The sequence below is a fragment of the Mus musculus genome, chromosome Y (genome assembly GCF_000001635.26).
Source record: "Mus musculus strain C57BL/6J chromosome Y, GRCm38.p6 C57BL/6J".
NCBI lineage: Eukaryota > Metazoa > Chordata > Mammalia > Rodentia > Muridae > Mus > Mus musculus.
In genome coordinates, this window is record NC_000087.7 from 77,675,553 (window position 1) to 77,747,641 (window position 72,089).

General features: G+C 37.8%; 1 protein-coding gene across 1 annotated transcript; it reads left to right on the forward strand.

Moving 5' to 3' along the window:
* The first annotated feature begins 18,679 nt into the window (after nt 1-18,679).
* On the forward strand, nt 18,680-43,290 carry Gm21650 (predicted gene, 21650). The gene is made up of 7 exons (XM_017318720.1): nt 18,680-18,797; nt 24,130-24,196; nt 24,859-24,893; nt 39,795-39,912; nt 40,675-40,774; nt 42,803-42,901; nt 43,261-43,290. Exons 1-7 carry the CDS (start codon nt 18,680-18,682, stop codon nt 43,288-43,290), a joined length of 567 nt encoding a protein of 188 aa, XP_017174209.1.
* The last annotated feature ends 28,799 nt before the right edge of the window (nt 43,291-72,089 follow it).

A 72,089-nucleotide genomic window follows, 5' to 3' on the forward strand; every position in this document is an offset into this window, starting at 1 on the left:
ACTTGTAATGCTTGTAATGTACAGTTGAGGAGGGTGGTCTGGAGACTCAGGGGGTATTTCTGTGTATAGAATGAATGCCAAGTGCCTGGTGTTAAATCAGGGAAATGTAGCTCCTTAGGCTACATGCTCACCGTTTTGTGTTCATACATTTGGGGACAATATTTTTCAGTACCACAGAGCAAACGTTACAGGTACTTACTTTTTAAACTGTCAGTAATCACCAAATCTGAAATCTGGGCCTTGGGCCACGCTGTTCTCTCAAAGCTAGTCAGAAAATGCTTAGCCATATGAGCCCAATCCTTGCTTATTATCCTTAGAGTGGAGGAAAACTGGTCTTTCCTGTAAGGGTTTTGCAATTAGAGATTCTGGTGTCAGCAGAGCTTACATGACCCCTATTGAGGTTGATCATTTGTAATAGCAAGGGAAATGTGGGAGGATCATTACCCTGATGGCTCAAAATAAGTCTAGAACACACTGCATTCTTCCCCCTTGTGGGTGCCATCCCTGTCACATTTTGAAGAGAAACAGTGCTCCTCCAGGAAGCTGGAGGAAATTGGCCTGTATTCCTTTGGATGCTGTTAGACCCAGCCTCCAGGTCTGGACTGACTATCATTAAGGCCCCTGTCCCTGCTGTTCTCTCAGTTCTCCACAAAACAAGAGACTCTCTTTAGCTTTTGTGCTGAGTGATGTCAGCCCTGCTTCTCATATACTGATTAACTAGGCTATTTGGGCCTTAGAAGAATGTCTTTTTCTCAACTATCTATTTACCAGGTAAACTGTCAGTGAGAATGGTGAGACATCTATTCTTGGCAAGGTTACCATAATTAAGGGCAGGGAATATGAAGATAATGCAGACTTATTGATATATTCCCAAAGTCTAGATTTAATTGACACTCTAATGACTTGCACAAGAAACATGAGATTGTGGGTTGACTTCAAAGTGTAACATATGAGGTCCATATAGAAAATCAGGAGATGACTGTTGAGAACAGCACTTGGCTTTAAAGAATTTGTTCTACCATGACTTTCCCAATATTTCACCATCTTAATAAGTATGTTGTGAAGGCAGGAGATGGTGTAAGAGTGTTCTCATCAGCATCTAGGTCCCATGGATGCTTGTACACTCTGTCACTTCAAGATATCTATGGCACAGTGGTACCTGATTAACAAAGAAGCCTTTGTAGTGCCACAGAGCAGCAAATAGTGGCCTAGAAGCAGGAAGTAGGAAGGTTGACCATGGCCCTCCTTTCAGGATTTACACTTTAAAGCTGAGACACACTGTAAAACACACATGTTTCTGACATTTAGCCCATGGAATGTACAGAGAATATCTCGGTCGATTGGTGTGATGGTTTTAGACATGACTGAAAATGCGTTTATGTTAATCTGAGTGTGCTAGTAATCTTATGCCAACTTGTGAAAATCTAGAGTCACCTACGAAGAGGAAACATCAAATAGGATCTCCCTACATTAGATGGGTCTATAGGCATGCTTTTTGGATTAAAAAAAGTATATATTAATTTAATTTTTTTCATGTAATATGGGTTGAACAAATTCTTTCCCTACTTTATATCCCTACCATTCAACTCAGAGACACTGTGAAACTTATAGAAGTCATGGACCAAATGGATTTAACAGATACATTTGGAACATCTCTCCCTAAGACAAGAACACACATGGTATGCACTCACTGCTACGTGGATATTAGACAAAGAACACGGAATACCCATGATATTATACAGTAAATATCTGCACCGAAGCTGTACCCATACTGTATTCATATCATCACGAATCAGTATGCACAGTTCTCAGTACTGTGCATCTCCTAAAGGAGTATTGCCAACAGCAGATTTAGCAAGGCCTCAACAAGAATTATACCACTGGTAACATCACAATTTGTGGCTTTTAGGCTATATTAGGAGCTGGAGGTCATCCTCCTCATCTCTGTTATTCCCACAGCCTGAGGAAATTAGGGGAGCTTGCAATAACAGCAAGGATGGAGAACCAGAGACCAGCAAAGGGACTAAGACCATCTATCAGAATAAAAACCAATCTCTTCTAATATTTGAAATATCTGCCTTCCTAGCCCTTCTAATAAACCTATTTTTCAAATCAGACCTAAAGCCAAAATGCATGGTAGAATGTCTTTAGAATGAAAATAGCAGTTGCCACCTTAAGCCTTTGTTTGCAGGGATGCACTCCCCCTGCAGTCTGATTGGAGGATGTTGATTGACCTGCTTAAGAAAACGAGACCCAGACAATGAGAAAGTAGCAATGCAAAGCTTCTTTTGGGGAAGTCCAGATACTTTATTCAGTTGCAAATTGCAAAGCTCTGAGAGTAGCAAGAAAACAGCTTTTCTGGGAGGCTGAGTCCCCAACTAAATTCTATGCAAAAGAGGAATTTTAGTTCTCAGAGTGATACTTATAAGAAGATTCAGGATCTGTGTTCAGCTAACAAATTAAACTCTTGGGCAGCCTCTGTGCTCCATCTTCACATGAAAAAACGCAAACCGAGCTCCTTCCCCAGATTCGAATCGGATCTGGACCCTTACATTCCTTAGTTAGTGTGTCCTTTCATTTTATCAATGCATAAGAATTAGAAGTAACTGGATGCCAGTGGTGATCTGCTGCAGACTGACCTTTAATATCAGTTTGCAAAAAATTTAGATCACATAAAGTAAAGGCAAGATGCGCCTTTGGTGACCTTGGGGGATATAACTGCCACTGTTTTGTCATAAAAGGCCAATTCTTTAAGGTCTGATGAGCACATTGAACTATTCCGTTTGCCATGGGCTTATAAGGAATTCAAGTTTTATGTTTGATTCCAAATTCCTTACAGAATGAAATAAAATTTTTACTAGAATAGGATGGCCCATTATCTGTTTTGATATGTTTAGGCAATCCTATTGCATTAAATGCTTGTGGGCAATGATCAATTACGTTTTAAGAAACCTTTCCTTTATGCAGAGAAGCAGAAAAAAGCAAAAAGAAATCCTGAACAAGTATCGATACAAACATGTTCATATTTTAGTTTTCCAAATTCTGCATAATGGGTTATATCCATTTGCCAAATATGATTAGACATAAGGCCTCTAGAATTGACTTATAAATGTGGCACTGGAGATAATGAAATACATTTAGGACATTGCTTTACAATCATTTCGCTTGTTCTTTAGTGATCTTATGTCTTGTGTGTGTGTGTGTGTGGGTGTGTGTGCGTGTGTGTGTTTGTGGGTATGTTGTTAAAATAAAAGTTAAAAAAAAGCTTTTAAATTTTTTAAGAAAAAAAGCTGAGAAAACTGTGCTGAGAAAGCAATCCAATAAGCAGCCTTTCTCCATGTACCCTGCCTATACTCCTACATGTGTCCTGTCTTGATTTCACTCAGTGATGGAGTGCAATATAGAAATATAATACAAACTAAGCAGTTTTTCAAAGGGAAGGGAGGAGATGGTGGATGGGTTGGGGATTTGTTGAATGGGAAATGGGAAAGGAGCTATCATTTAAAATGTAAATAAATCCCAAAATTAATGAAAGACAATATGTCCTATGCAGAAATCCAAAATGACAACATGAAACTGCTCACATACTATCTCCTAAGCTCAAATGTGTAAGGCTGGGACATGCATGACTTCCATCTGTGCCTGCAGGCCACTGAAATCCGCATCAACTATGTGGATATCTACCCTGACTTCCTGGCACAGATGCTCCCCAAAATGAAGTGGGCAGTGATTATGCAGGGAGCAGTCACCTCAATCTTGGCTGAGGTACTTAAAGATCCAACTGAAAGCTATTAACAGGACGACACGTTTTTTAGGAAGATGTACCCACATGTGGCTTGAGATTGATGTATTGGATGGTACCCTGCAGTTCTCAGAATCTGGACATCTTTTCCCTATAAGCTGCAGGATCCCCAATATGGTGTTGAATGATAAGGATACAGAGATATAATCTTGTTAGCCACCACACTGTGAGGTGGGAGAGGGTGCACAGGTGAAGGAACACCCTCATTGAAGCAGGGGGACAGGGGATGTGATAGGGGGTTTCTGGAGGAGTGGGAAACTGGGAAAGAATACAACATTTGAAATGTAAGTTAAAATATATGTAATTAAAAAAAAAGACCAACCAAATAATGCAAAGTGAGGGGCCCATCGCTGCCACCGAATATGTAGCAAATGATGGCCTAGTTGGACACAGTGAGAGGAGGGGATCCTGGTCCTGAGAGACTCTATACCTCAGTGTAAGGGAATGGCATGACAGGGAAGCAGGAGTGCTTAGGTTGGTCAGTAGGGGGAGGAGGGACATGTTATTGGGTTTTTAGAGGGGAAAACTTGAAATGGGATAACATTTAAAATGTAAATATAGAAAATATCTAATAAAATAAAATAATAAAATAAAAAACCTTGGTAACAATAAGTTAATAGCAGAATAAAAAAAAATCAAAGAAGCTGGGTGTGGTGTTGCAAGCCTTTATTCCCTGGACTTGGTAGGCAGAGGCAGGCAAATTTATGAGTTCAAGGCCAACCAGGTTTTCAGAATGAGTTCTACAACAGCCAGGCCTACACAGAGAAAACCTGCCTCAAAAAAAAATAAGAAAGAAAGAAAGAAAGAAAGAAAGAAAGAAAGAAAGAAAGAAAGAAAGAAAGAAAGAAAGAAAGAAAGAAAGAAAGAAAGAGCAAAGCACCAAAGCACTCATGTGCATGCACTGGTTCCAAAGACAGCCCTGTCCAAATGATACAACAGCACATGTTTTCACAAAATGGATTCTGAACATGTCCTCAGATTGGTCCTTTGACTATACTATCTAGGTTATTCCCCTCATGGTCACAAGAAACAAAAGGAAGCAAGATATTAGTCTGAAGCAGATATCAGACTGATGCCAAGACCAGCCTATGACTCCATTATGCTTTCTGTTTTCAAGCATCCAGAGAGTGGTTCTCAACCTTTCTAATGCTACAGTTCCTTCATATATATTCTTCCTCATGCTTGGTGAGCCCTTACATAGAATTATTTTTTTCCTACTTCATAACTGTAATTTCCTACTGTTATAAATCCTAACATAAATACCTGACATAAAGATAGTCCTAGACAACTCCCATGAAAGTGTCACAAGGGCTTAGAACTTATAGGTTGCCATTCACAGTGCCAGGAAATACTAGTAAGACTAGCCAGCTCCTTGATTTTTACACTTTCTGCCTTCCAGAACTGTACTAGGATAGATGTGATCTATTTTAGTTGTCTAATCATGTGATCATCTGGAGTTGTCTAAGACTATCTTTATGTCAGGTATGTATGTTAGGATTTATAACAGTAGGAAATTATAGTTATGAGGTAGGAAAAAATAATTTAATGTAGGGGTTCACCAAGCATAAGGAAGAATATATATGAAGGAACTTGGAAACACACATACCCAAGTGGATGATGGAGTCTATTTTTCCTGTCCTGAAATCTTGGCAGGGATGAGTCAGCTCTAATGAAATAGATGAGAAAGGTTACTGGATGAATTCCTACTCAAAGTCATTGGAGACAACAGCAAATCTGTTTTGTCTGAATGGAGAATGGATGAGGATTTGTGCTCCATTAAAAAGGTCAATAAATTGACTAATTTGATTCCTGCCTGTATATTTGTGTGTGCTTTGTACTTTTTTCTGCTTTGTGTTGTGCTCTGTGTTCTTGATTATTACCTCTAGGGTCCTTACCATACTTGCAAAATGAAACATTTCTCAGTTGGAAAAGCTCTCATTTTTTTCCTCTGTATACAATATGATTCTTTAAAAAATAAGTTTTTGATTCCTTTGTACTAATAGTAAGATCAAAATTTCTGGGAAGACACTTTTCATTCGAAAATACAGTTTTTCATTCAATAGATTCAGATTACTGTCCCCCCAAATCCTTCTACAACCTCTCCACTTCTCGACCCACCCAAATTCACACTTTTTCTTTCTCCCTTTATTAAAATACAAACAGGCATCTAAATAATAATGATACTATTAATGATACTAATGACAATAATAATGAAGATTAAGATACAAAATAAACAAATGAACCAGAACAGAACAAAGCAAACATAATGAAAAAGAGGCAAAGAAAAAGCACAAGAAATATACATGTAGACACAGAGACATATATGTTCACAAACACTCAGAAATCCCATAAAAACAAAAAAACTGCAAACCATAATATATAAACAAAGGACCCTTAAGGTATTCTTTAAAGAACCCTGCCAATACCTTATTATATAAAGGACCTCCAAGATTATTATCCAGTTTGATTTTCATTTGCCAGGCAATGCTGAACTAGAGACTTAGATTTAAGCATGGTTTGCATACCCAGTGATACCCTAGTGGAAATTTGAATGTTTTCCTTTCCAAGCTACAAACTAGAAATAACTTCTGAGATAAAGATAGTGGCATGCACGCCCTTCCCTCTCATTGCTTGGGCTCTTTCTATCTCAGACCTTGCAGGCGCTGTGCATACAGATACTGCTACAGACACTTTTAGTTCAATGCAACTGATATTAGAAGGCCTTGGGTGAGAGTTTTAACCACTTCGACCTATGGGAGTGATAGAATGATAAGAAATATCAATGGCTCATTTAAACTTTGGTTGCTTCATTTTCTATACTCATGCTGGTTTGCAGCATAACCACCTTCATAGTCTCTGTGGGTTTTGACATGATGAATGAACAGGCAATCTTCAGAGGATGTAAAGAATTAAAGCTCAAGGAATGTATGAGGTGGCCCACTAGCCACTCAAGTAAGGTTACTAGCCACTCAAGACCGCGTACCTGAACTTCATCTCTGAAATAATATACATGGTAGAAGAAGAGGATTGTCTCTTCCACACTGTCCTGCAATCTCTACACATGTGCAGTGGTTTGTGCACAGTTACACACATATGTACTTAATCAAACACATGTACCCATAATGTAAGTACATTAAAATGTATAAAATCATATAAAAACAAGCAGACCTCCTACTGGAACTTTCAGAGAGACTACATTTATAGGATTTGGAGCTTGTTTGTTTCCTACAAACCTCCCATGCAGAAAGGAGGTTTTACATCTACTTTCGCACGACTAAGACTTCGCTTGAAGCACTTGCCTGGGATTCCTGTAGATTTGGTTTTTCTCACCACATATGAAGAAATCTCTGTGTATTCTGAGTGCCCTAGATGCTGCTGAACTGAAAAATGCACATGCAACACAAACTTCCCACAATTGCTGAAGGCAGGCCCTCCTTTCTTTCTTTTACTGTAGAAGTAACTTTTCCATTTTCTAAACAACAGACAGTAGTAGTTTCCTTCCTAACACAAATGTCTCTGGTTTAGTTAAATAGATTTATTAGCTTCAAATCAGACAATACCATGCAAGTTCATTTTCAGAAGGGTTAAGTGGAATTGAATTTGTGTTGTGTATTACTAACTGAGAGGCCAATTTATAACCACAGAGCACTTTGAGTTGAGTGAAAATAATATTTTTACAATTATAAAATGCATAAAATTCCGTACCAAATTTTTATCAAACTTGCTTTATATGTAAGATAAACCAAAAATTAACAGACAACTACCAAACAGTTAAAGCATACAACATGGCTATAAATTAAACGAAAATGCTTATTTAGAAGTGGGAGAAGATAAGCTTTTATGGAATCTGTTTAATTGTATAAGAAAGAGAAACATCACTTTTCTTCACATGCTCAGAATATAAGAGGGGGAAAAGATCCATGTGATAATCCAGTTCTATGTACACAAAATTAAGCAAGATCCTCATAATTAATGTGTGAGTACACAATGCCTGACTCAAATTCTATCATAGACACTCAAGTCCTGTCACTGAAGGCTCATCAGTCTCACTGTATTATTGTTTATTATTATTATTATTATTATTATTATTATTATTATTATTATTATTAATTAATTGCTGTTGTTTTTCTTTTTGTTATAATTACATAATTTAAATTTAAAATTTATTCAATTTCAGTAAATGATATTCAAGAAATGTTTAAAACTTTTAATATTGACCAGGGGCAAATGACTCTGCACTAAAAAACTAGATCTCATTCCCCATATTATTATCTGTTAACAGTGTGCACAAGAAGACCTGAGACCTAACAAAGTTGTCCTTTAGTTCCTCATTTTGCTCACATCAGCATCTGTAAACCATTGCCAAGTTCAGAGGCTAAGAATCTTCATAGTATCTTTCACAGACCAAGTCCTCATCGATGACAGAAACTGTGGATATGTACTGTGTTTATACTTTATTCCTCATGATGAAGGAAGAGCTGAAAGCAAGAAACTGATGCTCTAAAGGGCTTACCAAGAAACTTCCCTGGACAATATTCGTATGAATTAGTACAATTTGACTAAAAGAGCAATTTGTCCACCAGGCTTGGAAGATGTAGAAAATGTAAAAATATTAAAGAGAAAAATGTAAAGCTGTACTTTTAATATAGTTAAAACACCCATGGAAGGAGTTACAGAGACAAAATTTTGAGCTGTAACGAAAAGATGGAGCATCTAGTGATTGCCATATCCAGGGATACATCCCATAATCAGCTTCCAAACGCTGACACCATTGCATACACTAGCAAGATTTTGCTGAAAGGATCCAGATATAGCTGTCTCTTGTGAGACTATGCTGAGGCCTAGCAAACACAGAAGTGGATGCTCACAGTTACCTATTGGAATGGGTCAAACGGCCCCCAATGCAGGAGCTAGAGAAAGTACCCAAGGGGCTAAAGGGAACTGCAACCCTATAGGTGGAACAACAATATGAACTAATCAGTACCCCAGAGCTCTTGTCTCTAGCTGCATATGTATCAAAAGATGGCCTAGTGAGCCATCACAGGAAAGAGAGGCCCTTTGGACTTGCAAACTTTATATGCTCCAGTACAGGGGGACGCCAGGGCCAAAAAGGGGGAGTGGGTGGGTAGGGGAGTGGGGGGATGGTATGGGCAACTTTTGGGATAGCATTGGAAATGTAAACGAGGAAAATACCTAATTAATAAAAAGAGAAATAAAAAAGACTTTATGGTTAATGAGAGTAAATTTTTGTTAAGATTTGTTCACATAGCCTGTCTTCCACTTAGCTCTATTTCCATAGCCAATGGAATGAAATTCTGCCAGGCCTTGTCTATCATCAATATGAGTGGATGTGCAACTACAATAGCCAAAACTAGAAGTTATCATGGAAGATCTCTTTTCTGAAGAAAAATTGAGGAAGAGTGGATTGGGGTAGCAGGAGTGGAGGAGAAGTCAGGGAGCAGAGAAGAGAAGGAATACTAGGTTTGGGATGTTGATTGATTAACTAATTTAAAAAATCAGCTCCAGGACAGATTATTTTCTGGTGTTAGAGAAAACTCATCTCAACAATTATTATTAAGGAGAATTTTATTATCTGAGATCCTACAGTGAATTCGTATTGGTGTTTGTGTCTGTGTCTGTGTGTCTTGGTGTGTGAACCTACTATGTTGCTTAAAGTAGCTAGCAAAATATAATTTGTCTTTCATGAACTCACAAGCCAGGATTCACTTCTCTGACTACACGGCCATCTTAAGAAGTATCCTCCTGACCAAGCAGTTGTTATTTCAACATAAACCTGGGATTCAATCTACCCTGCTTCTAATTGGGACCAAATGTATAAGCCACATGTGTTTCTCTGCCAGACTACTAGTGGATGAGACCCTCGAGTATCAGATGCATACCATGTTGGAGAGGGTACAGAAGCTCCCATGCACTGACCTTATCAATAAATTAATGCTCAAACTTTTCTATAGAGAAAACTGCTATACTCATTTAAAATTAAGAAATCACAAATTGTACATCCCTTTAGGCACAGGAGTGGTATGCAATCATTTAAAAATTCCAGTGTGTGTAATAAAAGCCAAAATAATCAAAGTCACTTTACTGCTCTCTTTTACTTCCACAGAGATGGATAACTAGTATGGACAGTGAGATCTGTAAGTGGACTTCAAATGCTTACAACTTTCTTAGGTTTGTGCTGGCTTTCAGGTCTTCTTGTGTTCCCCAAGCTTCCTTGAAAATAGACAATGTCAAGGGAGAAACTGAGGTGACAACTACCATGCTTACACTGAAGGAAGACACAGTCTTATCATCTTGTTCATAAATTTACCTGAATCTTTGTTTTGGTATTCTATGACGGTCAACATTATAGCCACTGAAACTATGCCATGAATATTAATTCTTTCTGACTTCAAGGGCCATAATAGCATTTTACATCTCTTCTGAGAAAAGTGAAGAATTAAATCATAGTCCATGGTACCTGAAACCAGAGGATAGTGTCTAAGAAAACATTGCTATGGACACAGATGTCTAACAAAAACATAGGTATGGATACAAATGTCAAACAAATACTCATTTCTTTTATTACTAATACAAAAAAATGTGTGGATAACACAGATAATGAAAGACAGTGGGAAACAACGTAGAATTCTATTGTATCTTTTTTTATGATATGAAACATAACTCTCCCAAATTTTCTAGATTTTAAACCTTCTTTACATTCTGTCCCTGCAATATGCTAATTTTTTTTAGCTTGGCCATTCTGTCTGAGTTTTCTGACTAAGTACATTCTGGTGTCTGAGAAGCCTTGATCATCTGTTAAACATTTTCTCACACAGGTTACATGTATAGGGATGGTCAGCAATGTGGGTCAGCTGGTGCTTAATGAGGTGACATTTTTGAAGGAATGGTCTCCCACATTCAATACAGTTAAACAGGATTCTCTCCTGTATAAAATCATTCATGTTCAACTAAATTTGTATTATGATTAAAGGTTTTCTGGCAACAGGAACACAGATGTAGTTTTATTTCTTAGTGAGTCAGATAATGTATTTTAAAATCTGAACGGTGTTTTTCTGTGTGTGAGGGTGCATGTGTGTGTGTGTGTGTGTGTGTGTGATATGTATTCAGAATCCAAAGAGACCAGAAGACTTAGAGACACAAGTAGGTTTTTATTCTTGTTTTTTTTTGTTCTTTTGTTTTGTTTTGTTTTGTTTTGTTTTCTAGACAAAGTTTGTTTGTTTACCCCTGGCTTTCCAAAAACCCACTCTGTAGACCAAGGTGGCCTCAAACTCAGAAATTCGCCTGCCTATGCCCCCACCCCCCCAAATGCTGGGATTGAAGACCTGTTCCCACACTGCCTGACATTAGACAGTTTTTTTGTTAAACTATATTTGGTGCTATAAACAGAACGGGAAGTTTAACATGTACTGTTTAAGAATTGAGCCATCTCTTTCTTCACAATGCAAAGAATAACAAGAATGAATAAAATAGAAAAATATTGTATAATAGATATGAGGGCTTATCTATAATTGTTTAAGAGTTAAATAATAACAACAAAAAGTCAATCAGCTCAGTCTGGACATATGTATAGAAATTGCCAAGTAACTTTTAACAAAACACACAAGCAATTCAATGAAGGAAGGCTATAAATGTCAATAAATGATGGGGAGCCAATTGGACAATGTGATGAGTGTTCTTGGGTTTGAACTTTACTGCATCAAGAATTAACTAAAATCCAACTGACTGGGCAAGACATTAATGGATTTTTTTCTTAATAATTTGAGATGGCAAGATCCATTTTGAATCTGAATCTTTCAAGTGGGAAAAGTCACTTTAAACCTGGCACACACTTATATAAATGTTCTGCAACCTATATGAAAGACATGGAAGAAGAAAGTTTGTTTTCTTTGCCTGTTTGCCCTCATTGGGAAGCCCATTTCTTCACTGTCAATACAAGCCATTTTCAGTATTCCATAATACACTGGAGACTACCTGAGACAATCCACCTCATTAACTGAATAACTATGAGGTTCTTAGAATATCAGTTGGTAGACAGCTATTGTTGGATCACACCCTGTAATTCACTTTAAAGTATATTTAAACTACATTTAAAGTATATTATATAACAAAATATTATAAATGATAAAATATATTACATATAAAATAAATTATATATAATATATACACCATAGTTTTATAAAATTATGCATATATATAATTTGTGCTGTATGTTTTGTTTCACCCGAGAGCAGTGACACATAATAGGTAAAAGAGTCAGCCTCACACTCAATCTCAACTTCATACTGTATGTAAAATAATTCACAAGGGCAGGTAAGAACAAAAAAAATTTAGGAAAATTGGAGTATATGTATGATTAAGAGAGTTAAGAGTGCTAGATTTCATGGAAGAAATATTCATTCTAAGAGAAATAATTGATCCTCACTAAAATTAAGAACTTTCACGCTGAGCTGGATGGTGGTGGTGTGTGTTTTAAACCCAGAACTTGGGACAGAAAGGCAGGTGAGTTTGTGGTAAACCTGCTGTACAGATTGATCTTGAGGACAGCCAGGGTTATGCAGAGAACTTGTATGTTAAAAAAACAAAGAAAACAAACAACCCCAAAACAAAAAATAACATAGAAAATATTTTATTCTTCTGTAGCAGTTCCTGATTCAACAGTGAGGAAGCAATCTAAATCAATTATAATCCAAAAGGCAATATCTCCCAGAGTATATTTTTCACTGTTACAGTCCAGGTTACACAATGTATACACAAAGGAAAGGAGTTATAGTTAACCAGTTAAACTAGTCAGGTGGTTAGCTTGTAGATGGCCAGCATTACAACACTGTAGAGTGTCTTCTTCCATGGGTTAGCATAGCCCATTCTACCTCAGATAAATAAATTTGTATATCGTCAAATATTAACATTCCTGAAGAAGAGAAAGGACTTGAATTTAATACTGAGTCAGAAGCAGTTGTTGTACCTGTCTGTGAATCATGGCAGGCTGCATACTGAGGAAATTACCAGTAACGAATTTAGGTGGAGAAACTGGGATAACCAGAGGTAGGCAAGTGGACCAGATAATTGGTTGTAAAATATCCAGTTTCCACTCTGATCCTGACAAGTCTAGTCGCCTGGAGATCAGTAAGGTTGAATGTACCAGAGAACACTAGTGGTCTTAGCAGCAGGAAAAATCTAAAATGAGACTGCCTGAATTCAAAAGGGAAATGTTAAAATAAAATAAAACAATAACAAAAAGCAATCTGACTTTCTCCAGCCCCTCTATGGTCCAGTAGCCTCCATGGCTTTTTAACACCAACAAACCACTCGTAAACACTACTGTTGGGCAGATTTGTGTGTTGCTATAAAGCTGCCTTGATCATTTGCTTTCTTGGGTGTTATCCTTCATGAAGTTATTTCTCTCTTTTCCTTCTCTGTAAAATATATAAGACTAAACTTAAAAGCATTTTCTGAAGTGATACATGAGTCCCACCCTCTCTATATAAGATCTGTTTACCATGAGTCAGCCAAAATAAACTCTGCCTGACATTCTTAGGTTGGATTCTGAAAGAGGTGGTTTCTGTTGTCACTGGGGTGTCACTTATTTCCCTATTCTCTAGCAGCACCTAGAACATGGCACTAGGGTACAAAGGCCAGTGGAAGTCCTCCTCTCTCAACTCATGGATGTATTTTCATAAAAAAGATATTAATCCCAGCATCTATTCCACCTCTAGAGAACATGAATGCCAGCCTAGGCTCCTATACCTAACAAAACTCTCAATCACCATAGACGGAGAAAACAATATATACAACGACAAAGCCAATTTTACACATAATCTTTCCTTAAATCCAGCCCTACAAAGAATAATAGGTGGAATACAACAACACAAGGAGTGAAACTACACCATAGAAGAAACAAGAAAGTAATCTTACAACAAATCCACAAAAACATGCTTCCACCTCTAAGAATAAAACTAATAGAAAGTAACAATCACTTTACCTTAATATCTATTAATATGAAAATTAATATTACCATCATAACCTAATTGAATGAAATTCAAAATATGAGGAATTAGAAATTGTCCGTTTTTCATTATGTTGTTCCTAATTTGGTAAATAGGATTAATAAGTCCAATATTGTATAATCCATATAGTCTTTCTTCTTGTTTATACATAACACTGTATTGCTGTGTGCCACATAATGGTCTTGAAAACATGGTTCCCCTATCTCAGCCTCTGTATTAGTAGGATTGTTTATTTGATATTTTTACACTATACTATGGTTTTCAGAACAGCTTAAATTTTTCAAAACTCTTTATAAACCAAAATAAATGTAGACAATTAATTTGGGAGGTGGCTTATAAGAGAACAGCAAAGAGTGAGACTAAAGGCTTTGCTTGATATTTTTTATTATTGTATAAATTCTGAAGAGGACTTTATAAGTTACTATTATTCTAAGGTGAATGCTTTTGAAAAAACATCACATCCAATAAAACTGAATTCTATCATCAACTAACTTCTGTGACACTCTCCAAGCAGAACAATTCTTCATTGAAACAGTTGATCAATGACTTCATGGATAGACCATCTTAATAAACACCCATTCCATAAGTGAATGTACCCTGTTACATGTGGCCTGAGAATGACAACAATCACTCAAATCAAATAGCTTTGAACATAGCAGGAAATTAGTATCCAAAAATCATGCCTACAGTTCATTCCTTGCCACAGCAGATATGTCAACTCTACCCTTAGTACTATGGAGGTAAAATACTTTGGTGATGTGAGGGACATTCAAGTACAGCCTTATTACAATGAAATCCAGTGTCCATAAATTGTTCTTCTTTTTTTCTTTTCTTTTTTTTTTTTGTATCACAGTAAGCCAAGATTTTTTTTTAATTTTACAATTATTATATACTTTCTTTGTTTACATTCCAAAAGTCCCCTCCCGCCTCCCCCCTTACCTCTCCTTGATCCCCAACATACCTACTCCCACCTACATTCCCTAGCAGTACCCTGAGCTGAGGCATATAACCTTCACAAAACCATAGGCCTCTCCCCCCACAGATGGCCTACCAGGCCATCTCCTGCTACACATTCAACTAGAGACATGAGCTCTGGAGGTACTGGTTAGTTAATATTGTTGTTCTTATTTAGGGTTTCAAACCATCTCAGTTCCTTGGGTACTTTCTCTAGCTCCTCCATTGGGAGTCCTGTGTTCCATCCAATAGATGATTGTGAGCATCCACTTCTGTATTTGCCAGTCACTGGACTATCCTCACACAAGACAACTTCAGGGTCCTGTTAGCATAATCTGTAAGTCAAGAATTTTAAGATCTCCTAAAAACACAACAAACAAACAAACAAACAAACAACAAACAAACCAAAAGACTATTTATGTTCACCAAAAAAACTAATAGTGATATATTATTTTAATATATCATACAGTTAATATATTTGGAGTTATTTAAAATTTATGAGAAAATAGTATTTTCAGTATTGCTGCAGACAAATATATAAATTGATTGTTGTTTCTATCAAACAACATTTTAATATTCATTTTTATTGTTACAATATTTTATAAATATTAAGGAATATGATAAAAAATGGAAGGTTTGATAGGTTTTGAGTGGGCATCAGCTGGAGGAGTTGGGGTACAAAATAAAAAGAAGAATGTGATGTAAGTCTGTTTACTCAAAATATGTTTTTAGATGTTAACAAATTCAGATAAATTGAAATTATGTATATTTTCTTATCATAATGCAATAAAAATTAAATCAAAATATATTTCTAGAACTGGTGGGATTGCTCAGCAGTTATGAGAACCGGCTATTATTTTACAGTTCCTGAGTTCAATTCCCAGCAACAACATGGTGGCTTACTACCATATATAAAGTGATCTGATGACCCCTTCTTTCATGAAGGTGAACCCATAAAAAGAGGACTCATACATTTTAAAAATGATAGACTTAAACACATTAAAATGTTTCTATTATTATTATTATTATTATTATTATTATTATTATTATTATTATTATTATTAAAGTGTCTAACTACTTCCTTTCATTTCTTTCCACCAAACCAGCCTTGGAAATCTAATGCACAAGTAGGAAAACACTGCAAGTTAATGGGCGGAATGCTCTTGGGTACATGAAATACACACTAGACTAGTTGAAAAAATGGAAAAACTAGCTGTTAAGGGCAACTTTTGGTTAGGCAGTGGTGGTTCATGCCTTCAATCACAGCACTTGGGAGGCAGAGGACAAGGATTTTTGAGTTCAAAATCAGCCTGGTGTAAGTTCCAGGACAGACAGTGCTACACTGAAAAACCCTGTCTTGAAATTTAATAATAATAATAATAATAATAATAATAATAATAATAATAATAATAATAAAAGCACCTATTCTATGCAGAGGACCAGGCACAAAGCACCCACATTGTGGCTCATAACATATGCACAATCACAGTTTCAGAGAAACAGTGCTCTCTTGCAGCGTCTGTAGGCAACAGAGGCATAAGTGAGAGAGAGGGGCTGCTCAGCCTAGCACATAAGTGAGAGAGGGGACCTGTGCAGCCAAGCATATAAGTGAGAGAGAGGCCCTGCCCAGCCTAGCACATAAGTGAAAAAGAGGGCCTGCAAGGACTAACATCTAAGTGAGAGAGAGGTCCTGGGAAGCCTAGCACATAAGAGAGAGAAGGGCCCTGGGCAGTCTAGCACATAAGAGAGAGAGAGGACATGTGAAGCCTAGCACCTAAGAGAGAGAGAGAGAGAGAGAGAGAGAGAGAGAGAGAGAGAGAGAGAGAGTACCTGCCCAGCCTAACTCCTAAGTGAGAGAGTGGGCCTGAGTGGCCAAGCACATAAGTGAGAGAGAGAGGGCCTGCACTGCCTAGCACACTCTTCTATCAAGCTGAGGACTAGGAAAGTAGAGAAAGGAGAGTACCAGGGGTTGTAGGAAATCTGCATGTTCCCTTCTGAACTCTTAGGGCAGCATAGACTCTTCTGGTGTGCGTGTGTACATGCAGAAGTCCACATTATTAAATGTTTATGCACATAAATAAATAAAAAACCAAAAATGCTTACAAGAGCCTCTACAGCTGAAATTAAGTAGAGCCATTTGCTGTATTTCATATGTTACATATTTGTTCTGGATTTTCAAGTTTGTAAGCACTTGTCAACCAACAAACTGGAAATCATTTGTCTTAAAGCCAGTAGATTACTCCCACCTTCTAAAAACTCCCTTCAAAGTACTTGGTATTCCGTGAACGCATGCGCAGGGTGTATTCAGCCAATCAGCACAGTCCTTTGGTGAGACCTATTTGCTCCAGCTGGCATCACAAAGGATCCTCTGAGGCTTCTGTCTGGGTGTGGCCCCTGACAACGTTTTTTTTTGTTTTTTTTTTTTTTTTTTTTTTTTTTTTTTTTTTTTTTTTTTTGCCATTGAGGAGCTAAGCACAGAAGGGTGCGGTTTGGAAGGTGTTCTCCTCTTAGATGAGCTGTAAGTGATAGTCTGCCCTGATCAGGGTTGTTGGACAGTTAATCGAGGTGTGACAGGGTGGGGAATCTCAGGCCCAGGAGGCCACTATGTGAGGAAAAGCCTCCTGATCGCCATTTCCTGTGGAATCTGAGGGTGAATGGAAGGTGGAGGACCGTATTCATGGAAGAGGATCGAACAGGTCAGGGCCATAGAGAATTGGGAACCCTTGGAAGAGAAAAGCTTGGGGCCTGGGGATAGGATCAGAGAACCAGCTGCAGGACTGTGGGTCAGGGAACAGGGAGCCATTGGTGAGATGCCTTGGCGATTGTCCTGTGTGATCTTCAGGATCCCTTAGAAACACACTGAGGATTCCTCCCTCCTCATTGTCTTCTCTATGGTGTGTTCCTTTGGTATAGACTGTATGAACATTGCAGACAGTAGAATGGCATAGGAAGATGAATGAAAAGAAGAAGAGGAGATAATTGTAAGAGATTCATAAGTCATTGGGGATGGATTCTGACCACAGATCTTTCTGTCTCAGTCTCCCATGTATTGGGATTAAAGACTTGCACCACCAAGTTCAGCTTTTTCTCTCAGTTTAGTTTCTGTAGGATGGGATCTATCTTTGTAGTTTCAGCTGGCCCGGCTTGGCCTGGCCTTGAACTTACAATCTTCAGATGTTTGAAATCCTCGGCTTCCCCAAATCCCTAATTTCTCCAATATAAGGTCTTTCTGTGTGGGTGGTGGTGGTAGTTCATGTTTTTTTGTAGACTTAGTGGTGGATCTTTTTGATATGAATATACAGTTACCATGTTCTTTATCTTTCTGGATAGAACTGTGAGTTTACGTTAGACTGAGATAAACTGGTAAACAGAATTGCTGATGTTTTGTTTAAAAATATTCTGTGGGAGATAGGACCAAAATTCAGATACCTCAAAGGTTAAAGGATGTTGCTCATCGTTTTTTGGGAGGAGGGGAGGACTCATAGGTTGAAGGTTGGCCAGTTTTTGTCTCTTTTTAAACTGAGAAATTGCAGACTAATAATTTAGGTTCTAAAGGAGGTTTTTAAAGAAGTGAGTTAAAGAAGTTTTTAAAACAAGTTGTGAGGGAGAGGGACATGATAAATGGGATACACGGAGGAAATGGTACGGGTAAGTGTATATATATATATGCATCACCATATTGAATATGTACACAGAACTCTCTGATAAAGGCAATTGATTAAAAATATACATGTTAAGTAAAAAAAGAAATGATCTTTCATTGAGCTAAAATTATTATTTGATTTTTTGTTATTTTTAATTTTTTAAATGATAATTTTTAATCAGGTAACTAAGTTCTTTTTTTTCCTTTTTATTTTTATTGTTTTTTTTTTTAAACTAAGAAGACTACTGTGTTCTTATGAGAAGAATGGCTCTTAAGAAATTGAAGGTGATACCAAAGGAAGGTTACTTATTACTTTTGGACTTTGATGATGAGGACGATGACATAAAAGTTTCAGAGGAGGCTCTTTCGGAAGGTATCGCATTTCCAGTATTAATTGTGTCCTGCAGTTCATTAGACTTTACCTAGTCACCTGAAATGGAAGAAGTCTTTGTTAAGAGTTTACATATACTTCATTTCTAATTTTACCTATATCTCTCTATTCCTATATACAAGGTTTTGCAGCACATAAACCTACTCTTGGAACTATATCAGCATATGTTGAGAGAGAAGAACTTTCTTGATTTCGCCTCAAGAAAAGACATGAACATTGTTCGTATAATATGTTTGCCAAACATGAATTTATTTCATAAAACTTGCAAATAAATTATTTCCTTTCTTTTTCTATTATAACTTTTCCTTATTTACATTTCAAATATTATCCCCGTTTCTAGTTTCCACTCCAAAAAATCTCCTGTCCTCTCCCCTCTCCCCCATCTCCCCAACACATCATCTACCAATTCCTAACCCAGGTATTCCCCCATACTGGGGCATAGGATCTTTACAGGAACAAGTGTCTCTCCTCCCATTGATGCCTGACTAGTCCATCCTCTGCTACATAAGAAGCTGGAATCATATATCCCATTATTTGTTTTCATTGATTGGTGGTTTAATCCCATGGAATTGTGGGGTACTTGTTAGTTCATGTTGTTTTTTCTTCTATGGGCCTGCAAACTCCTTAAGCTCCTTAGGTATTTTCTCCAGCTCCATAATTGGGGACCCTGTGCTAAGTCCAAAGGATGTCTGTGAACATCCACTTTTTTATTTGTCAGGCATTAGCAGATCCTCTCAGGAGACAACTATATCATTCTCCTGCACCCAATCCCTTGTTGGCATCTTCAGTAGATTTGGTGGTTGTATATGGGATGGATCCCCAAGTGAGGCAGTCTCTGTATTCTTTTATTCTCAGCTCCAATCTTTGTCTCTGTAACTCCCTCCATGATAATTTGGTTCCCCATTCTAAGAAGGAACGGCATATCCACACTTTGGTCTTCCTTCTTCAGTTTCATGGGTTTTGCACATTTTACCTTGGTTATTCTGAGCTTCAGGGATAATATCCACTCATAAATGTGTGAATATCATGTGTGTTTTTTGTGATTGGGTTAACTCTCTTAGGAAGATATCATCCAGATCCATCCATTTGTATAAAAATTTCATGAATTCAATGTTTTTAATAGCTGTGTAGTAATTCATTAAGTAAATGTGCCATATTTTCTATATACATTCCTCTAAAGAGAGTCATCTGGGTTCATTTCAGCTTCTTGTTATTATACAAAAGGCTGCTATGGACAAAGTGAAGCATGTTTCCTTATTACAAGTTTGAACTTCTGGGTATAACCTTATCAGTTTATGAGGTCCCATTTGTCCATTTTTAATCTTATAGCACAAGACATTGGTAGTATTTTTTTTCAAGAATATCCCCCCTTTGCCCATGTATTCCAGGCTATTCCCCACTTTCTCCTCTATAAGTTTCAGTGTCTCTGGTTTTATGTGCAGTCCCTTGATCGACTTAGACTTGAGCATTGCACAGGGGATGAGAATAGATCAATTTACATTCTCCTACATGCGAACTGCCAATTGAACCAACACCATTTGTTGAAAATGCTGTCTCCTTTCCACTAGATGGTTTTAGCTCCTTTGTCAAAGATCAAGTGACTAAAGGTTTATTTCTCTGACTTCAGTTCTATTTCATTTATCTACCTGTCTACCACTATACCTGTACCATGTAGTGTTTATCACAATTGCTTTGTAGTGCACTTTGAGGTCAGGCATGGTGATTCCACAAGAGGTTCTTTTATTGTTGGGAATAGTTTTTCCTATACCAGGTTTTTGTTTGTTGTTGTTGTTGTTGTTGTTGGTTTTTTGTTGTTGTTGTTGTTGTTGCTTGTTTGTTTTTTTCAAATTCCAGGAGAATTTGTAAATTGCCCTTTCTAACTCAGTAAAGAATTGAGTTGGAATTTTGATGGGGATTATATTGAATCTATAAACTACTTTTGGCAGAACAGCCATTTTTACTATATTAATCCTTCCAATCCATGAGCATGGGAGTTCTTTCCATGTTCTGAGATCTTGTTTCATTTCTTTCTTCAGAGACATGAAGTTTTTATCATATATATCTTTCACTTTCTAAGTTAGAGTCACACCAAGCTATTTTATATTATTTGTGAGTATTGTGAAGGGTGAGTTTTCCCAAATTTCTTTCTCATCCTCTTTTTCCTTTGAGTAGAGAAAGGCCACTGATATGTTTGAGTTAATTTTATATTCACCTACTGCACTGAAGTCATATATATGGTTACGATTTCTCTGGTGCATTTTTGGGTCACTGATACATGCTATCATATATTCTGGAAATAGTGATATTTTGACTTCTTCCTTTCCAATTTGTATTCATTTGTTTTCCTTTTGTTGTCTAATTGCTCTGGTTAGGACTTCAACTACTATATTCAATAGGTATGAAGAAAGTGGGCAGCCTTGTCTAGTCCCTGATTTTAATGAGATTGTTTCATTTAGTTTAATGTTTCCTACTCGTTTGCTGTCTATTGTATTTTTTTTTTTTATGTTTAGATATGGGCCTTGAATTCCTGACCTTTCCTGGACTTTTATTATGAATGGGTGTTGTGTTTTGTCAAATGCTTTCTCAGCATCTAATGAGGTGATCATGTTGGTTTCGTCTTTGAGTTTGTTTCTATAGTGGATTAAGTTGACAAATTTCCATATATTAAACCATCCCTGCATTACAGGGATGAAGTCTACTTGACCATGATGGATGATCGTTTTGATGTATTCTTTTATTTGGTTTGCAGTGATTTTATTGAGTATTTTTGCTTCGAAATTCATAAGGGAAAATGGTCTGAAGTTTCCTTTCTTCATTGTGTTTTTGTATGGTTTGAATATAATTGTAATCTGGCTTCATAGAAAAATTCAATAGTGTTCCTTCTCTTTTGATTTTGCATAATAGTTTGAAGAGTTTTGGTATTAGGTCTCCATGTGTAAGACCCCGAAGATGGACCTCCTCTCAAGTCCAGTAAAGTCCCGGGATGAGCTGGCCAGCACCCCAATGACTTGAGAGAAATCCACACCTGATGCAAACTGCAAGAGGTTTTATTATCAGCTAGCTAAGGACAAACTCCTTCCACTGTGCAGGGCAGGGGCGTATGACTCTGAGATGTGACAGAAGAAGGTTTTTATTAGCTAGCTGAGGAATTGGGATGAGTTGGGAGGAGAGTTTGGAGGAGTTGGGAAGAGATGGGAGGAGTGTTCTTCTCTGCCCAGATGTCCTTGTCAAAACTCCAATTTTGAATCTCTAGCTGTAAGGCTCAGAAACCAAAAGGATTTTTGGTGGCTGTAGAGAACATAGAGTCTCTTTCTGGCTGTATTTTTATAAATCAGGGAAAACAATCTTGGAGAATGTCCAGGTGCTTTACCTTCCAGGGAGAAACGCTCTAAGTTGTGGTCTCACATTTCCCACTCCTTCTAGTACATAGTTCTGATCTTATAAGTTAGAAAATTAAACCTCTGGCCCAGCTGCCAAACAAAGCCAACATGAGGTCACAGCTTTAGGATATGTAAGATTGAGAACCTCAGAAGCCCATTGAATGAGACAAAAGAGCCTCTTGCCATTGGGAGGAGGGAGGGAGGGAGGTTCCTGTGCAGTGCCCACTGTGTGTGAGCAGTGCCAGGCCAGTGGGCCATGGCAGGCTGGATGCCAGAACTGGGCACATGCTGGAGGTGTGGCAGCAGGGCTTGTGAGAATCATCAGGGAAAGTCCTTTTGATCTGAGTTCAAGTTTGCCAGAATGGTGGCACCAGACCAGGACAGGTACTCCTGTTTGAAATTTATGTGGCACCAAGATGGTTTCTGGTTCGTATGTTTTTTGTTTTTTTTTGTTTTTGTTTAAGTTTTTTATTGTGTTTCAACATTTCCAAGGCATCTTTTCTGACCAGTTGTAGGTCCTTCAAGTGAGCTAGTGGGAGTTCTGAAAAAGAAACATGAGGGTCAAACATTCCACCTGCTTCTGTTAAAGGGGGGGGGGTCCCCAGTTGAGGAGTTCGAATGGTGTAAGTTTAAATTTCCCTGTGGTGTTCCATACTCAGAACAAGGTGAAGGGAAAAAGAGCTGCATAATCTTTTCTGCAGGTCTCTAAAACCAATTTAGTCAAGGTTTCTTTTAATGCTCTATTCATGTGTGTTTTTGAGCTTTACTAAAGTTTCTTTTATGAGTGTGGATGACATTGCATTTGGCGTATAAATGTTCAGAATTGGGAATTCATTTTGGCAAATTTTAACATTGATGAATATGAAGTGTCCCTCCTCTTTTTTTTTTTTTTGATAACTTTGGGTTGAAAGTCGAATTTATTTGATATTAGAATGGCTACTCCAACTTGTTTCTTTGTAACATTTCCTTGGATAATTGTTTTCCAGCCTTTTACTCTAAGGTAATATCTGTATTTGTCCCTGAGATTTGTTTCTAGTATGCTTGGTCTTGCTTACACATCCTGTCTGTTATTCTATGTCTTTTTATTGGTGAATTGTGTCCGCTGATATTATGAGATATTAAGGAAAAGTAGTTGTTGCTTCCTGTTATTTTTGTTGTTAGAGTTGGAATGTGATTCATGTAGCTTTCTTCTTTAGGTTTGCTTCAAGATCAATTTCTTGGTTTTTCTAGAGTGTAATTTCCCTCCTTATATTGGAGTTTTCCCATTATTATCCACTTGATGGGCTGGATTTGTTCGAGCATATTGTGTAGATATCGTTTTTTTCACAGAATACCTTGTTTTCTCAATCTATTGTAAAATTTTTTGATGCGTCTAGTAGCCTTGTCTGGCATTTCTTTTCCCTTAGGGTCTGTATGACATCTGCCCTGGATATTATGGCTTTCATAATCTCTGGGGATAAGTTAGGTATAGTTTTGATAGGATTTCCTTTATAAGTCACTTGACCATTTTCCCTTAGTGCTTTTAATATTCTTCTTTTTCTTTTCTTTTTTTTTTATTATGCATTTGGAGTTTTGATTTCTATATGATGGAAGAAATTTCTCTTGTGGTCCAAACTATTTGGAGTTTTGTAGGCTACTTGTATATTCATAGGCAACTCTTTCTTTAGGTTAGGGAAGTTTTCTTCTATAATTTTGTTGAATATATTCACTGTCCCTAAATTTGAAAAACTTACTTGTCATTGATACCTATTACCCTTAAGTTTTGTCATCTCCTTGTGTCCTGGATTTTCTCGGTGTAAATATTTCCTTTCTAAAATCTCTTCCAAAAATTTACATGGAGAGTTTTTCCAGATAAATTCAAATCGATAGTACTTTATTAACTATTACTTATATAGAATCCTTTCAAATGTTTCTGTTTTCTATTGTTAATACAGTAAAGAGCCCAGCATTTGATAAAAATGAGAATATATCGCCTCAAGCAGAAGCAGATGAAGATATGGGGTAACATTTTCAATATTTTTTGCCAGCTCAATAGATTACTTCATAAGTAGTGTTTGTATTACCTTCACTGGAGAAGTAGATTCAGGAAGATAGCAATACAAATCAGACACTGCTATATGTTGAGTTCAAGCCCAGCTTGAGGTCCTTCAGACCTTGTGATAACAAACACATAGCAACTAGTATAATATGACCACCTGCCTGAGATCTTCCAAGATATACACACAAAGAAAAGGAGAAAAATCATGAAAATAAGAGGGGGACCATCTGGCAAGAAGAAGGGTCTCAGCAAGAGTGGGAGAGTAATGAATAAACTACTGTGGGTGTAAATGTATGAATTGGTAAAAGTAAAGGATACAAGATCACTTTGATACTCCACCATGTAATATATACATATATATATATATATACATACACATATATATATATACATACATATACATATGTATATATATACATATATATATATATACATATACATATATATATATGTATATATATATGTGTATATATATATATATATGACATTTGTTCTTAACCAAACATTATATATTTATTATAAATAATTAAAAGAAAGTTCTTTTTAAAGTTTTGTGTGGGTAAGAAAAATGCCTACCAGTCCACTATATTTCTTGCATTAATTTTTTATTTTCCTTTCTTCACAGAGATGAAGTAGACAGTATGTTGGATAAATCTGAAGGTATGTGTTTTTGGAGGTATTTGCCTGTTTTTTAAAGAGGTCAGAAGAGGGCATCAGATTTCTAGACTGTATAGCAAAAGGGGATAATTTTGGGTTCACAGTAATTGTAGTTTCCTTTAAAACACATATGAGATAACTTCTCAGCAAACATTCAGAATGCAAGATTAGCTGAAGATGTAGCTCAGTGGTAAATCACCATTTAAAAGTGATGAGTTTCATCTTCAGTGGCAAAAATAAACAAACAAAAACAAACAAAGAAACAAAACAAAACAATAACAATAAAAACCCCAAACAAACCAACAAATGCACCAAATTAACAAAAATCCTACCAAACAAGCAAAACACAGTTATAAGTCTTGCAAATGAAATTTTAGGTTGTCCAGTTTGCCAAATTAACTGCAAATTGTAAAATGAGCAAGAAACCCAGTTTGCTCTTGTAAGGAAACAAGCAAAACCAGCAATAAGCATTTTAGGAGCCTAAACTTAGGCATGATTAGAGAAGAAAAAAAAAATATACAGTGGCTACCACAAGAGAACAAACCTCTCAGAGGGGCTAGAGAGATGGCTGTTTTGGTAACGTGCTTTATTTGAAAGTATATAAATTAAGGAGGGGGTCTTAAATCGGCTTTAAAAATGCAGGCTGCAACCCAGTGAAAAGTAGTTGGAGACAGCTTGCTGGCTAGCCAGGCTAGTGGCATTGGTGAGCTGCAGATTCAGAGAGAATCTGTCTCATGTTTTAAATTTGGGTAGTCAGAGGTGGTTCATGCCATAATCCCAGCAGTTGGTAACCAGGGTGAGGTCCAGGACTACAACCCTGCCTTGAAAAAAAAAAAAAAAAAAAAAAAAAGGAAGTTGGAATGTGATTGAGAATGCAGCAAATGTCTATTTGTCGCCCTCTTATGCATACTTATACTGGAATGTATATGCATCAGTTTTTTACAATACTCTTTATCTGATTTACACAATCCATTAAAATGATGGTTTTTGTCTTTTTGTTTTTTCTCTATGAGCAAATTGTCAATATTAAGAAAGTGTTATAATTTTGTAATCTCCACTGTATAGTACAAATAAACATCTTTCAAGAAAAATGATCAGCACACCTTAAAAGACACAAAGTCAGGGATGGAAAGATGGCTTAGAAATTAAGAGCACTTGTTGTTCTTGGACAGAACCAAGTTTTAGTTCCTAGGACCCACACAATGGCTCAAAACCATTTTTAATTCTATATCCATGGGTTTTGGAATTCTCTTCTAGTTTCTATGTGCACCACACATGCATGTTTATAAACACAAACATGCAAAAACAAATTACTTAAATAAATAAAACAATTGAAAATTACAAACAACAGCACCTTCATCTGAAACAAAGTAGGAGAGTCTTGTTTGGGATCCGTTTTATTTTAGCTTTCAAGTTAGTATTGTAAACTTGGAAAATGGAAAGCCTCTGGGTAGTAGTGGCAGCTAAAATACTACCTCCTTTTTGCTCTTCAATGACAGACGACTGATTGAGCCTTTCTCACCCTTAGTACACATGTGCAAACACTGCCAATCAGCAAGGGCCTTGGCTGAGATTGTTTTCCCGCTATCCAAACCCTGTTACCCAGTATGCTTTGTGGTAGTCATCAAGCCGAGTTCTTGTGGAAGCAAGGTTCTTGAGGAAGCATGGTAGGGAGAAGTCTCAGTAGAGGTAGTCAATTGTCTGTTGAAAGATGATTAATACTGTTTGAGCTGGGGGCCTGTGTGGGGAAGAAGGTGGAGGGGTGGAGGTGTTACTTTAGGAGTAAGGAGAGGAGGTGACCCTCACTGGACTCAGGAAGGTACTGCTTCCAGGCTCACAATCAACTTTTCCCACTTAGTTCTCTGCTGAGAAAAACAGAGAACTTCGCTAAGGGCAGGGGTTTGAACAGAATTATCTTCTAACAGAAAGCAGGAAGGCCAGGGAATTGGAGACCCTGGAAGTCTTCTTGGGGCTTGGGGAGGTGAGGAGTGAGTAAATTGGAAGTCAGTTAGTGGAGCCAACAGACTAAAACCTTCTTTTAGCTGCTGCTGCCTGCCAGGAATTCATTAAAAACGAACTGAAAACCAGTCTTCATTTACCTCTACCTGTTGTTAAAAGGGCAGATTCCCGAAATTTCTATGTATAGGCTCCAATTGCCTCAAAATACAGAGGCTCCTCTCAGCCTCAGAAGTGCTGGGACTTCAGACATAATTCAGGCCAGGTTGTTGTTATTTATTTGTTGTTTTGGTTTAGGACAGTAAGCTCTAACTCTATATCTCAGGATTGTCTGAAACCTCACCTGCAGCTTTGACTGGCCTTGAAACTGAAGTCCCCAGCCTTACAAATGTACCTGGGCCTGAGGAAATATGTGTTCTTTATTTTTTATATTTAAATTTTTTTTTGTTTGTTTGTTTGTTTGTTTGTTTTTTATTCCTTTTTTCCTTGTTGAAGATTGAAACCAGAGCTTCTTGCTGTAGCAGTAAAATATTTTTCCAGCCAGAAAAACTTTATATTTTAGATCTGCTTTAGATTTGTATTATGATGAAAAAAATTGAGGAGCTTGGCTATGATAAAAGCAACCATGATTTCATTTGGAGATTGAGATGCAAACACATTTACTCTAATTTATCAAAACCCTAGCAACAATGGGACCAAAATTTAGATCATCCTGTGATTGCATGTAAACCCACTTGAAGTCACAGTTAAAGCCATCATATTAGGTGTGTGTGTGTGTGTGTGTGTGTGTGTGTGTGTGTGTGTTTATTTACATTTCAAATATTAGTCATTTCCTGGTTTCACCCCAGAAATTCCCTTTACCATTCCACCCTCCCTCTGCTTCTATGAGCATGTTCCCCCACCCACCAACACCCATGTCCCTGCTCTGGTATTTGCCTACACTGGGACACCAAACTTCACATGACCAAGGACCTCTCCTCTCACTGATGTTTGACAAGGACATCCTCTGCTATGTATTTAGCTGGAGCCATGGTCCCCCTCTTTGTTTGCTGGCTTCGTCCCTGAGTGCTCTGGGGGGAGGGGGGCGGTCTGCTTGGTTCATATTATTGTTCTTCCTGTAAGATTACAAACCCCTTCAGCTCCTTCAGTCCTTCCTCTAACTCCTCCACTGTGGACCCCATAATCAGTCTGATTGTTGGCTGTGAGCATGAGCCTCTGTTTTTGCCAACCTCTGGCAGAGCCCCTAAGGACACAGCATTATTAGGCTCCTTTCAGCAATCATTTGTTGGTATCCACAATAGTGACAGGGTCTGGTGTTTATATACGGGATGGATCCACAGGTGGGGCAGATTCTGAATGGTAGTTCCTTCAGTCTCTGCCCTGCACTTTGTCTCCATATTTCCTCCCAGTAGTATTTTGTTCCCCATTCTGAGAAGGACGGAAACATGCACACTTTTTTCTTCCTTCTTAAGGTTTATGTGGTCTGTGAATTACATTTTGGGTATTCTGAACTTTTAGGATAATATCCACTTATCAGTGAGTGCATACCATATTTTTTCCTTTGGGATTGTGTTACCTCATACAGGATGATATACTTTAGACATATCCGTTTGCGTGTGAACTTCCTGAAGTCATTTTTTCTTTATGGTCACTATACATTTTTATCACTATTTCTCTATAATACAGCTTGAGGTCAGGGATGATTCCCCCTGAAGTTCTTTTATTGTTGTGAATAGTTTTACAATATCCTGGATTTTCGTTATTCCAAATGATTTTGCATATTGCTCTTTCTATCTTTATAAAGAATTAAGTTTGAATATTGATGGAGAGGGCATGGAATCAGAGCTTACTTATGGCAAGATAGACATTTTTACTAAATTATTTGGGACACCAATCTATGGCCATGGGAGATCTTTCCATCTTCTGAGAATTTCAATTCTATCTTCAGAGACATGAAGTTCTTGTCCTACAGAACTTTGACTTGCTTTTTTCGTGTCACACCAAGGTATTAAAATATGAGACTATTGTGAAGAGTGTTGCTTCCATAACTTCCTTTTCAGCCTGTTTATCCTTTGAGTAGAGGAAGGCTACTGATCTATTTGAGTTAATTGTATATCCAATCACTTTGCTAAAGTTGTTTCTCAGGCTTAAGGGTTCTTTAGAGGATTTTTTGGGGTCACTAAATATACTATCTTATTACCTATTAATAGTGATATTTTCATTTGTTCTTTTCCAATTTTTAACTTTTTGACCTCTTTTTGTTGTCTATTTAATCTGGCTAGAACTTCTAGTACTATAGTGAATAGGTAGGGAGAGAGTGGGAAGCCTTGTCATATATTAGTGGGATTGCATCGAGTTTCTCTCCATTTATTTTGATGTTGGATCCTGGTTTGCTACTATGTTTAGTTATGGGCCTTGCTTTCTGAATCTATCCAAGACTTCATCATGAAGGTGTGTTGATTTTTTTTAAATGATTCCTCAGCGTCTAATGAGATAATACTGTGTTTTTTTTCCTTGAGATTCTTTACATATTGGATTACATTGATGGATTCCCATATATTGAACCATTCCTGTATCCCTGGGATGAAGCCGCTTGATCATGAAGGATGATCATTTTGATGTGTTCTTGGATTGTGTTTAACAGGATGTTATTGAGTATTTTTGCATCAATATTTATTTAGTTAAATTGGTCTAAAGTATCCTGTCTTCATTGGGTTTTTGTATGGTTTGGGTATAAGAGTAAATGTGGCTTCATAGAACAAATTAAGTAGTGTTCATTTTCTTTTGTTTTTGCATAATAGATTGAAGATTGTTGGTATTGGTGTTTCATTGAAAGCCTGATAGAAATCTGTACTAAACCCATCAGATACGGGGCTTTTTTTTTTTTTTTTTGAGGGGGGAGCTCTTAATGACTGCTTCTATTTCTTTGGGGATTATGGGAGAGTTTACAGGGTTTATCTCAACCTGATTGAAATTTAGTACCTGACATCTGTCTAGATAATTGTCCAATTCATCCAGATTTTCCACTTTTGCTAAGTTACAGGCTTATATAGTAGGATCTGATGATTTTTTTGGATTTACTAAGTATCTGTTGTTATGTCTCCCTTTTCATTACTGGTTTTGTTAATGTTGATATTTTCCCTGTGCCCTGTAATTAGTCTGGCTTATGTTTTATCTATCTTGTTGACTTTCTCAAAGGTCCAGCTCCTAGTTTGTTTGATTTTATGTTATAGTTCCTTTGTTTCCACTTGTTTGATTTCAGCCCTGAGTGTGATTAGTTCCTGCCTTCAACTCCTCTTGGGTGAATTTCCTTCCTGTTATTCAAGGGGTTTTAGGTGTGCTGTCAACCTACTACTGTATCTTCTCTCCAGTTTCTATTTAGAGGCATTCAGAGCTATGAGATTCCCTTTAACACTGCTTTAGTTGTGTTCCACAACTTTCAGTATGTAGTAACTTCATTTTTTTTTAAACTCTAAAAAGTCTTACATTTATTTTTTTTTTATTTCTTCCCTACCTGATTTATCACTGACTGGATTTTTGTTCACCTTCTACGTGTACATGGGTTTTCAATTATTTATATTATTATTTCAGATCAGCCTTAGTCCTTGGTGATTAGATAGGATGTATGAGATTATTTGGATATTTTTATATCTGTTGAGGCATGTTTTGTGACTGATTATATTGTTAATTTTGGAGAAGGCGTCATGAGGTGCTGAGCAGAATGGACAATTTTTGTTCTAGAATAAAATGTTCTATAGATATCAACTAATGTATTTGTTTCATAACTTCTGTTAGTTTAACTGTGTCTTTTTTTAAATTTTTCTTTCCAGGATCTTTCCATTGATGAGGAGGGTTGTTGAAGTCTTCTGCTATTATTGTGTGTGGTGCAATGTGCATTTTGAGCTGTACTAAAGTTTCTTATATGAATATGGATGCCATTGCATTTGGACTATAAATGTTTAGAATTGAAAATTCATCTTGGTAAATTTTAACTTTGATGAATATGAAGTGTCACTCCTTGTCTTTTTTGATAACATTGGGTTGAAAGTCAAATTTATTTGATATTAGAATGGCTACTCCAAATTTGTTTCTTTGGAACATTTGCTTAGAAAATTGTTTTCCAGCCTTTTACTGTGAGGAAATGTCTGTCTTTGTCCCTGAGGTTTGTTTCTGGTATGCTGGGTCTTGCTTACACATCCAGTCTGTTTGTCTATTTCTTTCTAATTGGTGAATAGAATATGGTGATATTAAGAGATACTAAGACAAAGTCTTTGTTTCTTCCTGTTATTTTTGTTGGAATTTTGTTCATGTAGCTATCTTCTTTTAGGTTTACTTCAAGATTAATATCTTGCTTTTGCTAGCATGTGATTTCCCTCCTTATATTGGAGTTTTCCCTTTATTATCCCTTGAAGGGTTTGGTTTGTTCAAAGGTATTGTGTAAATATTGTTTTTTCACGGAATACCTTGTTTTCTCAATCTATGGTAAAATAGTTTTACTGCATATTATAGCTTTGGCTCTTATTTCTGCTCTCTTAGTGTCTGTATGATATCTACCGTGGATCTTATGGCTTTCATAGTCTCTGGGGAGAAGTTAGGTGTAATTCTGATAGGAATTCCTGTATATGTTACTTGACCATTTTACCTTACTGCTTTTAATATTCTTTCTTTGTTTTGTTCATTTGGTGCTTTGATTAATATATGATGGCAGGGATTTTTGTTTTTGTTGTTGTTTTTCTGGTCCAAACTATTTGGAGTTCTGCATGCTTCTTGTATGTTCATGGACATCTCTTTCATTAGGTTAGGAAAGGTTTCTTTTATAGTTTTGTTGAAGATATTCACTGGCCCTATAATTTGGAAATCTTACTTCTCATATACACCTGTTATCCTTATGTTTTTTCTTCTCCTTGTGTCCTAGATTTCCTGGATGTACTTAATTTTACTTAATTTTTAAAATCTGTTTCAAAAACTCAAAATGGGCAGTTTTTCCAAAGAAATTCAAATTGATAGTACTTTATTAACTATTACTAATATTGCATACTTTCAAATGTTTACATTTTCTATTGTCAATACAGTAAATAATCCAGCAATTGGTAAAGATGAAAATATATCGCCTCAAGTAAAAGGAGTTGAAGACATGGGGTAATATTTTCAATTCTTTTTCTTTTTTTCTCTTTTTTTTTTTTCTTTCTTTTTTTTTTTTTTTTGCCAGTTCAATAGAGTACTTCAAAAGTAGTGTTTGTGTTACCTTCACTGGAAAACTAGATTCAGGAAGATCAGCATTTCAATGTCAGATGCTGATATATGTTAAGTTCAAGCCCAGCTTGGGATCCTTTAGACTTTGTGATCACAAACACATAGGAACTCATACAATAGGACCACCTGCATGTGATCTTTGACACACTCAAAGAAAAGGAGAAACATCATAAAAATAAGTAGGGGACTATCTGGGGGAAAAAAGGGTCTTGGCAATTGTGGGAGAGTTATGAATAAACTCCTTGTGGGGTGTAAACGTATGAATTGTTAAAAGTAAATAATCCAAGTTCAAGTTGGTAGTCCACCATATATTTTATATGCATATGACATTTGTTCCAAACCAAACATTATATATTTATTATAAAAAATTAAAGAAGGTTCTGTGTAAAGTTTTGTGTGTGGTAAAAAAAATGGCCTACCAGTCTACTATATTTCTTGCTTTAATTTTTTATTGTTCTGTCTTCACAGACATGAAGTAGGCAGTATGTTGGATAAATCTGGAGGTATGTGTTTTAGAAATATTTCCCTGTTTCTTGAAGAGGCCAAACGAGGGAAACAGATCTCTATAGAACCTATAGCATAGGGGGATAATTGTAGGCTTCACAGAAATTATAGTTTTCGTTAAAAAATACACACAGATAACTTCTCATCCAACATTCAAAACTAAAGATTAACTAAAGATGTAGCTCAGTGGTAAAGCACCATTAAAAGTTATAAATTTCATCTTCAGTGGTGAAAACAAAAACAAAAACAAAAAACCAGCAAAAAAAAACAAACCCAGCAAATTAAAAAAAAAAAAAAAAAAAAAAAAAAAAAGCACCAGAGAAACAAAACACAGCAATAAGACTAGTAAATGAAATGTCAGTTCGTCCAGTGTGCCAAATTAGCTGCAAATTGTAAAGTGAGCAAGAAAACCAATTTGCTGTTGTAAGGAAACAAGCAAAACCACCACTAAGCATTTTTGGAGCCTAAACTTAGGCATGATTAGAGAAATAGAAAAAGAAACCAAACAAACAAAAAACAAACAAACAAAAAATTGCAGTGTCTATAGCAACAGAACAAACCTTGAAGAGTGGCTAGAGAGATGGCTGTTTTAGTAAAATGTTTTTCTTGAAAATAAAAGTGGGGGCCTAGAATCCACTTCTAAAATGCAGGCTGCCAACCAGTGCTGAGTAGGTGGAGACAGCTTGCTGGCTAGCCGAGGTAGTGGCATTGGTTAGCTGCATATTCAGAGAGAACCTATCTCAAGTTTTAAGTTGGGTCAGTCAGTGGTGGCACATGCCTTAATCCCAGACGTTGGGAGGCAGAGGCAGGGAGATTTTTGATTTTGATGCCACCCTGGTATACAGGGTGAGTTCCTGGTTAACCAGAGCTATACAGATAAACCCTGACTTGAAAAAAAAAAACTGAAAATGAAAAAGAAATTTGGAATATAATTGAGAATAAAACAGATGTCTATATCTGGCCTCCTTATGCACCCATATACTGAAATGTATACACTCCATTTTTATCCTGAAACTATTTATGATTTACACAATCCATTAAAATTATGTTTTTTTGTTGCTGTTTTGTTTGTTTGTTTGTTTGTTTTTCTGTTTCTGGAAATAGACAACATTAACAAAGTCATTTTTTATACTCTCCATTATATAGTAAAATTAAACATCTATCGTGAGAAATGGTCCAGCACACCTTAAAACACACACAGGATAGGAATGGAAAGATGGCTTAGAAATTAAGAACACTTGTTGCTTTTGTACAGAACCAAGGTTTAGTTCCTAGAACCCACATAATTCTCAAAATCATTTTTAATTCTAGATCCAGGGATTTTGGCATCCTATTCTAGTTTCTAGGGGAACTAGTCATACATGTTATATAAATACAAACATGCAAAAACACTTTAGTTTAAAAAAAAAACCAAAAAAAAAAAAGAAACAAAAAAACAAAACAAACAAACAAACCAAAAAACAATGTAGAGTTACATAGAACAGTCCCTTCATCTGAAACAAAGTAGGAGAGTCGTCTTTGGAGTTCATTTTATTTTAACTTTCAAGTTAGTATTGCAAACTTAGAAAATGGAAAGCCTCTGGGTAGTAGTGGAAGTTAAAATACTACCCGCTTTTTGAAGCTTTAATCACAGATGACTGAAAGAGCCTCTCTTACCCTTAGTACTCATGTGCAAACACAGCCAATCAGCAATGGGCTTGGCTGAGATTATTTTCCTGCTGTTCAAACCCTGTTACCCAGTATGGTGGCTACAAAGAGTTCTTGAGGAAGCAAAATTCTTGAGGAATCATGGTAGGATGAAGTCTCAGTGGAGGTAGTCAATTGTCTGTTGGTTAATCCTGGTTCAGCTAGGGGTCTGGGTGGGGATGAAGGTGGAGTTTTGGAGGTGTTTCTTCAGGAGTAATGAGATTAGGTGACCCTCACTGGACTCAGGAAGTTGCTACTTCCAGGTTCACAATCGACCTTTCCCACTTAGGCCTCTGCTGAGAAAAACTGAGAACTTCACTCTAAGTGCAAGAGTTTGAACAGACTAGCTCCTAGCAGAAATCAGGAAGGCCAAGGAAATGGAGACCCTGAAAGTATTCTTGGGGACTGGGGATGTGAGGTGTGAGTAAACTGGACTTCACTTAGTGGATGAAACAGACAAAACCCTCTTCTGTGCAACTGCTTCCCACCAGGAATTTATTAAAAAGAAACTGAAGACCAGTCTACATTTTAACGTGTTGTGAAAATGCCACATTGCCGAAATTTCTATATATAGGTTCCAAACTGCCTCAAATACTAGAGGCTTCTCTCAGCCTCAGAAGTGCTGGGAATTCAGACATAATTCAGACCAGGCTGTCTTTATTTATTTGTTGTTTTGGTTTAGGAAAGTAACCTCTAGCTCTATATCTCAGGATTGTCTGAAACCTCAATTGCAGCCTGGACTGGCCTTGTACCTGAAGTCCTCAGCCTCAGAAATGTAATGGGGCCTGAGGAATCATGCCTTCTTTATTTTTTATATCTAAATTTTGGGGGTTTTTATTTTTCATTCCTGAAGATTGAAACCAGAGCTTCTTGCTGTAGCAGTAAAATATTTGTCCAGCCAGGAAGAATTTTATATTTAAGATTTGTCTTAGATTTGTATTGTGATGAAAAAGGTTGAGGAGCTTGGTTGTGATAAGAGCAACTATGATTTTATTTGGAGATTGAGATGCAGACACATTTACTCTAATTTATCAAAAAACTAGCAGGAATGGGAAAAATTTAGATCATCCTGTGATTAGATGTAAACCCACCTGAAGACACAGTTAAAGCCATCTGTGTGTGTGTGTGTGTGTGTGTGTGTGTGTGTGTGTGTGTGTGTGTGTGTGTGTGTGTGAGTGTGTATGTATTTATTTACATTTCAAATATCAGCCATTTCCTGGTTTAATCCCAGGAAATCCCTATTCCATTTGACACTTGCTTTGTTTCTATGAGCCTGTTCCCTCACCCACATACTCCACCTCCCTACCCTGGCATTTGCCTACACTGGGGCATGGAGCTTTCACAGGACCAAGGACCTCTCCTCCCACTGATGTCTGACAATACCATCCTCTGCTCTATATGCCGCTAGAGTCATGGGTGCCCCTCTTTGTTTGGTGGCTTAGTCCCTGAGTGCTCTGGTCTGTCTGCTCGGTTCATATTGTTGTTCTTCCTGTAAGGTTGCAAACCCCTTCAGCTCCTTCAGTTCTTCCTCTAACTGCTCCCCTGGGGACCCCATGATCAGTCTGATTGTTGGCTGTGAGCATCAGCCTCTGTTCTTGCCAAGCCCTGGCAGAGCCTCTCAGGAGACAGTCATATTATGCTCCTATCAGCAAGCACTTGTTGGTATCCACAATAGTGACTGTGCCTGGTTTCTGTATATGGGATGGATCCAAAGGTTGGACAGAATCTGGATGGTCATTCCTTAAGTCTCTGCCCTGATCTCCACATTTCCTATCAGGAATATTATGTTCCCCATTCTAAGAAGGACTGAAACACCTACACTTTTGTCTTCCTTCTTCTTCAGCTTCATGTGGTCTGTGAATTACATTTTGGGTATTCTGAGCTTTTAGGGTAATATCCACTTATCAGTGAGTGCATACCATGTTTTTTTTTCCTTTGAGATCACACAGGATGATATATTTTAGATCTCTCCATTTCATGAAGGCATTGTCTCTGTACCATTACCATACATTTTTGTATCACTATTTCTGCATAATACAGCTTAAGGTCAGGGATGATTCCCCCTGAAGTTCTTTTATTGTTGAGAATAGTTTTGGGATATTCTGGAGTTTTGATATTCCGAATGGTTTTGCATATTGCTCTTTCTGTCTCTACGAAGAATTGAGTTTCAATTTTGATGGAGAGTGCATGGAATCTGTAGATTGCTTTTGGGAAGACAGCCATTTTTACTAACTTAATCTATGACCATGGGAGACCTTTCCATCTTCTGAGATTTTTCAGTTTCTTTCTTCAGAGACTTGAAGTTCTTGTCATAGAAATCTTTCACCTGCTTGGTTTGAGTCACATCAAGGAACTATAATTTGTGACTTTTGAAAGGTGTTGTTTCCATAATTGCCTTTCAGCCTGTTTATCTTTTGAGTAGAAGAAAGGTACTGTTTTGTTTGAGTTAATTGTATATCTAGCCACTTTGCTGAAGTTGTTTTTCAGGTTTATGGGTTCTCTGATGGAATTTTTGTGGTCACTTAAGTATACTATTTTATTATCTGCTAATAGTGATATTTTGATTTATTCCTTTCCAATTTTTATTCCTTTGACCAATTTTTGTTTTCTAGTTGCTCTGTCTAGAACTTGTAGTACTATAGTGAATTGGTAGGGAAAAAGTAAGAAGCCTTGTCTAGTCCTGTCTTGTCTTATTTTAGTGGAATTGCATCAAGTTTCTTTCCATTTAATTTGATGTTGGCTTCTGGTTTGCTTCTATATTTAGGTATGTGCTTAAAATTCTTAATCTATCCAAGACTATTATCATGAAGGTTTGTTGATTTTTTTTCAAATAATTTCTCTTCATCTAGTGAGAACTGTGTGTGAATTTGCTTCAATATATGTGTGCATGTTTGGATGTGTGTGTCTGTGTGTGTGTGACAGATACATATATATGTATCTGATGAATCCGATTGTTTCATAACTTCTCATTAGTTTCACAGTGTCTCTTTTTCATTTCTTTTTTTTCCAGGACCTCTGCGTTGCTCAGAGTGGGGTGTTGAAGTTTCTCACTATTATTATATGGGGTACAATATGTACTTTGAGTTCTAGTAAAATTTCTTTATGAATTTGGTTGCCCTTGTATTTGGAGCATAGATATTCAGAATTGTGAGTTCATCTTTGATGAATTATCCTTTGATAAGCATGAAGTAACATTACTTACCTTAAAAAACAAAAAAAAAGTACTTTGTGAACCTCCTCTTTTCACAGTAGGCCCTCTTGACTACTGAGGCTTTTTTTGTAACAGCTTTGAAGGAATTTTAAAAGGAAAAAAAATAGATGTAAACAATTTCACAGTTCCATGTACTCATAGCTAAGTGATATGTATACAAAATTCTGTACATGAAACATATTTTCATTGATCCAGTGCTAATTTTATATTAAGTCAGTTTCTTTTCTAGGAGTCTTCTGTGCTTCCTTCTTTATATGGCACAGTGCAAAACTGAATTCTTTAATGTAACCCTTATAACTTATTTTTAAATTTTATGTTATGGTTATTGTTTTTTTTTTTTTTTCTTTCACGTGTGTATGTGCACAACTAGTGTGTCTTGTACCTGAGGAAGCCAGATGAAGGCCTTGAATCCCCTGAAACTGAAGTTATAGGTAGTGAGCCACCTTGTGGGTTTTGGTACTCCAATCTCAGAAAGCTGGAAGGGAACCAGTGCTCTTAACTGCTGAATCATCTCTCCAATCCCTTCATTGTTTTTTTTTTCTTTTTATGAAATGAATTATGTAACTGTAAGTGGAAGACAACTTACTAAACAATGAGAGAATGATAATCAGATTCTAAAGTATCTGTTTTAAATTATATGTAACTGAATGCTAAGTGAGCTTTCTCAGAAGACAGTAACTTGTCTTTGAGATATGGTGTCATTATGTAGTTCAGGCTGGCCTGCATTTTCCTATTTAACCTATGCAGTCTTTACACTGGAAATCTCCTGCTTAAGCTTCCAATACTAGGATCATACACACAAAAAAAAAACATCTTTACATGGCTTACTAAACAATGCTCCTAATACCTATTTTTGGACTTATTTATGTGTATTAGTGTTTTGCTTACAGTTATATATGTGCACCACATGTGTACCTGTTGTTCAGATATCAGTTGATTATTTCAGATACGTGGAACTGGAGTCAGATAGTTGTGAGCCACCATATGAGTGCTAGACACCAAACCTATGTCCTTTGCAAAGAACAGGAAGTACTCTTAACTGCTGAGCCATATCTCTACCCCCATGAAACAATATTATATTTTTAAAAAATAATATTTTGCTTCTTTCAAGTTACCCATTTTACCAAATTATTTTTTTTTCAACTGAAGGATTTGCTCTATTTAGAGGAGGCAGAATAATCATTTAATAATCTGATTTTGTCTAGTACTATGTATGGTGAGAATATTAAACATGTACACCGAAATATAGCTTCATCCTAGTTACTGAAAGCTAACTGTGCATGCTAGAAAGGTACTAAACATTTTCTGAAGCATTACAATTTTCATGAACTGCAGCAGTTACTGATCAAAAGTTCCTACCATAATTTTCTTCAAGTGTTTTTTTAAAGGATATGTTCTGAAATATAATTACCAATTCACTTTAGAAATAATTTTATTTTGATTAAAAAAAAACTTGGAGATCATTGTTTTAAACATAGATTTTAACATTTTTATCTATTTTTATTTATATAGGTATTTTGCCTATAAGTATGTCTGTGAGTCATATACATATGTACCTGGTGCATGCAGAATTTAGAACAGGGCATCACATCCCCTGGAACTGGAGTTGGAGATATTTGTGCACATTATGTAGGTGCTAGGAATCAAACGCAGGTTTGATTCTGACAGGGTCTCATTTGTAGCTCTGACTGTCCTGGAACTCAGTATGTTGACCAGGTTAACCTGGAACACACAAATATCTCTCTGCCTTTTCCTCCAGAATACTAGGATTAACATGGGAACCAATATGACCGGTTGCCCTCTTATTTTAATTGAATATTTTAAACAATGGGTCTAACAGTTCTACAGTCAAGTTTGTTCTTTCAGTTGCATCATCTTTTTTAGATTTGGAAAAGAATTAGCCTTTATTAAAAGTGTTTCCCTATGAAGAATTAAGTATACTTTTGATCCTTTTTTTTTGTGCATTTGTTCTTTTGAAAACTGTTCTTGAAGCTCAAAATTATTTTCCTTACAGAAATTAAAATTCAGATAAGATTAGATATTTCTTATCCAAAATACATGGACTGTTTTTTTCTATGTTGTGGAACATTTCTGTAGACTTTACAGGTTGAACATCCTTCATCTGAACATACCAAACCCTAAGTATTCTAAAGTATGAAGCATGTTTGTGATATCTATCATTTAATTTTAAGTTTCCATAGCATTATTGAATGAAATTTATCTATATCTATTTTTACTTGAATACATGGAATCATCTAATTTTTCTTCAAAATGACTCTTTATTTTTAATATAGATGACATTTATAAGACGCTTCACATAAAGAGAAAATGGATGGAAACTTATGTCAAAGAATCTTTCAAATGCAGCAACCAGAAATTAGAAAGATTTTGCAAAACGAACGAACGAGAGAGGTAGAGTTGTTATATTTGTAGGGTCAAATGTGTATCATTTTAAAAATTATATGTGGCTGCAGTTTAAAAAAAATTATATCATGTCTGATTCTTTAGTAAAAATGTGTGGCTTTGATTTTGTCTAAACAGTTAACCCTATAACAACATGCCTTCAAGCAAACTAAATCTAATTCATAGAAATCTATGAAAATTTTATTTTCTGCTTTAAGTCAATGTTAATGAGATTTAAATTTTAATTTACATTCATTGTGGAAATACAGAAGTCTTGCACATAGTCTTAGGAATGTAATTTATGGATTATTATGTTTAACAATATTCAAAAGGAACAACTACAATTACATATGCAGACAATTTGTATATTTTATTTGACATGTTTTGCACTGTCTTTACTAAGGCAATGTATGAAAAATAAATTAGAACTTATATTTGGTAGAAAATAATGAAAAAAAACCACATTGAAATATAATTAAATTTTGTACATGTATATATATATATATATGTGTGTGTGTGTGTGTGTGTGTGTGTGTGTGTGTGTTACGTGTGTGTTGTGTGTGTTTATATTTCTTTAATTTTGAAAAGCTAAAACGTAAATGAAAACCTCTCTGATAATATGTTAGGGGAAAAATCTATAATGATTTCCCATTAGATATTTTATACTGCTATTTTTCTTTTTATAGTATGAAATGTTCAATTGAATTTGTTCTGAGTGTTCTTTTTCATATTGGTATGAAATGTGCCTGCTTTTGTTACTGTGCTTTACAGGAAGAACATCAACAACAAATTTTGTGAGCAGTATATAACTACATTTCAGAAGTCTGATATGGATGTACAGAAATTCAATGAAGAAAAAGAAAAATCAGTGGTTGGTACCATAAAAAAAACTTAATATTTAACCTAGTATTACTAAGTAGGAATGGAACAACTAGCCTTGAGTTGAGCATATGAAACTAAATTAAGTTCCATTATCTATCTATCCTTGCTTCTGTTCTAGTCTTACTGAGATATAAACTATTGATTGCATACTATATCAATGAAAACGACTAGGCATTTTATGGTATACCAGATCATAAGTTTTCAAGAGGCAGACATTTGCAGAAAGATCAAGAGATGATTACCAGTGACTACAAAAAAAAAAAAAAAACAAAAAAAAACACAATATATCAGAGTTCAAAGAAGAGAGAAAGCTTATTTATTGGTTTCACCTGGACTCTGTTGTTTATATTAAAAAACCAACTCAATTTGGTAAATCAGTTCTTACAGTCCTAAATTTAGTAAAGATTTAGTAATAACAGAGGATGGAAACAAACAATCTCAACAGCCCTGGAAGAATTTTCCTGTGGAAGAATATCAGCAAACAATTTTAGATCACGTCTCCATTACTCTACCTGTAGAGTCATCACCTGGTTTCCAAGTAAGATCTGAGACAACGATAATCATATTAACCATTTTATTTTATTTACTGGTTAATAGTTTGGAAAGTATTCAATTTGAAAGGAACAGCAAATTCATTCTTGCCTCAGAAGGCATTGAGGAACCTGCCATTATGAGTCAGTTCTGGAAAGAGATAGGAACTAAAGATAAATAATAAATACTCCAATTGAAGACAGTTTTTAAACATTGGACTCTGGATGACATTTCAAGGGAAAGTGATCATCCCTGTAAATAAGGAGTCTAAAGACAGAACAGCAGGGTACTTCAAGATTTGTAATTCTGCATATGGCAGCTGGTGAGAGGGAGCCAGTAAAGGAAGAGAACCACTGGTAGAAAGAAAACTACCATGAGTGAAGGAAAGTTTTAAAGAAGAAAAGATCCCTAAATGTGTCATATGCTGCATGTGGGCCCAATAAGATTGATTTACAGGGCTGGAAGATGGTTTAATTGGTAATCTTTCTCCCGTGTAGGCATGGAGACCCCAGCTTATATTCCCTGCATTGGGATGAATGCCCACACCACCACCAACAACAACAAAATAAACAACAACAAACTAGCAACACTAAAAACAAACCACCACCACAACAACAAAAAAAAGTTGGTGTGGTTGTGAGCATTTTAAAACAACCAATCTCAGATTTAGTTCAGAGAAAAGAAGATCTCCAGATCTTTGTAGCCACCAGGTGTAGCATAAATGATGAGCTCTAGGTTTAGTGAGATTCTGTCTCTGAAACAGTACTGTGAAATCAAAGATGACACCCAATATTAACCCTTTGTCTCCAAATGTATGCAGGTGCACTTTTTTTAAAGATAAGCATTGCAAATTAGAGGTAATTTTACTTAATTATGATGATTTGAGTGCAAATGTGAGGTAAAAAATTGATCACAGTGAATAAAGGGCAAAACAGGATTGTAGTAGCCCAAGGTGAAAAGGTGTAAAGGGCTTGTCTTAATTTTTTTTTAAATGCAAATTATCATGGTTGTGCGCAACCCTAAAGAATACAATGAGAACTTTATGTTACTACTTCTATGTGTTGCTTGAGATTGGAATCTACAGAAAACCAATCTAAGCTTCCAAGACTAGGATTTTACCGAGTTCATGTATACATGGTGCATGCCTATAAACATAAGAACTTGGGAGGCTAAGGCCAGTCTGTGCATTATGAAAAACTCTTTCACATTAAAAAAAAATTCCTACCCCACAATTGGTAGCATAATGTTATTTCATATTATTGTAAATATATATATATATATTTAGTCAAAATAGTTGTTAAAATTTTAAATCAGTTGGAAAACTATTCCTTTTAACTTTCATATAGAATTATTTTTGCTCACATAAATGTTTTAGTATTAGATATACATTTAGTGTTTTATTGTTAGACTAACATGCATGTTGCATGGCAGTAACAACAAAAATAAACAGAATTGTTATACTAAGGTTTTCCTTTTACATTTGTAGAATAGTTGTCAAAAAGAACAACAAGCATTGAAACTGTCCAAATGTAGTCAGAACCAGACCCTGGAAGCAGTTAAAGAAATGCATGAGAAGTCCATGGAGGTATGTTGCACATGGTCCATAAAATGACCTTAGGAATCTAAATATGTTTTAATAATCATAAAGTTTTAACTACTTATTATTTTGAATTATTTCTTACTGAAATGACTGCTATTATCCATAAAATCCTAATGGCTTTGTATGAATTATTAAAGTTATGAAATGATAAAATGGGAATTTGACCTCAGATGTACCTCATACTTTAATAACACTATAATTATCCTGCTTTATTAAACATAACCCTAACACTAACCCTAATCCTAATCCTGACCTTAACCTTTACCCTATACATCATCTGCACAGAATCTTTCATATTTGTATCCTTGGGAATTTATTTAATAAGAGGTACTTTTCTGTTTTAGGTTTTGATGAACTTGGGGACCAAGTACTAAGATATGCTTTTTGGTGTAGATGGTGAACTGAGAAAAAAAAATGTCTATGTTTGAAAGAGCCATCATGGAGAATAATCTGAAGTTCTCTTCTACTTTCCCATCTTCAGAAAAATGAAGCATGAAAAATTTTCACTTGCTGGTATATATATAAAACAAATAAAAAAATCTCTAACTTTTTTGTTTCCTATGAAACAGAGTTTTAAAGTTTCTTTAATCCTTGTTATTCTGATGATTCTGAGAAGGAAGTTAATCCCAGTGATGTGATTACAAAGTTAACTAGCAGTTATACCTTTAGAGTTAAAATAGAACTTCTTTATTTTTAAATATCTTTAATCATTTTCTTGTTTAAGTATAAGTGCATCTTTATATTAACTTCCAAAGGAAATCTAAATGAATATGTGAATGGTATATAGTCCCGTGGACTGAAATTCCACACACTAATATAGTTGAATTATTTAAAATTTATTCTTATACTTTTTTTAAAGTCGAGATTTTATTCTTCTCCTAGTTCCCCCTCTTACTGTTCCACACCCCATATCTCCTGCCTATATGCCCCCATGCTCCCAGGGCCCCAAGCCCACAATCCCCATCTCCAAGAGTATGACACCACCATCCTGTCCCCTCTCCACCAGACCTCCCTGCTCCCTGGGGCCTGAAGTCCCTTGAGGATTAGATGGACCTCATCTGACTGAGTCCAGACCTGGCAGTCCTTTTCTGTATATGTGTTGGTGGCTTTATATCATCTGGTGTATGAAGCCTGGTTGCTGGCTCAGTGTCTGAGACATCCTGGGAGGTCCAGGTTATTTGAGATTGTTGGTCCTCCTACCGGGTAGACCTCTTCCTCAGCTTCTTCCAGCTTTTCCCCAATTCATCCACAGGGGTTCCCAGCTTCTGTCTATTTGTTGCATATAAATTTGAGCATCTGACTCTTTCACCTGCTGGTTTGGTCTTTCAGAGAGCAGTCATGATAAGCCCATTTTTTGTGAGCACAGAATAGCATCAGTAATAGTGTCAGGCCTTGATGCCTCTCCTTGAGCTTTATCACAATTTGGTCTTGTCACTGGATCTCCTTTTCTTTAGGCTTTTCTCCATGTTTTTTCCTTGCAGTTCTTTCAGACAGGAACAATTCTGGGTTAGAGCTTTTTACTGTGGGATGGTAACTCAATCTTTCCACTTGATGTCCTGTCCCTCCACTGGAGGAGGACTCTACAAGTTCCCTCTCCCCACTGTAGGGCATTTCTTCTAAGGTCCCTCCCTTTGAGTCCTTAGGGTCTCTCACCTCCCAGGTCTCTGATATAACCGAGGGTTTTCTCACCTCCTACCTCAAAAAGTTGCCTGTTTCCATTCTTTTTGCTTTTCCTCAGCACTTCAGTTATGTTCCCCACACACATAATACCTGATCATGTTCACCTTCTTGTCCCATTTCCCACCCAGGCTCTTTCCTCCCCATCACTGTAGTGATTTTTTTAACCTTCTTAACATTTAAAATTGTTTTCATTCATACAGATAATTGAAATTTATTTATTTTTTGATTCATTATCTTATTAGTTTCCAAAGGTAAGAGATACAAATAAAGAAGGTACATTGGGTTGATTTTATTTCACTTCATTTCATTTTTGAAATAGGCACATAGTATGTTGTGTATTGTCCAAGAAGTTCTAGAATGTTTAGGTTCCAGGTGATCTCAGCATTCCATGTAGGTATTATTACAGGTATGTGACAACATACCTGGCTTATATTGTTCTTAAGAAAGTAGTCCGACAAAAATTTCCTATAAACACTTTAAAATTAACATTGCTCTCAGAGATGAAAATATTTCCTGTTAACTTACAAAATTCATAGAAAGTATATTTCTTTCTTGAAAGAAACTAAACTGCTAACTTCAAGGCAGGATAAAAGGACTGATTAGCCCCCTCTCTCTGTTCTAGGCCCAACCTCTCTGTTCCCATTGTTCTTGTTTCTATAGCTCTGTCTCTCTCTTTGTTTTCAGCTACCCCTCTATCTGTTCTTTGCCCCACATTTTTTCTGACCTAATGGTTTTGTTTCTGCCTCTATGCCTCTATACCTCCCCCATTTCCTCACTCCTCTACCCTCTCCCAATCATTCCCTTTATACCAGGTCTGTTCCGTGGTGTAATTTCTGAAGTTCACAACATGCATGGGTCCAGCAAATGTATTCCCTTGCCATGTAATATTTCATAACACTAACACATTAAAAGCAACTGACAAAATCTATAAATATTAGTTTGAGACATTGATTTTTGTATTCCCAAAAAGGAATCAAAACAACATTTCATTTGGCTTGGCCTTCAGATAAATTCAGATAACCTAACCTTACCTAATCACTAAGAATGCTAAATTATGCACTTGTTTTTCTCCTTGCAACAATGTATGTCCATCAGTGCCCTTTGACACAAATAAATCCACAAACTTGCTCCATTGACAAGAGCATTGCTCATTTAATCCTGTGATAACAAAAGCAGGTGCAGCAGGAGCAGCATCTGCCCTAGGTCCTCTCAGGAGCTCTTTCTTTTATTCACTCTCAAGAATCACTAGAATTTCAAACAAAAACTATCTGCAGCTGGGGACAGACATGAGATTAAAACAAAACAAAATAAAAAAAAAAACTACACATATAACATTGCTGGGTTTTTATAGGAAGCAAAATTCTCATACATTTTTTCCTATAAGGAGGATGGAGGATCCTACAACTCAGAAGCAAATAAAACTTCCAAGTTTTAGGAAGCTCAGAAAGTGCTAGGTTTGCTGAGGCCCTCCCAAAGGCAAGAAAAGAGGAACACAATTGCTGGGGTGATGTTTCGCCTACCTCTTCCTGGTAAAGAGAATTCAACACAGTTGAATTCTTTTCAACAGCTTAAGAGCAGGAATGCCTCAATGCTACAGGAACCCCAGGAACCCAGGGAGGACTGCTTAAATACACCCCAGCACTGGGGAGGGCTATGCGTCCTGCTAGGGTTGGTCAGTCTGCAGACATGTTAATTTGCATGCACCCACTCAGGAGGGGTTGGTGCCAGATTTGGTCTAGCACCTGCTCAGTGGTGTTGTTTACTGCGATGGTGTACCGGAGACCAGCACCATCTTTTAGGTGCTGGCTGCCTACAGCATGAACAGATTTTTTTTTTTAACTACTTGCTTGGACTGATCTTCCCCTGCTTTGTGGGCCCAGCCTGCTAATTCTGTTATCTACTGTATTTGTCTGACTCATTTGGGATAAGGATTTACTTGGACCCAGCTTCATTTGTCACATCCACTTTTCAAGTATAAAAAAAATCACATACTCCATCTACCAACATGGGAGACATTATTTTTTGATATGCAGTTTTCCCCAACAGTGGAATGACAAGACGACCAGAGCCATCCCTTAGGACAGGGACAAATGATCCAAAAGTTACTATTCTCTAACCTAGGACAACCAGTGTCAATAATTTTATATGTCTCTGCAAACCTAGATTATGGCTGATCAACTTCATTGAGTCAGTGGTAGCACTCAGAGTGGGCATACAGGCTAAATGATAACTATATATGTGAACATCCTTCAACTCTGGCCAGATGTACCACTAAAGCCCATTTTTACATTTCCTACTGGAAGCACATCTTATGAACAACCTGGCACTACAAGTGCAAAAATGGTGCTCCTTCAAAAGGAGCCTTCTGCATCAGACTGTCAACTAGGGACCTGGAAACATTCTAATTTCAATATCACTAACTTAAGAAACCCCTGACAGAATACTGGCTGGCAGATTGGAAAGGGCACGATCACAGGGTCTGTGTTAAATGTCAAGAGAGTTTCTATCATGCATTAAGTGACATCCAGATCTTCCATTCTTTTCATGAGGAAATAAAAATTAGCCCATTTCTCATTGCTCCCATAGCAAGAAATCTGTTTTTGGTCCTGTTGCCACAGACCCTCTGGGTCCCTCTTTCTGCATGGAAAGAGTCACTAGTCCGAGATGGGCAAAGAGTCTGCGAATGACAGAAAGATGAACACGTGAGATTGTGTACTATCTGAATGTCATTTGTCAAATTGAGCATCAAACTTTTTATACACAAGAAAATAGGGAAGTTAGGTGACACATTGGCAAAGTACAAATGAGGTTACTGGGTGCTTAATGGCTCTTACACAAAACAGAGGAATGTAAACACAAAGACAGGCAGGAACTGGTCAATAAAACAACTGAGACAAAGTCAGCCCTATCTAAGGTCACCTAAAGTCTTAGAAGCCAGGTGTGAGGTCTTACACTCCTAGGGCAATGGCTTTCACACCCAAGTCATATTTCTAATTAGGGAGTTTGGCTCTAGCTAACCATCTCATTACCCTAAAACCACAGCCAGATCTACTGCCTAAACCATTGTAAATTCCTGTATGTGGGAGTGATTTGGCTTTTATTCTAAGTGATAGTTTAATACCAAAGGCAATTCTGAATGTCACTGAATAGGCAACATTGAATTCCAAACCCATGGTCAGCTCAAGGACTTTCTAGGACATTGGAACACTGGCAAAGGCTTAGCTATGTCAGAAATCAATCTTAAAAGGCACTTATAATAAGATATTACTAAAAGAGAGCACATGGATCTGTACACCAGACTAACAAGGGGATAGGGTATGAATATGTGGGTTATGAGAATGCCAAAGCTCCAGGAGTTGAGTTCATTTTGAAACTCTTTGACTCATGAGTGCTTCCAGGGCTCTTGGACTGCCAAGCAGACTTCACTACAGTGTGCATGTGCGGCATCCTGGTAGACACTAGAGTCCAGTAGCTAAGGGTGTATTTTGGCCATGCATGTGAAAAAACTAACATGGAAGAACTATGGCCTGGATAGATAAAAAAAAAAAAAAAAAAGAACTGGATTCCTGTAATCCTTTGTATGAGACAAGGTTCCCCGGTCCTGCTACAAATCTTGACTCACTAAAACTTCAATTATTGGGACTAGGAGTGGTAATAGCACATGTGTTTAAACCTAAGCACTCCAGAGTCAGAATCCTCTGTGATTTTGAGGCTAGCCTGGTTTACACAGTGTGTTCCAGATTACTCTGACCTACATAATGAGATCCTGGACAAAACCAAAACCAAAATTGAACTAATACTTAAGTTGTTGGGGAAAACTGACTTACCTAATGGAAGGGTGATTTAAACTTCAGCTGGAAGCCCCACATGCCTGGGCCAAACATTCTTTAGCAGTCACTTGGGAAATTCAATGGTGTGGATTCCCAAACCACTTTGAACAAAACATCTATTCCTTGTCTAGTTTCTCTAATCTCTGACAGGACCGAAAAAAAATGTCAATGCAGGTATCAGGTACCATGCCCTTTGTGGGCTATACTGGATATGTTGGGTACACAGCCTTGATTATACTTTTTCTCACCTAATCAGGATTGTGTGTTTTGGGGACTAGCTGTACAATTTTCTTCCTGTTCCAACTTACCAGAGGGGACCATTTAGAAATCTAAAGTACTAGCCAGGTGGTGGTGGCACTCGACTTTAATCCCAGCACTTTGGAGGCAGAGGCAGGCAGATTTTTGAGTTCGAGGCCAGGCTGCTGTGCAAAGTGTGTTTCAGGACAGCTGGGGGTATACACAGAAACCCTGTCATGAAAATAAAAAAAAAAAAAATCTAAAGTACTGGTAGTCGCAAAGTAAATGGTGTGCCCTTGAAATTGGCAACTAAAAATAAAATGAATGGCAATCTGAGTGTAAAATTGATTAACATGATCCAGCTACCTGGACAGAGTCCTGAGGCTACCAAACTCCCATGTATATGTGAAACCATATTAGCAGTATAAGACACAGTTTAAATAATTATTAGTATAATATTATTTTGTGACATAAAATTATTAACTGTACAATACAAGAAACATTGAATTTATTACTACTATAACTCCAAAAGCCCTTAATATACATTTGTATAATAGTATCCTCAGAGGATTGAAACCTTCCACCCTACAGGAAGATCCTTAAGCAGAGAGATAAACAACTCAAAAGAAATCCAGGAAGCTCTTTAAGCAGGAAGGCAAACACCTTCAAAGAGCTTCAAGGAGTCCCTCAAACTGACAAAAGTCAGTAGGCTTCTCCCTGCCAGAGAAAGGAATAAAAGCTGAGAGTCCCTCTCATATGCAGAAAGATGAGGTACAAAAGAGAAATATGAGGCCAAGGCTTAGAGCATTTCTCCCTGGAAGGTAAAACCCTGGACAATCCCCAACCTTGTTTTCCCTAATCTCTAAAATACATTCAGAAAGAAGCTCTTTGTTCTCTATAGCCAGCAAAAAGCCTTTTTGTTTCTGTGCCTTACAGCCAGAGATGTGATAATTGTAGGAAGACCTATAGGGATATGGAGATAGAGAGGATATGCAGACTACTCCCCACCCATAGCCAAGTTTACTCCCAACTCCTCCCAACTCTCCCCATCTCCTCCGAACTCTCCTCCCAACTCCTCCCAATTCTTCATCTAGCTGTTAAAACCCCCTGTTCTTACTGCTCAGGGTCAAACTCCCCTGCCCTGCAAGGCAGAAGGAGTTTGTCCTCTGCCACAGGCCCTCTGGTCTCTTGTGCCTGCATAAGAAAGGGTCTCTAGAGTAGATGGGCAGAGATAAGATGTAGTGACAGACAGTCGAACACGGAGAATGGTGTTGGATCTGAATGTATTGTACTGGTTGAGCTTTAGACTTATATAACAACGAATTATCAGAGGATACAAATTACAAAAAGACAAGATACACTGAAATTCACCAGTTACAGCAGAAAGGAATTTACAGGGACTAATTAAATGTTTATATTAGGGATAACAAGCCCTGTCTAGGATCAGCCTAATGTCAGGCAAGAATTTCACACTTTAAGGTTAAAAGCATCAGGGGGTTGTTAACTCTTGACAGGCCTTAAGAGTAATGTGCTATCACAGAGCTCTAAATTCTTAGGTCTAATAAAATTTATCTTGTCTGGAGAGTTTCTCCTTATCAGGGTAGTATATCAACTTATACTTGACATGGAATGAAGCCTGTAGTAAAAGATTTCTATCTCAGTGAGACTTTTAGTCTCTATCTGTAAACAGCTGAGTAAAATGGCAAGTGCTTAATTGTTTACTGAATGGGTTAAGTTCCTTGCTGCTATCTGGAATCTAAGAACACTGGGAAAAGGCTTTAGCTATGTTAGAATACAATCTTAAAAGGCATTTACTATAAGGTGATGCTTAATAGAGTGCACGTGAATCTATACACTAGATTAATGTGGTGGAAATTTGAATATAATGGGTTAGGGAAAGAGATGCCATAACTCTGGGAGGAAAATTTCCCTGGACTCTTATCCTCGTGAAACAGCTTCCAGGCTTTTTGCCTGACAAACCGATCCAAACTGGAGAGTTGGCTTTCGCCAGAATATCCAGCAGGAGAGTCCTAGAAATTCATTTCTCATGAGCAGCTTTTTGGCATTTCTGCCTCACAAGCTGACTCCACCAGAGTATCCTGACAGTCCTCAGCTAGATTTAGTAAAAACTCTTGAATTTGGCATCAGGGGGGGTTTTCTCTTGAGTCTTTGGGGTGCTGGCCAGCTCATCCTAGGACTTGAGTGGAGGCCCAGCTTTTGGTGGTCTTACATGTGGGTGCTCATTTGCTGAGATTTGTGGCCTACCCCAGTTCTCAGAAATCCCCGCTGAGAGGTAAGATCCTGCCTTTGTCTATGTCTTTGTCTATGTCTTTGTCTGCAGGCTTTTTTTGAATTTTGTATTCTTAGTTTACAGTAGCCTGTGCACATGAGAGCAACAAATTCCCTGTCTGGGATGGAGGGGAGTGTTACTGACAGACGTGTCAGGAGTAACTGCCTGCCAACCTGGAAGACATCCCAGAAGGTCTGAGGGAGCTCCAGGGATGCCTGGGTATTTCCCATCGGGGAGCCAATTGAGACTGTGCTCACTCACCCGTCTGTTTCTGTTACTAGGTGCTAATTGAGTGGTGCTCACTCAACCATCTGTTTCTGTTACTGTGTGCCAATTGAAAGGTGCTCACTCAGCAATCCATTTCTGTTACTGGGTGCCAAGTGAGAGTGTGCTCACTCAGTCATCTGTTTCTGTTACTGGGTGCAAAGTTAAGAGTGTGCTTACTCGGCTGTCTGATTGGGTACTGGTTGCAGTTATCGTAAATTATTGTGTGTATATCTTGTTTGTCTCCCTGAATGTGACTCTGACAATGAGACAGACTCTTAGCACTCCCCTCGTATGAGTCTTGTGATTTGGACTGAAATTAAGACTAGGATTCACAACCCGTCTGTAGATGTCAGAAAGAGATTTTGAAGAACTTTCTGCTCTAGGGAATGGCACGCTTTTGGTGTTGGTTTAACACCAGAGGACACTCTTGATTTGATTGTGATTTCTGCCCTTAAAAATGTTGTTTAGGCAGAGGGGACCAGGGTCTCAACCAAATCAAGTGCCATAGAATCTCATCTAAAAAAATTTAGCCAAGGATCCCCCCCATCCTTGTTGAAACCTTGAGTTCAGTGGAAAAAGCCAGACTCCTGAGACCTAACTCTCTGCCACTCAGAGAAAAAAAAAAAAACTGAGAAAAAATAGTGGAGTCTGAACTGCAACCCTGGCTCCCACAAAGATATATCCAGAGTTAGAAGAACCTCCACAATGGCATAACACCCTACCACGATATCCCCAACTCGTCCCCTCCCAGACCTCTCAACATGTCTGAGGTGCCGCTGGAGATGTGGGGGTGGGACCAGCAGCTGGAACCTGAGGCTGTTGAGCTCGGAACCTAGAGGAAACAGACTGCACAGTGCTGCCTTTATATACTTACGGCCCTCCTCCATCAGAACCCAGACAACTGCAGTCCCTTTAGTACTGGCCATTTTCCTCTATTGATCCTATAATTTGAAGGCATATCATGCCCCCTTTTCTGGAAATCCCTCTAGCCATACTCATCTAATGTAATCTCTCATGTTCTCTCATCAGCCCACTAGGGATAACTGTCAACAGAATTTGAGCATTCTTTTCACCACAGAGGAGAAAAAAAAGATACTGCTGGAGGCAAGAAAGAACATGCTAGGGGTCAATGAATGGCTGTCACATCTTCTGAATGAAATAGATGCAGGCTTGCCTCTGACAAGTCCTGACTGGGACCCTGAAAGTCCTCACAGTAGGGGGCAGTTGACAGTTTTCCTCTGGGCTCTAGTAACAGGGCTGAAAGGAGCTGGCAGGTGCCCCACTAATTTGGCCAAGGTAAGAGGGATCCTAAAAGAGGAAAAGTAGCACCCAGCAGTGTTTTTTTTTTTGAGCACCTCTTAGAACCATACAGGCCTTACACTCACTTTGACCCTACATCAGAGGGCCAGCAGGCAGCGATGGCCATGGCTTTCATTGGCCAGTCTGCTTCTGACATTAAAAGGTTACAGTGTCTATAGAGTCTGCAAATATTATCTTTGAAAGATCTGGTTAAGGAGACAGAGAATGTGTACTATAAGAGAGAGACTGGAGAAGAAAAAAGAGAAAGAGTAAAGAGAGAGTCTGAAAAAAGATAAATTATACGAGATAGAAGGCTGTAAGAAATTTAACTAGGGTTTAGACATAATTCCAGGTGATAAGGAATATTATAGAAAGGGAGGAGGATGTAGGCATACAGTGTACCTGGGTAACACAGCACCAAGAAGATGTCAAAACTCCAGAGGACCTTCGCAACCACCTCTAGATAAGGACCAATAAAAAAAAATGGACACTGGGCAAAAGACTGCCCCCCCCCCAAAAAAAATAGATATAAGTCCTCCCAAGGTCCTTAACCCAGATGACAATGCCTAGGGCAGATGGGCCTCAGGCCCCCCTCCCCGAGCCTAGGGTAATCCTAACTGTGGAGGCGACCACAACATATTTCCTTGTTGATACCAGAGCAGAATTTTTAGTCCTGAAAGAGCCACTGGGGAAATTGAAGAACAAGAAAACTGTAGTAATAGTGGCTACTTGTCAGAATCCATACTCTTGGACCACTGATAATAAAGTTGATTTAAGAAGAAGCCAAGTAACTCATTACTTTCTCATCATTCCTGAATGCTCCACCCCATTGTTGGGGAGAGACTTACTATCAAAATAAAAGCCCACATAAGTTTCTTTTCAGAAGGAACTTCAGTCTCTTGGATTCCACCATCTCTATAATTTTAGCTTGAAAATCAGAAAACTAATATAGATAAAGTGAGCCTCAAACCTGTTAGAGAAAAGTTCTAGAAGGGAACTGGTTAGAGAGATATCCTCAAGCCTGGCCAGAGACTGCAGGTATAAAAATGACAAAAAGGGTGCCCCCATCGTTGTGATGCTCAAAGCTGGTGCGACTCCTATTGGGGTATGATAATACCCCATGAACAAAGAGGCCTTCAAGGGCATCAGACCTCACCTCAAAAGGCTCTTAGAACTGGGTGTTTTATTCCCTTGTCAGTCTTCCGGGAATACTCTGTTGCTAACAGTTAAAATTCAGGCTTCGCCCCGGGAAAGCAGCTAAGAGGTGACCCGCTAGGGGCATACTGGGCAATAAATTTTACTGACGTTAATCCAGCCAAGTACAGTAATAAATATTTATTAGTTTTTTTTAGAACCTTTTTCAGGGTGAATGGAAGCCTTCCACACTAAGAAGGAGACCACCAATGTCATGGTAAAGAAGATATTAGAGGAAATTTTCCCAATATTTGACATCCCTAAGGTAATTTCATCAGACAACATCCCCTCCTTCGTTGCTCAGATAAGACAATTGCTTATAGACCCCAGATTTCAGGACAGGTAGAGCAGATAAAGAGAACATTAAAGTAAACCTTAACTAGATTGGCTTTAGAGACCAGCAGAAAAGATTGGACAACACTCCTAACCTTCGCCTTGTTCCCAGGGAAATTTATACTTACACCCTTTGAACTCCTCCATGGGAGACCTAATGAAGCAGGGAGAATGTTTGACCTGGTGTTCCTTTTTCCCAACCCCTGCCAGCTCACTTGAAGGCCCTATAACTGATCAAAAATGATTCCTGGGAATTGCTGAAAAAAAATCAAACAAAGACACACATACACACAGACACACACACACAAACAAACAAACAAACAATACATAGGTACCAGGAACCACAATGGGACCACATCAATTTCAAATAGAGCATCCTATCCTGGCCTGACACCACCTTTCTAACAACCATAAACCCAGACGAAAAGGACCCTAACTGGTGCTTGTGACAAGCTCTGCTGCTGCTCCTCCAGCCTGTGTCTGGCTCCTCCTATTGGCCCACCGAGGCCCACTGACCCAGCCCTGCTTGCACTAACTGGCCTTGGCTCAGGAACTGAACCTCCTCCCTCCATCCCACCTCTGGTGAGAAACTCTTTAGTCTCATTAAAGCGCTTCTGGGGCTCTCAATGTAACAAATTCTGAAGATGTGACCTCATGTTGGCTTTATTTGACAGCTGGGCCAGAGGTTTAATTTTCCTAGTTCTAATATTAGAACTATTTACTAGAAGGAGTAGGGTATGTGAGACCCTGTCTTATAGCATTTATCCCTGGAAGGAAGAGCCCCTGGACATTTCCCAACCTTTTTTTTTTCCCTTGATCTCTAAATAAACATCAGAAAGAAGCTCTTTGTATTCTATTGCCAGCAAAAGGCTTTTTTGTTTCTGTGCCTTACAGCCAGAGATGTGATAATTGTAGGAAGACCTACAAAGATATGGATATAGAGAGGAGGTGCAGACTACTCCCCCACTATACCCCCACCTATAGCCAACTCTCCTTCCAACTTCTTCCAATTCCTCAGCTAGCTGTTAAAGTCCTGTAATGTTACTGCTCAGGGTCAAACTCCCCTGCCCTGCATGGCAGAAGGAGTTCCTCCTCAGCTACCTGATAATAAAACCTCTTGCAGTTTGCATTAGGTGTGGTTTTCTCTTGAGTCTTTGGGGTGCTGGGCAGCTCATCCTGGGACTTGAGTGGAGGCCCAGCTTTGTGGGTCTTACAGAGTCTTGGTGAAGTTGAGACTAGTTGTCTGAAAGAAGCAGAAACAAGAGGGAGCTGGAGCTACCTTGCCTGGAAGAGGTTTAGATCCACTGAGCTACATTGAAAGGATTCTCCCCAACCTGTTGAGCTGTCTGCTCTATTCTCCAGGTTCCCGTTTTTGTGGACCATAGTGGGGTGGGCTTTGGTGGTACAGCTGTCCCTGAGTCATTTCTGCTCCTGTAAGTAACCCCTCACACTTATTCCTGTAAGGAATCCCAGTAAAACTCATTCATCAACCAATTTGGAATTCAGCAACATTTATAGCATAACCAGTTCTAATTCCACCACAGTTAATGCAATAGCCAACATTTGGCCTTAATTATTACAGATTGATTATTTTTGCTTGTTTATTGTGTATAAGAATAACTCAGTGAAATTCTACCTTTCTCCCATATGGATTCAGTCCTTGAAATCCAGATGCCAGGGAGCAAAAAAAGAAATTTGACTTGCTGAGCCTTCTTGCCAGCTCTGATTTTGCCAACTTTAATGCTTATAGCAGAAACATGGCCTAAAGTCAAAATATTTGTATTTATTTATTCAAATTCATTTGTTTATTTAATATATTCGTGTGTGCCTATTCTCATGCCACAGTACACAGGGTTTTTGGGCATTGCAGTTTTTAGTGTCTTTTTTGGGGTTCTATTTTTTTTAAGGTTATTTTAGAGTTTTAGGTTTTTTTTTTTTTCATTAGTTTGTTTTATATTTTGTTTCTTTGTTTCATTTGTTTTTTTAGTAAGACTTCTTGAGTTCTCTTTAGAATTTTAGATTTTTTCTTTAGGGTTTGTAAAGTTTTAATTATGTCTTTTAGGATTTTTTTTAAGGTTCTTTCATATAAAAAATAATTTTAGGGTTTCCTTAGTGTTTCAGGCAACTTTTTAAAGACATGTTGTTGTTGTTGTTGTTGTTGTTTGTTTTGTTCTTCTGTTTTGTTTTTTGTTTTTTTTTTTGTTTTTTTTTGCTTTTACAATTTTTAAGGTCTTTTTAGGGTTCTTGAGATTTTGGGGAATTTTAGGGCATTTTAAAGTGTTTTTAGAATTTTTAATGGTCTTTTTAGAGTTCCTGTTTTTTTGTTTGTTTGTTTGTTTTGTTTTGTTTTGTTTTGTATTTTTGTTTTATTTTTTGTTTTGTTTGTTTGTTTAAGTATTTTCGGGTCTCCTTTCTGTGATGTCCAATGGCTTTAATCCCAGCATATGGCAGGCAGAGGCAGGCAGATTTCTGATTTCAAGGCCAGCCTTGTCTAAAAAGTGATTTCCAGGACAGGCAGAATTACACAGAGAAACACTGTCTTGAAAAACCGTAAAAAGTATATAGATAGATAGATAGGTAGGTAGGTAGATAGGTAGATAGATAGATAGATAGATAGATAGATAGATAGATAGATAGATAGATAGATAGATAGATAGACAGATAGATAGATACATATAGATAGATAAGATAAGATACATAGATAAGATAGGTAGGTAGGTAGGTAGTTAGGTAGGTAGGTAGGTAGATGATAGGTAGAAAGGTAGATAGGTAGATAGATAAATATAAAGTATTTTAGGTTATTTTAAAAGCTTTTTAGGTCTCTTTTAGTGTTTGGTTAAAGATTCTAAAGTGTTTTAGGGTTTTCTTTTTTAAGATTTTAGGAGTCTTTTAGGGAGTTTTAAGTATTTTAGAGTTTTTAGGATGGGGGGCTTGAATGACAGGGATTTTATGTAGGGTTTTAGTTTTTTATGATTTAAAAATATTTCTGGATTTTTTGGGATTTTAGGGTTTTCTTGAGGTCTATATTTGGAGAGGGATGGATGTTTCTTGATTTCCTTTGAATTTTAAAGTATTTTAGGGTATTAGGGTCTTTTAGGGCTTTTAAAGGATTTTAGGATTTTTTTTTTAATTTCTATTTTTTTAAGGCTTTTGTTTTGTTTGTTTGTAATTGTTTATTTTATTTTATTTTTTAGAAATTTGGTATATTTTGTTAGGGCTTTAGGGTCATATATATATATACATATATATATATATATATATATATATATATATATATATATATATATTTTCTTTTTTGGTTTTCTTGATTTTTTTAAACTTTCAGTGTTTTTTGGGTCTTTTGCAATTTTTATATTTGCCTCTCACCATTTGTTTATCTCAGATTTTTACTGGCCTTATTGTTTCTGACTGGATCCTGTTCCTCCAACGAGCTGATTATGAACTGGTTGTGGTGGAGCTTCCGGGAATCAAAGTTGTCGATGGTTGTGGGACTGGATCTGGAGCAGTGGCTCTGGCCCAGGCCGAGTTTTCGGCCAGAAGGAAAATGTATCTCTACCAGGGCAAGACAGATATGGTTTGCTTTCACTGGGCCCCTTGAGGTCCCAGGTAGGCACAGTATTGTGGCAAGTGGTATCTCATCTGTGAGCTTGGCTATGACAGACCTCCTAGTAGTCAAGATATCTCTGTATGTGGGAGGAGTTCTGGAGCACCAGCTCTGCTGCAGGGAAGAGTTGTGGCATCATGATAAAGTCTTATCCCTCTGGAATGATAAGACAAAAAAAGCTTTCCTTCTACTAGTTGCCTTGGTAATAGTGGTTGATCACAGCAATAATACAGCAATTGCTAACTCCCCTTTATGTTCATTATGATAAGTAATATATTAGGTTTTCTATCTTTCTGCAAGAGAATACTATCACTCAACCTCACACATGCACGAAATTATATAAAAATGGCCTCAAACCCGTATGAGAGCAAAACTATGTTAATTACCTTATTCCAAATCTGTGTTAACTCACCTAACAAAACACTCTCCTTCCATCCATTTTCCTCCAAATGCCTTGATTTCAGCTACTGCTACAAACACACCAGTAGTGACCCACCTGACAGGCCGAAAAGCCTAGACATGGTCCCGAGGCAAAAACTTCACGGAAACTTAGTCTCCTGTATTCATGGTAACCTGTATAATGAATGTTCCAATGTCCTTGCTTTAGTCGGTAAATGGATCTGTGTGCTTTCCCTTAATATTGCTTTTTTGTAAGTTCCTCTAAGGATTGATTTTGACATATTGCTAAGTTAGATACCTCACCTAGGAATTCCTGTCCTAGGCATTCCTTGAGCAAACTATGGTCTTTGAATTCACCAAGGATGCTGCCTATTCAGTGACATTCAGATTTACCTCTAGTACTGTAAGAGAGATAATGAAAGAAATCAGGCATTACTATCTGTTCCACAGAGTTAGAATTCTCAGGGCAAACTACTACCATATGCAAGAATTTACTATTATCTAGGAATAAGAAAGGTTGTGTTATAAGAAGAAACCAGAATATATAATTAGAACTATAGATATTTGAGCTTCAAACATACACAGGAATTTGCAATGACCTAGGGGCCCGAGGTATTATATGATAGACTAGAAGAGGAACTATTGCAAGGGCACAAAACCATTGCCTATGACTTCTAAGATTAAGCAAACCTTAGGGAAGGCTACTTTTGATCCCAGTTTTTAACATTGAATTTTATCCCAATTGGTCCCTGACAGTCCTTTGTAGGCATTCCTCTATTTTGTGTAAAAGTCACTTATAAGACTATTGCTCCCTTTGAGACAAATTACATTCAGATCCACACTCCTTTGTGTCCTGTCTGTTTCTCAGCCTCTCTTCTTGTTAAATCCTTGCCCACCTTTACTCAGAATCCAAGATATGCCCATGGAGCAAGGACCCAAGTGAGGTTTGTCTGTGGCAAGCTACCTTTCAGTTGACTAAAATTATATCATATATATATACACTCCAGCTCTATTCAGGTACCCCAGGAGAAGGCATTAGATCTCATTATGGATGGTTGTGAGCCACCTAGTAGTTACTGGGATTTGAAATCTGGACCTTCAGAAAAGCAGTCAGAGCGCTCAACCACTGAGCCATCTCACCAGCCCTATATACCACATTTCATCTATTAAGTTCATAATGGAAAAGAAACGGTTCCATTTCCTAGCTATTGTGAATATTGCAATAAACATGCATTGAACATATATCAGATGTAGGACGTGGGATCTTTAAGTATTTGTCTTGGTGTGTGACAGCTAGACTATCTCATAAGTCTAGTTTTGAAAACCAGTGTACTAATTTACACAGTGCTGCCCATGTTTACATACCACCATGGATACATATGGGAGAGGAAGTAGTCAATTGATCCCCATTTGTAGAAAATGCAATCCTGTCCTTAATAGTTTCAACAGAAAACTTATATACAAACAGTTTCAGCAAATTGGAGTGATACAAAGTCACATTAAAAAATCAACATATTTATATATGCCATCAATGAACTTGCTGAGAAAGAAATAAAGGAAGTAAAAGCCAATTCCTAATAACATTTTTTTAAAAATAATAGGAGCTGGGAAATAGTTAAGGGGATATTGTGCTTGCCACACAAATGTGAGGAAAAGAGTTCAGATAACCCAGTACCCAGTGGTGAGTGAGTGTGTCTGCTCACCTATACTCTGAGCAGAGGAAGACTGGAAATCCTGGGTCAAGCTGCCTTGCTAGACAACCCAAACCCTGCTCAGTAAACAGAGTGAAAGTCATCAAATTACACAGCTTTAACATGTGGTCTGTACATGCACATGCACACACATGAACATATACACTTACATATATGTACAGCTTCATACATGAAAAAACATTATATATACATGCCATTAAGATCCACCTCCATTCTCCCTCATCCACTCTACACACACACAAACACTCACACACACACACACACACACACACACACACAGAGAGAGAGAGAGAGAAAGAGAGAGAGAGAGAGAGACAGAGACAGAGACAGAGAGACAGAGAAAGATAGACAGAGACACAGAAAAACAGAAAGATAGAGACTGAGAGAAAGAGAGAAGGGATGAGGAGGAGTCATAAGAAGATAAATTGTAAGAAAACATTAAGACAGGACAAACAAGAGTGTCTTACTGTTCCCACAAAACTCTGCTAGGAGAAATAGCATAAAAGCACAATGGTGTCATCAATACAGCTCCAGTCATGAAAAAGAAAGTACACCAAGGCCCTATTAAATATCCAAACCAACATTTTGTTTGACTGACTTTCAGTGTCAAGCTTTTAACATGCCAAATGTCAAAAGATAATAATTTAGTTTACAAAAAGTCTTGGTCTTATGTCTTTCCTGGTCATTCAGTTGTTTGTTCATGTAAGAGAATAAACTTAAGAAAAGGAATAGATTTTAAAAGCTTTATTAAAGAATATTAATTACTGTGTTAAATGCTACAAACCTATTCAGTTATTTTCATTATTACATTTACAATGAATAAAAGTCATTTTATTTGAACAACATTATAATGCTGTTATTAATAATGATATGTTTAAAAACATATCCAATATTTAGAAAAATTCACAGAAAACTTTTCAAAACATAAGTCAAGTAATCACCTTCATAGATTTAATTTCAAAGTGAAAAATTGAACTTTCTTTTCAATATCACCATGCTTAAATCAAGCATTTCTCCATTTATAAACCACTACTCATTTTGCCTTTATAGATTATCTGAAAGAAACATAGTAACAGTAACTTAAATCCAGAAAGCTATTTTGTTCTGACATTAAGATTGCACAGCTAATTCTCAAAAGGTGTATATTATCTGAATCGATACATATAATTTCCTACCCATTTTACCATGCAGCAAGTTCTTCATGCCTAGCAGGATTGTTCTGTTACTTAAATTCAATGTTTTCAGAGATAGCAAAAGACCAACTAGAAATTCAGATAAGAATAGTTAATACAGAATTAGCCAGGAATACAAGTTACCCCAGATTGTAGGAGAAGAGTGGATATTCTGACAGCAAATAGCTTTTAAATATAAACTCCTGAGATAAGTTGGAGTTAAAAAAAAAAAAGAGAGGGGGTGGTAAAGCATTCAAGAATTCCAAGAAGAAAGAACTTATGGCATAGCACTGAGGCAATGGCACAAGGAAATAACTGGTTGATAGAAAGTGTCCATGAGTTTCTGAATGATGCAAGCCTTTATTGCTGCATAGCCAAAGGGAAACAGAAATCCTTCACAAAAATCAAAGAGAGGAGCCAAATAAACACCTTTCATCCAGCAAGATCAAAAACTGCTCTTAGAAAACTGGCAAAGTGTACAAAACAGGCAAAACAAGTTTCTGTGTCAGTAAAGTAGGATCTTCACTTATAGCCTCAATTTTACACTTTCTCAGTGTACCAATTTCTATAAAACATGACCTTTCAAAGAATCAGCTTGACTAAGTGTTTAATAAACAATCCTGTGCAACTATATTCCAGCTGCATCATTGGACATAAACTGAATTTTCCATGTGTTGCCACTGATGTGAGCCATTATCCTGTTGTGCTTCAGGAGATTTATATGACCTTCAACAAGCAATCCAAATATGAAAATGAATAAGAACCCAACTTGCTAACTGTGACAGACAAAACAATTCTTTAAGGCCACTAGTGCTACATTCAGGAGTCCAACTTTGTCTGTGTTCTGAATCTAGTCAAAAACAGTTAAAATATTGGAAATAAAACTTGCATCTGCACTATAAATAGATTACTGTTTTGCCCTTATTCTCTGAACAATAACATGTTAATTGCACAGTAATATTTCAGTAAGTATTAGTCATTCAGAGATGTCTTTCAGCATCCAGTTAGACTCACAGTTGTCACAAATTTATCTAGGAGAGTTCGTTTTTAAAATACAGAATAATATCTGTGATATCAATTCCATGCATTCTTTGCTCTATTCAAATACTATCACCAGTTCTTTCCCTAGCAAGTATGCCAGTGTTTGTCTATCCCCATAGCCTCTAAGGAGGAATTGTATGGATAAAACTTACCCATTCATTTATGAGATGGAAACTGACGTCACTGAAAATCTCACTGACTACCACAGGTTATAGGGATCTATCCTGGTGTAAAATGGACTTGAGATCACAGCCTCCTAAGAACATGTCCATTATTTCATATCATGCTCTGACTTCAACAATTCCTTGTCATGACCCCTTAGAGTGGGCACCAGACCAGGTAGCACTCTGAACCCTAAAGAAGAGAGTCCTCGGGGTCCTTCCTCATTCAGAAACTTTGGACGATTGCCGTGCTACCTGAAGCAGAACTGCAAAGTGAGGCAGCCTAGGATTGGCCAGTGCAAGAACAAGGACAACCAATCTACAGGTTCCAGATTGGCCTGTGCAGGCAAGAGGGTAGCCATTATCTAGGCTCGGGACAGGCCCGAGAAGGCATGAGGACAGCCGTTCTCAAAATTTGCTTGATTCCTGAGGCCACTGTTACTTATATTCTGTGCGATTTGCCTTACGATATGTCCAAAATTTTCAGGAGAGAGCATCACTCTTAAAGGATGCTGCTTCATTGTTTCTTTCTGCAAGTCACCATTGGCAAGTCCATTCCTTGCCCCTTTAAGGGTCAGTCGCCCATTTCATGTTTCTTGAACAATTTTCTTAATGATTAAATGGCAAGACATGTGGAGAGATGGCAGCAAGCCTCAGCACAGACTTGACCCTATGACCACAGACCACAGGTTTCCCTGCTTCTAGAGCCTGGTACTGCCTTCAGTGTCGCCCAAAGAAAGATGATACCCTACCCCAATCGGGGAATAGCCTGGGGCCCACTTCACTGACCCCCAGCTGTATTTAACACCTTAAGCCAACAGGGGAAGCATTTGACCAGCAGAGACCCGAAGGACTTTGTGCCTCCAGGGCTCCTTATACAGAAACGGCACAAGTTCAGGTGCCTAAAGCCCTATGAAGACCACACATTCAAAAAAATCTGATGCTCATGTTGCAGACGAGCTACAGAAACCCTAAGCTCTTATAAAGCGTTTAGCCATTTACACGACCCTGGGCCCTCTGAAGGAGCTAAAAGAGAACAAAAAAAAAATGATCAGTTACACTTTCTCTGATGTTTCCTGAGTTCATGAGTAACCCACTGAGCAGGGTACCAGACAATCTGTTTTACCACCTTCCACCAGAAAATGAGTGGCCTCATCTGCTGTGTCCATGCATAGATAGGTGAAAAGAAGCCAGCCTATGTCCACTGGGTTTGAAGAACCTAGGGATTTTGACCAGTCGGGTGCCAGAGTGCCTGCAGCATCTTCCAAACACAGGGCTGGAGATACCAGTCACAAATTCAAAGAAGATAACACAGTGCCTGGGCCATCGTCTGCTGGACAACATGGACAGGTAATTTCCCCACACATTCAAGGTTCCCTACACCCTTCCCAATCTAACCAAGGAGATCTGGGATCTTCAAATTCTCAGGGCAGGTCCTTATGCACCAAAAAGTTTTGAGAACTAACGCAAAGTTTCCAAGACTCTATGGGACATTGCACATCTGCCCAGGCATCCCATAGACTTCCCACGTGTGCTTAAAAGAAATTCATAAATGCCTCCTCTTCCAGAAGGAGTTCAAAAGTTTGTTCCCTACCCTACATAACTGTATTCTTTCCAATTCTCCTCCAAAGCATTTTGGAGAAGAACTCTCTTGTCAAGCAACAGGCCCCATCAGACAAAGAGGGCTCCAAACCTTCTTCGCCTAACGGTAATGTCAGTGATGTCTTATTAGTCCCTAATGCATCAAGTCCCACCTCCTCTTCCCAGGAGAATTCAACATGTTTGACAGATGCCAAGGCGGGGCAGAGAGCTAAGTCCTCTCAAAATGACAGCCAAAGATGTTCCCTTTCTCCCCCAAAGTGCCATATGCAATCTGCTTTTAGTAAAATGAGTTTGAGAGCGGACCCTGCTGAACAAGGGGGTTTCAAAACTTCCCCATTAAACCAAGAGGGATTTCAAAGTCATTTATCATTATAAAATGGGCTCATGTCATCTCTTACAGTAAAAGGGAATTAAATGCACAACTTCCTAAGTGAGCCTCACACAGCTCATACCTGCCCAAGCAGAGAGAAAAAAATTCCACAAGGAGCTCAAGTACTTTGCCATTCATGGAATTGCACTTGAGTGTTCCACACATACTCAAGATGTGGTAGAATCACTTAAGTCCTCCAAAGGGACTCTACTTTACTTCTGCACAAAGTGAACTAGAACCATAGGCAACTTCCCCAGGGGTTATGATAAATTCTCATTCTGTCAGGGGGCCAAGAAGATTATCCCCCTCTATGGAACAGATTCAAAGACAGTTCTTAAGTTTTCTCTACCACAGAAAGGAAGATTATATCATTCTCCTGCTATGAAATGTGACACAAACATTGTCATTCTAGTAGAAGACTGAAAGATGCTCTGTCCAAACAATGGGTCTTCAGAAAGTCCTGATCTGATCAAGAATTATTCAGATATCTCTTATCAGCCAAAAGAGCCCTCTTGATTTGTCAGCAGGCCCCAAACACCTGAGAGATTATTCCAAAACACTTCCAGTGAGCTAAACAATTTCAATATTTGTCGTAGAATACACAACTAAGAGGATATCACCCTCTCAGCTGCCACTGGGCACACTAGAGGCTGTGAAGAATTCCCCATATATGTCCAAGTTTCTAGGATTTCCAAAACCTGTACAGGAGTCTCTGCATACTACTCTATCACATAAAGGGACTGTAGGACAGGATAAATCTACAGAAGAGAGTTCTAGCCACAGTCCCATCTTTAGAAATGGCTCATGGATATGATACATCTTCAAAAGATGTTCTAGGACAGATTCCATCTGTAAAGAAGGGTCTGGATCCAATCCTATGTGAACATGGTGCTATCGGATGTGATTTGCACGCACAAGAGTCTGGAGCATCCTGTACAGCCCAAAGAAGGGAATTCCATGTATTCTACCTGTGCACAAGAATTCATATGATCTCCCCAAACTTCACAGGAGACTATGAGAACTTCTCTATCTCTCAAGAGGATCAGCCCTCTTCTCCAAATACACATTCTTATCCACCTGCACAAGGGCTGTTGGTCCTTCTCCATGCCTGCATAAGTCTCCATAATATATTCCAAATGCCTGAAAAAGCTCTGGATTTTACTTCATCTTCCAAAGGGCCCTTGGAACCTGTTTGCCCATCAAGTAGTCTATGACACCTGAAATATCTACACAGAAGTTGTTATCCAATTCTCTAGCTGAAGAAAATTTTCTTGGAACTTCCACTGTTACACAAGGAGGTCTAAAAATTTCACTAAATGCCCATGAGGCTCTTAGACCTTTTACACATGTCCATGAAGCTCTAAGAGAGGCCACATCTACGCAGGTATCTCTAGGGCCTTCTCCTAATTCTGAAGCTATTGTCAAGACTTGTACATATACACAAGGAAATTTAGACCTTCACCATCTGTGCAAAAGGTCATATGTCTATCATATCTGAACAGGGTGCTTTACAATTATTTCCATCTACCCTAGAGTGTTTATTTTCCTTGTCTTGTCTGGTTGAAAGCAGTAGACATTTGCCCTCTACCAAAGTGATCCACAGGCATCCAGTTTCTAGGAATTAAAAAAAAAAACAAAAAACAAAAAAACAAAAACAAAAAAAAACAAACAATCAAACAAAAAAACCAGGTTAATTGTTGATCCTTCTGAAATAGGACACTTCAGAAATTCTGTTAAAAGGTAATACTTGCATCATGTCCTGCTGAAAAAAAAACAAACAAAAAAAAAACATCAAAAGCTACAACTATTCCTCAGGTGAGTCCCACAACATCTCTATCCAAAATACCTTGAAATGTTCAACAAATGACCAAGGGACTGTGGAAACTTTCTTGTCTACCCAAGAGCATGTTGCCCACTTACATACCTTATAAACAGACTCTGCATTCTTCAATATCTACACTAGGGTATTTCCATTTGCAAAGAAATGTTGAAATGTCATCACTGGCACAAGGAACACTAGAGTCTTTATATCATCCCACAAGGAAAGGTACAAAATACAAATCAGAATAAGACATTCTGTGACAGTCTATATCACCACGGGGGACTGTAGAACCATCACAAAGTAACACAAGGGCTTTAGGATCTACTCAACATGCTCATGGGAAGGCTCAAATATTTCCATCTACTCAAGGAACTGAGAAACATTCTTTGTCTCTTAGAGGGGCTATGGGACTACCCAAATCTGAAACTAGGCCCTAAAAATTCACCATCTGAACCAGGACCTGAGAAAATTTTCAGTTTTTTTTTTTTTTGGGGGGGGGAAGTCTTCTACAGGTTCTCTATTTTTGTAAGATACCCTGTGACATCTACCATTTGATACAGAGGTTCTTACATCTTCTCCATCTAACCAGGGGACTAAGAAAACATTGTTATCTTCCAAAGGGAATGTGAAACCTTCATCAACTGCAACACATGCTCAGAAACCTCCATGCACAATGACGGGAACTTTAACAAATGTCAGATGTAACCAAGGGCCTCTAGAAGATTCTTTTCCTGTCCAGGTGAAGGAGGGATTTTTACTTCTATCTCAGGAATTCTAAGAGCATTCAGCACCTTTCCAAAAGAAGCTATGGTACTTGTCACACATGGTAGAATCTCTAGATACCTTGCCATCTTTCCATGGGACTACAAATCCTCTGCCTTCTACAGAGGTTATGTGACCTCCCAAATCTGAACCTAGGAAGTCAGAAACATCTCCATCTGAAAAAAATTCTTCATCCACCAGGAAAACTAAAAAAAAAAAAAAGAAAAAAAAAGAAAGAAAAACAAACAAACAAAAACAAAAACAAAACAAAACAAACAAACAACAAAAAAAAACATTGTTATCTTCCCAAGTGACTGTGAAACCTTTGTCTTCTGTACCATGTGCTCAGAAATTTCCACTAATTACATCAGGTACTCCAACAACTTTGAGATGTAAACAAGCAGTTCCAGAATATTCTATATCTGTCCAGGAAACTTTGGATTTTTTGCTGACGATTCCCGGGGTTTCTAGAACATTCAGCATCTTTCCAACAGAAGCAAGGGAACTAGTCAACATGGTAGAATCTCAGGATACCTCACCAATATTCCAAAGTACTACAGGCCCTTTGCCACATCCCTCAAGTCATACAGGATATTCACAACCTGACCAATGATCTCAGGAGAATTCTTTAGAAGTCCCAAGGGATCTAGCACCTTTGAAGTCTACCAAATTTTCATATCTGTTGAGGCATGTCTAGGCCTTTCACTATATGCTCAACAGTCTATCCAGCAGTCATCATCTTCCCAAAAGATTCTGGGAACATCAGAGTGTGCCAAGTGTATTCATTAACATTTTTCTTTCGTCTCAGGTTCTTTGGGAATGTATTCATGTGTCCTATGGATGACAGGAACATTGCTACAAGTCCCAAAGCCTATTGGACATTCCTCACCAATACAAGCATGTCAATCCCCTCCACCATCTATGAAAAGAAACTGTGAAAACCTGTATTCACAAGCAACTCTTGTAGCATAAATCTCTCCATTGTTCTCACCATCTACTCAGGTGAATGGACAAGCTTACCTCAATCAAGAATCTACTTTGGGACAGCCCATAGCTGCCCAGGGAGTTCAACAACTTTTGTTGTCCAGCCCAGGTTATAAAGAAAGTGACAAGCAGGAAATAGGAATTTTTCCATCTTACCAAGTACTTCTGGGAATTTCCTTACCTGCAGAGGGAATGGTAGGATCATGACCATCTGTACAAAGGGTTCTGGGAACTTCCCTATCTGTCCAAGAGTCTCTGTTCACACCCAAACAAGAACCTGTAGGTACTCTGCATCTCTAACAAAGTCTTTCAAATATCAATCTACACACTAGAGGGCTCTCAAATTTTTTCCATGTGCTCAACATACAATGTTCATCATGTTCCCCACACTAATGAACCTCTCCTTTCTAGCCAGAAAAATCAGAAGAAATTTTTATATTTGCCAGGTTATCCAGAACACTACCTATCTGCACCAGATGGTCAGGGGCATATAATACCTACTCGAGTAGCTGTAATACTTTTGCTTACTTCTCAAGGGCACAAGAAAAACTTAACAATTGCAATGGAAACTTTGCATTTTCAAAGTTCTTTGTCATCCATTCAAAGGAATCCATTACCTTTGTCAGATTCCATAGGTATATTGGAATTAAGACAATGTAAACACACAGAGACTTTTTTGGACCCTTTGCCTCAAGTGAAGAAGGATGCCAGATCTTCTAAATCTGCTTTCCCTACTGTAGGAAATTAGTCACCATCACCTCGAGAACCTGTGAGACATTCATCTTTTCCTAAAGGAGGTATAGAAATGCTCTCAACTGGTCTAGGGAATCTAGTACCTTTGCAATCAATCCAGGGGCCTTTGACACTTTATATCTCATCCCAGACAATGACACATAACTCAGGATCTGCCAATGGGGTTGTACTGCATTCAGCTTCTTCCCCAGCAGTTTCAGAAAGAAATGAATATTCTCCATTTACCCAAGGGACTTCAGAAAGTTCCAAAAGATCTGGATTGCATCTGGATCTTACTACATCACTACTGGTAACACAATCATCTTCAAGATTTGAACAAGGAATTGTGGAAACTTGCTTATCTGAACAAGGGACTAAATTTAAAGAAACATCTATAGGGTTGTATGCTTATGCTCAGGATACTATGGGGCATTCTTTATCTGCACAAGCCACAGTATGAAAGTCCATGTCTGCAAAGCAGACTTGGAAACTTTGGCTACCACTACAGGACCTTTGGGGTCTACACAAGTGACTCTTGTAGTCTCAGAGTCATTGTCATCTGATCAGAGGCCTCTGGGAATTTATTTAACTTCAACGGGAACTCTAGGCTCTTCGTCTTCCATAGAGGCTTTTGGAATATCCCTTTCTGAGCAAGGGTCTCTAAAACAGTCCACATCAAAATTAGGGTCTGTAGAAACTGTGACATCTTCTCCAAAGACTGTGCATCATCCAACATATTGCCAGGAAGCTATGAGATTTTCTCCTCTTTCTAACATTTTGGACAAAAATCCCCAGCTTTTTCAAGGTTCATTGGTCTGTTCCTACCTCGCCAGAAATCTCAAAAATCCATTTCATCATTCATCACGAGATGTAACATACTCATCATCTGTACTAGGTACTCAGGATCACCCTCTTTCTAGTCCAGAGTTTCAAGGATATTTTCTGACCTCTCTAAAGTCTAAGGAATGTCCCACAGCTGCAAAGAGAACTTTGACTATGCAAATTTCTTTGTCATCCATCCAAAGGTATGTAGAACCTTTGGCAGAATCCACAAGGATATTGGGAATGGGACAATGTAAAGACACAGAGACTACTGTGGGCCCATTGCCTCAAGTAATGAAGGATATAGAAACTTCTCCATCTGCTTTGCCTATTCTATGAACTTTGCCACCATCACCTCAAGAATCTGGTAGACATTCATCTTTTCCTAAAGGTGGTGCAGAAATATTTCCATCTGGTCCAGAAATTCTAGGACATTTGCAATCAGCCCTGGGGCCTCTGGCACTTTCCATCTCAGCCCAGGCAATGACACATCACTCAAGGCCTACTGACAGGGCTCTACTGCATTCAGCTCCTTGCCCAGCTATATCAGAAACAAATGAATATGCTCCATCTTTCCGAGAGACTTCAGACACTTACAGATGTGCTGGACTGCATCTGAATCTTACTACATAGCTACAGATGACACCATCATCATTGAGATCTGAGTAAGGAACTGTGGGATTCTTGTCTATCAGAAGAAAGGTGTCTGAAAGTGACTAAATCTAAAGAAAGTACTATAGGGTATTCCACATCTGCTCAGGCCACAGAGGGGCATTCTTTATCTGCACAAGCCATAGTAGGGAAGTACATATCTGAACAGTTGCAATTGGAAATTTGCCTGTGCAAAGTTCTTTGTCTGGGCACACTGTGCAGACTGTGAGAACTTTGCCTCCCACTCCAGGACCTTTGGGGTCTACCAAATATACTCAGGTGCTACCAGAATCTGTGTCATCTGATCAGAGGCCTCTGTGAGTTTCTTTAGCTTCACAGGGAACTCTAAGTTCTTCATCTTCCCAAGAGGCCTTTGGACATTTCTGTTCTACCCAAATGTCTCTAAAACTGTCCACATCTAAACAAGGGACTGCACAAAATGTTTTATCTGCTCAAAATAGTTTGAATGCTCCAACTTCTTTGCAAACAGATATGGGATTTTTTCCAACTTACTAACATTTTGCATAAAGATTCCCAGCTTTCCCAAAAAACACTGGAATTTCCCTACCTAGTCAGAAATGTCAAGTTTCCATTTGTCCTTCACCATCATATGGAGGACATTTCACACCTCTACTAGGTGTTCAGGAGCATATTGTACCTATGTGGTTTTAGAAGCTTTTCCATCTTTTCAAAAGCCCAAGAAAATTTTCAGGACAGAAGAGGGAACTTTGCACATACAAAGTTATTTTTTCTTCAACCATATAAATCTGGAAAATTCAACAGGTTTCACATGGATATTGACACACACACACACACACAAAAAAAGACTCACAGAGTAGTTTAGGGCATTTGCCTGGAGTGATAGAGGATATAGAACCTTCTCATTCAACTTCAGTGACTCTATGAACTTTGCCACCATCACCTCCAAAAACTTTTAGACATTCATATTCTACCCAAGGATGTGCAGAGACTTTCCCATTTGGCTAAGGGTATCTAGCACCTCTGAAATTTACCCAGGGGCCTCTGAAACTTTCTATCTCATCATAGGCAGTGATGAATACATACCAATGATATGAATGTTCTTCTAATTCTCTAGGTCTTTCCTCCTCAGAACAAGGGACTCCAGCATCTTCAGATTCTCCTCTTGGAGGTGTGAGTCCCTGCCTCTCTGCACAGGAGACCTTATGTCTCTCCACATGTCCACAAAGGTCTACCCAAGATTCTACATGTTCCAAAGGCTTTTAAATCCTTCTTTACATAAACAAGGTATAGGAACTCAGTCCACATCTACATACTATACAGTAGAAGACTCACCAACTTCCCAGCTGTGTCAGGGATATACTGACCCTGCTCCAAATAAAGCAAGGACTTTTAGATCTATCCAAGGACCTCTGAGTATTTCAGGAACTGCATAAGGCTCTATAGAACCTTTGCCATCTCCCCAGGGGACTCTAGGATATTCATCATTTGCATCAGGTGGACAATCATTTTCAACAGCTACCCCAGGACATGTGATATGCAGTGACTCACCAGTGTAACTTGCAATTTCTGTCCATCTTAGTTCCTCACTTTTTTCCTTAAGCATTTTGAATCCATTCATTTACACATAATCACTCTAAACCTACAGAGGGGTCTTAAACTTCATGCTACAGACCAAATTATTATTTGATTACTCCACAAATGGTCCAACAAACAGATCCATATGCTTCAGATGCTTCAGGATCTACTCATTTTTTCCAAAGGAGTCATGGTAATTTATTTATCTGGACAGGGAACACTATGACCTGTATCATCTGCCCTAGAATCTTTGACAATGCCCTCATCTGCTCAAGTGAATCAGAACCTTCTTTATCTATTCTAGAAGTTGTAGGCCCATGCCTATCTTCTACAGGAAAATCTGGAAGCTTGTCATGTACAAAAAGCAAGCCAGGAATAGCGAATGTTTCACCAGGAGCTTTGGAAATTTCACTATCTACCATAGTGAGTCTAGGGTTTCCTTTATCTGTCCAATTGAATTTGAGTGATACAACCTGGATTTTTTTCCTCAGAGACTTTCTCTGTATGCCCATGGTATAGTAGGACTATCAACACCTGCACAATGACCTTCAGACACTTCCTTTTTATCACAAGAGACCCAAAAACCGTGTTTGGAAAAAGAGGCTTTAGGTTATTCACCATCTGATCCTAAAGATCTTGGACTTTTTGCCGA

What these genes read in the sequence shown, in the direction of transcription:
- Gm21650 (XM_017318720.1), top strand. Translation starts at nt 18,680, where the DNA reads ATGAGAAGAATGGCTCTTAAGAAATTGAAGGTGATACCAAAGGAAGGT. An exon ending in AGAGGAGGCTCTTTCGGAAG is followed by an intron (nt 18,798 to 24,129) that starts GTATCGCATTTC and finishes TTGTTAATACAG; the next exon opens with TAAAGAGCCCAGCATTTGAT. An exon ending in AAGAAAAAGAAAAATCAGTG is followed by an intron (nt 40,775 to 42,802) that starts GTTGGTACCATA and finishes TTACATTTGTAG; the next exon opens with AATAGTTGTCAAAAAGAACA.